Genomic DNA, 72,089 nt, shown 5'->3' with positions numbered 1-72,089 from the left:
CTCCTGAAACGTATCATCCGCTTATTTCTCTACACAATGTTTTTTTTATGTTGTCCTGTGTTATTCCATTGTTAATGTATTGTTAATTCCATTGTTAATTTTTACAAATTAAAGTGATGGTATTGTGCTATGTATTATATACCGTATGTGTTAATGTTCTTAATTTTGGGTCTTTTGTTTAAATGTTTGCATGGCAGCTGACTTTGGTGACCTTTTGGTCTTTCGCTGCCATCCTTGTTGTGCGAATTATTTGTGTTTATTGTGTTTTTGCTTTCTGTGTCTTTCTTTTTTGCCAACAAAAACAAAAAATAAACTGAAACTGAACTGTGAAAGATACAGAAAACGAAACAGACAAAGATGACAATACAGAACAAAATACAAAATAACGCCATTTACCTCGCATTTGTTAGAAAGAAATACTTTTTATAATATATTTATTATATTTTAATAATTCACTTTATTAAATTTTTTTTACAAAGTTTTTATTCGTTGCTCGTCTTCATTATTATATGTTAAATATTATAATTTATTGATAACTTTTTAATAATTTTTATTTTGTAACTTACAATTTTTTAAAAGTTTTAAATCATAAATACATACAACTTATAAATAAATATTCAAATTTTCAATACTTTATAAAACGCGAAAAAAAAATTCACATACTTAAATTGTGTTTTTCAATATTCTTTTTCAATTTTTCCAATTAAGAATATTGAAAAACACAATTTAGGTATGTGAATTTTTTTCACGTTTTATAAAGTATTGAAAATTTCAATATTTCTTCATAAGTTGTATATATTTATTATCTTTAGAACAACACACTGGATAGCGTCCGCTCCATAGCTCAGTAGTTACGCGCCTGGCTCACGATCACGCAGCGCTGGTTTGACTCTCGGGGCAGTGCCGGTCTTTGGGATGAGCAAACAGTGCGATCGCACATGGCCCGCAAATTAGGGGGCTGAAATTTACTCAGAACATGCAGTAATTTTTGTCATTTCCAATGGAAAAAATTCAATTTGATTCACAAGCAAGTACTGGTATCTTTACAGTAATATTCATAACCAAATTTTTGTTGAACATGCTCAAAGAATGCACCAAAGTCAAAGTAATTTTTCAAAAATTTCTTGGGGAAGTCCTCCAGACCCTCCGCCGCTATATATCGCCTTCCGCAAACACGCTTTCAGGCTTCGCCCGCCGGCCGTCAAACCCCCCCGATCCCCTTCCAAAATACTTATACGCTACTGAATTGGATCATTGTCATTGGGGCCCGCAAAGCATATTCCGCAAAGGGCACGAATTACCCTAAGACCAGCACTGCTCGAGGTGTGCGCTTGAGGAACGCATTTCAGGACTGCTCTCCATTCAGTGGCACATAGTAAATGGAATAATAAGCTGCGCCCTTTTGGGGTAAATCTTTAATTTCAATTGGGGGGATATCTAAATATCTTTATATGCCTAAAAAATGAAGGCATGCAAAAAAATATTTTTTGGTCAATGTTTAAACCCTGCTGTCGGCCCCGGAACATTTGCAGGCTACCAGATTTATGAAATCCTCATAAAATCTTAATCTTTTGTGCTAAGTTGGGCATGTGCGTATTCTTGTTTTTGTTCTCAGTCTTTCTTTTGGTTTCAAGCTCTTTTATTTGGTCCATGATGGTCTTCTTGCACTTTGTGGCTGCTACAGATGCAGAGGAATATATGTTGATGATGTCTTCATGGAGTTGATTGTGCAGTTGACTAGATGTTGTGGAATTCGTAAATTGAAATGTATGGAGATAGAGAAAATGTTTGAGTACATTCAAACAAAGCGGAAGTTCGGATGTTTTCATTGACTCATTTTTTCCTATTTCTAAAAGAATATCTTTTATTGAAGATCGTTTCGCCATTCTTACGCTCAGCTAATAGAATAAGTCAGGTAAGTATGTTACGTAGTATCCTGGAAGGTATAATCGGAATCCAGTTAATGGGTGGAGAAACAGCATACATACTTACATCAGTGCCGGTCTTAGGGTATTTCGGGCCCTGTGCGGAATATGCTTTGCGGGCCCCAATGACAATAATCCAATTCAGTAGCGTAGCTAGGTACTTTGAAAGGGGAAGGGTGGTAGCGGCGGCGTGATCGCCGAAGGCAACAACCAGCGGCGGGGGGTCTGGGGGACTACCCCAAAAAATTTTGAAAAATTACTTTGAATTTGGGGCATTCTGAGAGCATGTTCAACAAAAATTTAGGTATGAATATTACTGTAAAATGGTGCTGTCCGGTGGCATAGCAAAAGGATAAGATCATGCTTTCTTTGGCATTTTTCGGAAATAAAGCTATGTTTCTATGTTGAGTCTGGATGCAACCTATTTCGTCCCCTGAAAAATTTGTACCCTGAAATCGTGTAACAAAATTAAATTTCGACCTATTTCGTCTCCTGAAAAGATCGAGAAATTTTGAAATGTTTGCGGCAACTCCGAATAGCGACTTCGGCTATGTCGTTTTTTTTTTCTCGATCTTTTCAGGGTACGAAATGTTCAGGTGACAAAATAGGTTGAATTCGTTGAGTCTCTATGTTTTCTTGTTGCTAATTCCTTTGTTGAATTCACTTGTTGAATTTTTCCATTGAAAATGACAAAATTACTGCATTTTCTGAGTAAACTGCGGGCTCCCTAATTTGCGGGCCCTGTGCGATCGCACGGTTTGCACATCCCAAAGACCGGCACTGCTTACATGCCTGTCATGTAATTTGTTACATAAATAAGAATTATAATACTATTTTTTCATCTGGACTTCCTTAGCCATTGTTTTTGTTAAAATGTTTAACTATGTCTAAATTTGTGTATAAACGTAATAAATGGATTAATGATCCAAAAACAATAGAAATGAATACCAACATGCTCTACCTAGCACAAAAGATTAAGATTTTATGAAGATTTCAAAATTCTGGTAACCTGCAAAGTGCAAATGTTCCGGAGCCGACAGCAGGGTCTAAACATTGACTAAAAAAAGTTGTTTTGCATACCTTCATTTTTCAAGCATAGCCTACACAGATATTTAGAGATCTTCCCAATTGAAATTAATAATTTACACCAAAAGGGCGCAGCTCAATGGAATACTTCCCCGGCAAAAACACTTCAACAATCGGAAAAACTTCACTCTGCCAATCACGGTAACAAGCCCTGCGTCAAGAGCCTTTAACAAATATGCGAAACTACCAGGAATAACCTATCAAGGCTTTGTCAGTCCGAGGATAAAGATTCAAAACCAACCAACAAAGGAGGATTGTTCGAAACAATTGAAGGATATTATATGGAAACCACTTATTTTAAGTTGTCCTCTTACGTTGCATCACCACACAAGTAGACACAAGTGTACAAGCAGTGTAATTTATTAGATTTGTTTTATAATGGATATACGAATTAAGTGATTGTGTATTCACAATTACACTAACTTTGATTCAAAAGAATAAACCACGATCTAGGCTAAAAAATAACTTGCTATGTATTCAAAAAAAGTTGATGCATTTAAATGTCTAAAACACAAGCCAGTTAGTGCTAAACACAATAAATCAGATTACTCTATTTTTGAAATTTAGCTAATCTACGAAGTCCAGATAATTATGAGACATGACGTTCTTGAATAGTAATGTGTACGTAAGAAACACGCTATGATTACATAAGATATTGGAAAGCAGATTGGAATCACCATTGAAAAGAGCTCAAATGAAAGGCTCACGTTATACGTTGTCTCCAACGAATCCTATGATTTCTTATCAGTTCTTAAATGTAAAATTCAACTCCCGAACCAGACATACAATTATTATTTACAAGGGTAGAACGTAGACTACAATCCTTTTTCACTGTAAAAAGGGCATTCAAGCCCAATATTTCAAGCCCATAAATATGATCTCGTAGGGTTGCAGATATTTGGTCAACTAATTTCGACATGCTCATTGCTCAATTTATTGGTTCCCTTTTTCAAATTCCTTCAATGCTACATCCTGCATTGCTGGAATGAGACCTTTACGGAAAGCAATAGCAAGCAATTTCTCAGCATCAGCAATCTTGGGATATTGACGCAATGCCCACTTCAGATAGACCAGGAACTCTGACCAGTCGATGTATCCATCTGCATCCATATCCAATGCTTTCAATCCTTTCCTAGCATCATCACATTGATAACAACCAAAGTATGGAGACATGAATCCGTTGTAGAATGATTCATACTTGAGAAGATCATCTCCTTGTTCTCCTTTCCCTTCAGCTACATCCCATTCATCCCACATTGCACGAACTTCGTCAATAAGGTTCTGGTGATTAGCATTGTTCATATTAGTTTTTTCGATGACATCACGCATAGCTGGTGTCAATTGGCCTCCTGCTCGGTCAAAGAGCAATGCAACGCCAACTGGGCTCATATATTCCTCCTTGCGATTAGTGGACATATCTTGCAGCAACAACTCTTTCATTTTCTTTGCCATGTCGTCATTAAACTGTGAATCTTCACCAAACAAGTTCACAAGTCTGCTTTTGATCATACCCAACGACGAAAGATCAGTGATTCGGTTAGGAGATTCTTCGCCAAAAAATTCCCCTAAGTTAAATTCTCTGACTGAATCACCTGCACCAGGAAGCCAAATGTCAAGAGCTCTGTCACCATAGATCAGCTCTCGATAAAATGGTTTTTTACCAGTTGTAACTTTAGTTACTCTTTTAGCAGCTTTTCTCAAGTAAGTGCAGTTGTACTTGTCCAACACTTTTTTGTTTCCCATTCTAATGAGATTCATCAATGTAACCGTGGAACTGGCATGACCCATGGATGCCCCTTCTTCACAAAGTCCAGCCCAAACACCATCAGCTCCATTCATGAGGCATTCTAATTGATTGATTGTTGCAAATCCCCATTTTTTGTGCAAATGGACAAGAAGTTTTCCATCTTGCCAGTTACAACTATTCATCACATTTCGCACGGCAGCACACCACGCACCAACTTCTTCTGGAAGAAACTTTCCAGGTTCTTCAAAGCATATTCCCCATCCACGATTGGGAAGACTTCCCAGGAATTTTACTGCAGTAAGAACACGTGTGGCTCCTTCACGCGTCTTCATGGCAAATGCAAAGTCCCTAATACTGAACAAAACTTTTGAATTTGAGGATAAATTGTCGTAACACCAGTTAAGTCTTTTTTGGAGCAAGCTACACATGTCATCCATTGTAAACTTTTTCCAATCAATGTTGGGATCGGCCAAGTCCATTTCAAATACAACATTTGGAATGCCAAATTTTTTGCACTTTACAAGTGAAATTGGAAGTTTATATGTGTCGAGTACACCATCTTTAATTCTTTCTGTGATCTCAGAAAACGACACCATGTTGGATCGATCTTCATTGTTATCTTTAAGCCATTGACAGAAGGTGTCACCCACTCTGGTAAAATGATTAAATGATGCAACAATGATATACTGGAAACCACATTTCTTAGCTTCTTGATAGATTTTGATCTTGTTTTCAAGAGTGTGCCCACGGAGCTGGCCTACAGTAGTTTCACGAATTGAGTTATCAAGGACCGTGAAATCGAGATCTCTCAAAATTTTTCGTTTTGTTTCATATTGCTCCTTTATCTTGGCATCAATGACGTCCAATTCGTTCTTGAAATCAAATTTTGACATGTTACTTTTTGTAATAGACTACAACTTTACACAGTCACTAATAGCAGAAGTTTCTTATCAATCCCTGTTTAACATAATAACTTGTTGTCAGTTTTATGTATTACAATATTAAGTTATCAATATCATAATACAAACAAGAACATTCCGAAGAGAAGGTTCATAGTTCAAAGCTGCAGTCTTCCATTTGACTCTCCTCTGGAGCTTGTCGTCACAATAAAGTAGCTCTAAATGTGGTTAAGCCTTATATAAAGCTCTGGCAGAGAGTTCGCTTTGTTGTAGGAATTAAAATGGTTTCCTACCACAGAAATTTAAACGTGACTTTCACAAAAACTGAAAAGAACAAGCTCTTCTGTTTTCTAGCAAAGATTTAGAACACAATACGAACAACAAGAAACAATCTTTTGAAAGAAAATTGTAAACAAAACTTTTATTGTTCATCGTTTTGTGTCATGCCGAGTCGGAGTCGACTTTTTTTGAACAACTCCGACTTCAATGCCGGACCTTTGAAAATTCTTTCGACTCCGACAAGACTCCACAGCATCCCTATATGAAACAAGCCAGGAATAATTACTTGTAGCCTGGAGAGAGCGAATACTTTTATTTATCAAAAAATGAATTGAAAAAAAAAAACATAGATATTTAGATAGTACATTTAAAGAGCAAAACTGATCAACAATAATAAAGCGAAGTGAGGAAGATTGAAATTTAATAAACTGTTAAAGGAAAATCATAACTTTGTTTATCTGAAAAATTGCAGGTCCATTGTGTTGGACGACCAGCATTGCTAACAAACATTAATCAAACAATATATTTATATTTATCATCTCAGTAGCATTACACAAATATTGCCCATAAGCTACTGTACTTATTTGTAACCCATCCTTCATCAAAAATGCAGCTAGGCGTAAGTAGTCAAACCCTTAAATCAGTAGTTCTCAAACTGTGCGTCGCGACGCCCTGGTGCGTCGTTTCAATTTTCCAAGGGCGTCGCAGAATAGTCCCGTTTTGTGGCTGAACTCAGTTTATCTTATAAAAATGAGGTAACCTTTTGAGGACGCCCACTGAAGTCAAGAGCCTTCGAAAAACTTTGTGGAGAAATGAATGCAGAACATCGGAGTTTGCTCTTTTTTTGTTTATCTAGGCGGCTTTCGCTTGGAAAATCCTTTGAACGCTTTTACGAATTGGTGGACGAACTTCAGGCTTTTTTACAGAAAGAAAATAATCCAATTGCAGATTGTTTAGCTCAAAACGATTTTTTATTGAAATTGGCTTACTTGTGTGATATCTTCGCCAAACTGAACATTTCTATGCAAGGGCAAGATAAAAATATGCTTGACGTTTCAGATAAAATTGCAGCATTCGTTAAAAAGCTGCTATTGTGGAAGGAAGATATAGCAAATCTGTCTGGAAGGTCTCATTACTTTACTTTTATTTTCTTGTCCAATTTGCTTGCAAGAAAAGTATGACGCTGCCTTCAAATTTGCAAAGCATATTTGGGCAACGTTTGCTCAAGCTCGAGTCGAAATTTACAAAATACTTCCAGGAAAATTTATCAAAAATACAAATGGATTCGTGATCCTTTCGTCCAACCTACTCCATCGTCTTTTACTGCACAATAAAAAGAAGCCTACATTGACCTTTCCTCTGACAATTCCCTCAAAAGGATGTTTAAGTTCAGGAAATCCGACAAATTTTTGGATTTCAATAAATCGCTACCATCCAGCTTTGGTGAAGAAATCACTACAAATTATTATCCCATTCGCCACGTCGTATTTATGTGAAGCAGGATTTTCTGCCTTGACGATGATAAAAAGCAAATATCGATCACGAAGAAACACTGAAAGAGAAATGCGGATGGTAATTTCAAACAATCTCTCAAGATTCAACGAACTTTGTAAAAACAAACCACCCACACGTCACACTAAATAATATGAATTGGTTTTTGTTGTTGTATCAATAAACAAAACTTTAATAATAAGATTCCTTATTAACGTTTATTTTCTGGTGCGTCGCAAGTCCAGAAAACTTTTCCAGAGGCGTAGCAACAAAAAAAGTTTTAGAACCACTGCCTTAAATCATTGTAATAAGCACTTTTTGAAAGTGGTACTGATCTTATTCCTGCTTGGTACTTAGCAACGGAATGACCTCTGGTTATATTGTACTTGGTTGAGTCTCAGATACGGCTGCACAGACACTGTTTGCTTTGTAAAGCGCTGAAAAGTAACGCATATCTGCGATGGATACAGCGGTGCATATAACAACATTGTTGTTATTACTCTTTGCACGCAGCTGGCTTCGTATAAATTATCGGCAGTTCGTGTTGACATTTGGTGACGAGTATCCGTTTGCAGGATGACTTGTTGCTTTCTAAGGGCAAGACTTGGGCTGTCGTGACTACGTTTGTGTGCTGCAGTTATACGCAAGCTGCAATAGACTTTATTCAATTTACATTTTTAAAAATAAAACCAAGAAATAGTTTTGTGAGTAGCCTGCCAACAATGCATTAGTTTTGACTCACGCCAAGCATTAAAAGCTGCATAAAGCACGCAAAAAATGCCTCACGAAAAACGTGCATGTTTATTTCATTTTACCATCCATAGGCTACCGGAATTACGATGCATGAGTTTTGGCTCACGCCAAGCATCAAAAGCTGCATATAGCACGCAAAAACTGTCTCATGAAAAAGGTGCATGTTTGTTTCATTTGACCTGGGCCGGATTAAGGTTTTGATGGACCTGGGGCTATATAGTAATCTGAGGCCTATATTATATTTCATTCCCCTTATTGTACCAATCACAATTAAAATGAAATAACAAAAATTATACCCGACCTACAGTATTTACTTATTGAACACATTCAAATGACATATTTTCTGGATTTAAACAAAACAAAGCTGGTACCGGTAATAACATCATGGGTGTTTATTTTTTTCCAAAATTTTGTTTTCAATGCAGAGTAGAGCTAAGGAATGCAACCTTTTCTGGCCCATTGATGAACGCAGTTGATTCTTTACTCTTTTGAGCACTGAAAATGAGCGCTCACCTGAACAATTAGAAATCATCAGACAAAGATACATTCTTAGTAGGCTAGGGGAGACCGGGGATAGCTCGGACCAGGCCTGGATTAACCATTGTGCTAGGGTGTGCTAAAGCACAGGGGCCCCGCAGACAGAGGGCCCCACTTTTCCTCAAAATAAAATAAACAAAATAACAATAATTTACAAAAGAGTTGCTAAGAATTTCTCGTTTTTAATTTATCTTCATGCATCAAAGGAACAGATTTTACAGAGTGTCATGAATTTAGCAAAAGAATTTCCTATTGATGTTGATCTCTGTCTTGTTGATGAACTTTTGAATTTGTACCTGTATCTTAAAAAGGCTTATGGAAATAAAGCAAGGTTTAGTCATGAAAACATGTACCAGATAATAAAGAATGACAAAGTTGAAGCTGCTTTCCCTAATGTAGAAACAATTCTTATTGTAGATTGTTTCTTTGTATGATGGTCACTAACTGTTCTGGAGAAAGATCATTCTCTAAGCTGAAAAGAATCAAAAACGTACTTCGGTCTACAATGACACGAGAGCGGTTGGCTAGTCTGAGCCTTCTCAGCAGGCCTTGCCAACCCGCGGCTCGCGAGCCGCATGCGGCTCTTTGCCCGGTATTATGCGGCTCTTTCGTTCATATTGTAATTGTGCTTTTTAGGAATTAGCAGCAAGAAAACGTAGAGACTTAGCTTTATTATCGAAAAATGCCCAAGAAAACATGATCTTATCCTTTTGCTATGCCACCAGACAGCACCATTTTACAGGATTATTTATACCCACATTTTTGTTGAAAATGCTCTCAGAATGCACCAAATTCAAAGTAATTTTTCAAAAATTTCATGGGGGAGGCTCCCCAGACCCCCCGTCGCTGGGTGTCGCCTTTGGCAAAGACGCCGTCGGGCTTTGCCCGCCGACCGTCAACCCCCCTCCCCCTTTCTAAATTCCTGGCTACGCTACTGCCAATGTGTACGATGTGGCTCTTTGCGGTTAACACAGTAAGAAATGAGGCTCCTAGTCTCTGACTGGTTGGCCACCCCTGCTTCTCAGCATAGAGTGTGATAAACTGCGACTTCTCAATTTTGATGCTATCCTTACAGACTTTGCAGCAAAGAAAGCCAGAAAAAAGTCGTTCGACTGAATTTCATGTTAGTTTTCTAAATCCTATTGGTAGTTAGTAGTGAATGAAAGAACAGTTTAGAATAGAAATTCAGAATAACCTTTCATTGCAATTTGCAGTGTAGTGTGCAGTACTAACAGTGGTCTCTTGCTACAATGTTTTCCCTTGCACGGTTTCGTTGATTTAATGCGTGTGATTTTGCATCCATTATAACGTAAACATTGTTGACTTAATTTGCACATGCTTATTTGGGGAAGGTGGGGCAGGCAGGGACAAAAATATTTAAATAGCCATATTTTAGGTAATTCTTAATGGATCCCGATTGTTTTGTATACACAGGCGTGCAACAACTCATAGATGTTCCAAATCAAACTTTATCAAAAAATTCTGAGAAATGGCTGAGTTATAGCAATTTTTTATTACAGTATTTGAAAATTGTCCCTCTTTGCCCCCCATCCGGGGCAAAGAGGGACAGTTTTTTTTTCCTGAGGTTTAAATTTTTGAATATTGAGGGCTCAAAACCAAGAAATTTGTTAGAATAGATCAAAATCAAATCCTACAAATATAAGTTGTTTAATGATTATAATAAGCTAAACCCATGGTCTAGGCTTAGGCTACAAGCATTGGAATCTCCATACAGCAGCAACCAAGCCATTTAATAATCACTTCACTGCTTCAGTACGTTTATTTATTCATAGGCCTAAGTATTGCCACAGGCAAGATTGACTTTGGGTCTATATTAAAACATTAATGGAAATATACATACACCTCAACTGTCCCTGCTTGCCCCATTCTGCATGTTCCTCTTTGCCCCAGGCTAGTCCATTAAGAAAAATTAACTTAGCTTGCTTTGTCTCACACCCATGACCTAACAAAACATATCATCAGAAACTTCAAATATTACAGTAATAACTGGCCATTGTCATTTGAAACATTTCGCCCCGTAACACTTCATAAAACTCAAGTTTTGTTTCAACTTTTTAAAATTTAGGTGCAAAACCGACTATCAACAACCGCTGTCATCTCAAATCATTTTTTGTAAATCAAATTACATCTGACGCCAGTCATTCAAACAAAGTTTCCGATAAAAACTTTTTATTTTAATTTTATTTTTGTATTTTAGGAGAAATTTGAATGTTCCTCTTTACCCCGCGTCCCTCTTTGCCCCACCTTCCCCTAATCATTGACCACGTGCTATTTCAAAGTTAGCCTGTCTAACTTAGACTACCTAAGTAAGGCTCGGTTTTCTCTGCAAGCGAAACCAGCTTACTTCCATTACGCTCCACGTAAGCTGGGAAGGGCCCCCATAAAATTCATTAGCATAGGGGCTCCATTTGACCTTAATCCGGGCCTGGCTCGGACAATTTTTTGAAAACAGCCCACATTTTTTTTAAATTACACAGCAAGTTCGTAAATGTTATTTTGTTGTAAACCTTAACGCTTTTCCAAAAAAGGTTAGGAGTATCGTTTGTTTCAGCAAACCGGAAATGCTTGTAAAAAGCATAATTTCTACCGTCCTCAAATGTCCGAAGTCACCCCGGTACCGGGGTAATTTCGGACATGCCTGGGGTCATGTCGGACAGCAATTTTATGCAGACGTTTTGAGTTGATTTGACAGTTAATACAGAATAAGGCAAACCGGGGCGTGTTGTCACAGCAATTTTTTTTGTACTTGCATTGACTGCTTCGAGTCTATATTTGTAGCACGTGCTTCGTTAAGAGTCATCTTCATTTTGAGGTTAGCAAAGTCAAGAAAAAACAGCAGGTTTAGCTTAAATTAAATTATTATCAAAAATTTTCATCGATGTAAATTTCACTAACTTTTCAAAATTGTGTGACGCTTTCGTAAGAGCAGTCTGACCGCAAGTATGAAATCAGTTTTATAGCTTATTATGTTATGAGTTTAGCTGACACTTTTGAAGTTAATAGCGTGCCTTTTCTAGCCACCATTAAAACTTTTGTCTGACTGCATACGTCGGGGCTAGTTGTCACAGCTGTGACAACACGCCCCGACGTACAAGGTTTAATACAAGAATATTAATAAATTTCATTGAAACATTCCAAACAATTTCAAAAACTGGAGACTTCACCCCCATCAACACAAGCCTTGTTTAATTTACGGATTTTTCTATTAACTTTAGTGAAAACGTAACGCCAAAGTGTTAAAAAGTACATTTTAGGATTTCAAACCATAAATATTATTAACACAATTTTAAGAGGGCCCTTTTTACTAGAATTTGGGCGGAGGCCCCACATGGACTTGATGCGGCACTGGTAAGCAGGTTTTAAGTTACTGCAAACGTGCAAAAGAACAGTTGTCACAATTTTTTTTTTTACAAAAATTTGATTTTCTTGAAATCCTTTTGCGGTTAAAAAGTTTAACTAGTAACAAAAGGAAGTGCAAGTGGACAGTGTACGAATGATATAACCAAATCACTTGCATTGTATATAGCAAAAGCACAAATCGAAAAACCCCAAACCTGTGACAACACGCCCCGGTTTGCCTTATTTGTTTTTCTTTTATATGTCCAAACCATTATCTTTAAAATCCAATAAATTATTCAAAAGACCTGAAAATAAGATTTTGTTCAAGTTTGATTTTTTCCACGGGGATACTTCGGCCATTGTGTCCGAAGTATCTCCGACCACGTGACTGCAGGTAAATAAAGAAAATTTGGCTACCTGATTAACTGCTGGTCAAATTCATCACTTGCTTATCTGAGTATTGCTTTCTAACTACAACCTCAATCAATAAAAAGTTTGTTTTGGTTAACTGCAACGGAATTATGACCTTACACGTACAATTTTAAGTCGGCAGCAATGGCGAGTGGTTAGCGCGTTGGGCTCACAGTCGAAAGCCTACACGTTCGACTCCAGCCACCCGCACTTGCTGTTGTTTCTCTGGGCAAGAAACTTTACGATAATTGCTTCTACCCAGTGATCGATTTCGAGTAATGGGTAGTACCAAATTTAAGTCATAAGTAAAGTAGACAACCGGAAACAGACATTGCCGTCGGCTGCAGCGTGGGTCAGGTGTACGTCGGAAGGCGTACACCGATGCATAGCGCTCAAGTCCGCTTTCCCGCAATGCAGGATAAAGATAAACAAACAAACAAACAAACAAAATTTGGCTACCTGATTAACTGCTGGTCAAATTCATCACTTGCTTATCTGAGTATTGCTTTCTAACTACAACCTCAATCAATAAAAAGTTTGTTTTGGTTAACTGCAACGGAATTATGACCTTACACGTACAATTTTAAAATCTTGATATCACTGATAAAATTACTTTTTCGGCCTCAACTTTCTAAGAAAACCAGACATACTTGCAAACTTTATCCTGATTTGTAATGGAGCCACAAAGCTTTGGTAAACGTGATTTAACAATACTCTACTGTGACGTCAAATGCCTTATCCGAGGTATCCCCGCGTCCGAACTATCCCCGGTCTTCCCTACAACAGATAGCCTACGTTAGGAAATGCATACATAAACTCATTTTCATTGATAAATCTAAACATTTCAGTTTCTTTCCTGCATTCGCTGTTAAAATGGTGTTGTTTTAGCGGTTATAGGCAAATTGTTCGTAAGCAATTGTTCGTAAAGCAGTTGTTCGTAACAATTGTTCGTAAACTGTTTTTCGTAAAATGAAATCCGTAAAACAATTCTTCGTAAAGCATTTCTTCGTATACATCAAATTTTAACTGCATGCATGAAAAAAATGCTTCTAGTGTAGTCATCTAAGCTCAAAAAAAGGGCCAAACCGGAAAAAATTCGTAACTTATCAAATTTGGTACCAAAAGAAGCGCAATTTTATGTAGATTAACATATCCAAAATCCTCTTTAATCGGCTTTGAGCAAAAAAATTGATAGCAAATTTAGTAAAGGTAGGTATTTCTATCTAATTTTGTCAAAACTTACTTTTTCGATTTTCAAATAAAGTGAATACTGAGAAGTTTGGATATTTACCAGGAATATTACGTAATTTTTCTAGCAATAATTGCAGCGTTTATCTGATGAATGCGAAAAGAAAAGCAGAAACAGATACGTTGTTTATTACTTCACTGACGTTTCGCGCATCATGGCAATGCGCATCTTCAGAGCGAATGATGTACAAAAACAAAATTTCGGATTTATATAACCTACTGTAGTGACGACAGAAAAAAATAAAATTAATAAACAACAATTTGTATGTGTAATGCAATGAAAAGTCTTCTTATATAATTGTAACGACCAGAAATCTCTTTTCTATGTAAAACTGGGTTACTTTAGCATTGTCGGCTTGTCATATGTGATCTGGGTGATAAAAGCATGCAATTTCGACGTAATTCACAGGCTCTTTGTTGTGCGTAGACTGACTTGAACTTCAAACCAGATGAAGCCATGATCACCTAGTTCACAATCACAGTTGTACCGTTTCAGTACGAGGAGCAGTTGATATCTGAAGGCGAACTGCTTTAGAGTGTCAGACACGTGCATTCCTGTTGGTATGGTCGGTAGGCTACTACGGCTAACTTCCTGAAGATAGTTTGCCGTTTTGGAGGGTTCCACACTTTGATAAGTTACTTAGGAAGCATCGGTAATACAATGAAAGGATCCGATATTGTAGAATGCTTGCAAGTGGTTTATGGTGAAAATGCGGTTCAACACATGATTCAGGGGCGTATCCTCAATGGAAGCAAGGGAAGCATTGCTTCCCCTGTCAAAATTGAAAAAAGAGAAGCTGATATTTTTCAGTAAAACGATTTCGTAATTTCTTTACCTAAATGCGATTTAGAACGGTTTTTAACTCATGCCCCCCGTATGATTTTGAACTCGATTTTAATTTTAAAAAAGTTGGAAGCTAACGGAAGCGAAGATTCGTATTGCATTCGTTGCTCTCGTTTTTGCAATAAGAAGAAACAAGTTTGAAAGAAAGGAAAAAAGCAGCGCAAAGTTTTCGCAATTTGATTGATTGATTGAATCTTTATCCTCGGACTGGCAAAGCTTCTTGCAGAGCTTAATCCTGGCAGTTTCGCATACTTGTAGAGGCTTTGAATCACTGACGCAGGCCCAGTCACCGAGATTGACGGAGTGAAGTTTCCGATTGTTGAAGTCTTGTTGCCGGGGAATTATTCCATCCATTAGATGCCGCTGAATGGAGACTGGAGAGCAGTCCTTAACGTGCGTTGCTCAAGCGCACACCCCTAGAGTCGAACCAGCGCCGCTTGATCTTGAAGCTTCTTCGTTCCAGAAGTGACGCGCTAACCAATTGAGCTATCGGGGCGGACAATTTACGTTTCTTTTAACTAATCGCTGGAAGCGATTTAAAAATTGCTTCCAGTCGCGGGGTTGCCAGATTAGCCAAATTCCGCGAATTAGTTTTTTTTTAAATAACTTTTCAAAATGCACAATAATCAATATTTCTCTAATATTGTAACCTTACCAGATGAAACCATATTCAACATTGTTCAATACATGTTCTATACTTGTTTAATACTCGTAATGTGGCGGATCAAAACTCATCCGCTACTTTTATAGGCTAACTTGCTATTTTTTGGGCTACTTTCAGAATTATTTTTGCTACAATTTATTAAAATCCACTACAAGTTATAAAACATATATGTAAATTTTATTATTTTTGATAGAAACAGGTAAATATATCCATTTGGTCTTTTTTGTCTAATATTTTCCTTGTTTTGGCCTTTTCTTTGTTTTATTTTGGCTTTAAGACTTTTTCATAGTCTGGCAACTCTGCTCTGTTGGATGTTGTGCCAGTGAGCTATGTAATAAGAAAATCTAGGACACTGTTATGGTTATAATATCGGCCTTGTAAGCAAAAGTTTGAGCCAAATGTTGGCTTTACACTGTTATCCTGGCTGGATAGACTTTGGAATAAGACAGGATATGTGATGTCTAAGCTAGACTTGACTTTGTAGCTGAGTTTTTGGTGTTCTCTAAATCGCATTTTTGCCCTTTGCCCGTTCGTGTGTAAGAGCTACTTTTAATAAGTTAATAGCTGTTTATCTGCTAATAAATTTCATACAAAAATTACCCTAAAAGTGTTTCCAGAAAGCAGTATAATTCATTATTTGAGTGTAATTTTGCAAAAAATTTTCTGGGGAGCATGCCCCCGGACCCCCCTAGAAAACACGTGCCTTCGGCACGCTCTATTCCCCACGAATTTTATTGCTTCCTTTGCTCAACCAACCAGGATACGCCACTGACATGATTTCAGGCAAGGCGATAGCGAGAGCAGTAAGAGGCCATTTTCTCTTATAAAGTGCTCTTCGATTAACAATCATTGGCAGACTCCTACAAGAAGAGATCATATCGAAAGACGATTTGAAAAAACTGAAGGCCATCTACCACAATCTTATCAATGATGAGATCCCACCTGATGAAATCAACAACTGTGAAGTATTGGAGAAGTTAAACAGTGCTATGGAACAGATAATGAGTAGACTTGGTGCTCTTTACCGTACAGCCAAGCTTTGGGTACAATATATCCGCTGTATCAACACCGTTAAATTATTCATTGCTGCGGAAAGGACTGGTAACTGGAAAAATCATCTAGCTGCTACTGTACAAATGTTAAATTTATTTGCTGCAACAGGTCATATCAACTACGCAAAGAGTGCCAGACTTTATCTGCAAATGATGAATGACCTCCCATCAACATTCCCAGATTTGCATGAACAGTTCACGCTCAACGGATATCATGTTGTCCGACGAAGCGCTCGATTTTGGAACGGAATTTGGACTGATCTGTCGATTGAACAGGTGTTGATGCGCTCACTTAAGACACGTGGTGGCTTAACCCATGGAAGAGGGATGACAGAAAATGTAATGCTGACCTGGGTACACACAATGCATGTTTGCGCTTCAATACATGACGCTATGACAACATTAACTGGGAACACACATAAAACAAGCAATCAACATGCAAAATTGGGAACAAGCCGTATGAAGCGAGACAATGATGATTTGGTGAAGATTCGATCTTGGATTGAAAGCCATAACCCCTTCTATGAAAGTGAGCCTGTAGCCTACTAAGAAATATTGCAACAGGAGTTACAGCAACAGAAGGAGATGGAATCAATTGTGATGATGCAGAAAGTGTTGGTGAAGCAATCCAGCATCAACTAGACGGTGTTTCGTATTCAGAAGCAAAAATTAAGAAGAGAGATCAGATCAAGACGCTGGAAGCACTAGAGATTGGCGCAAGAATCGACAAGGAGAAAGTGCATGTTGACCCATTGCTCCTATTTTCCAGGTTGCTTGTGTTGATTGAGAGAGAAGAGAATATACAAAGCTATTTCCAGTATGAGCTGACAGCCGTTCCTACCTCTCTGTTTCAAAATTCGATGTTGCGAAAATCAAGCAAAGCAAAACTGGGACAGGCTTTAAAGAAAGATGTCACATCCTCCACCTACATATGGGATCAATCATTTCATATGCTGGATGGAGGTGCTCTGTTGCATAAAGTAAAGTGGCTCAAAAATCGTCCATATCGGTCAATTTTGGATCAATACACAAAGTATGTAAACAAGAAATATGGACGATCGTGTATAGTTTTTGATGGATATGATAATGGTCCCCACGTAAAAAATTATGAACACAAACAAAGAACAGGGAAAATGAGTGCCTTTGTAAGTTTGGATAACTTAGAAATGATCCCAACATTCAACCAAAACGTATTTTTACAGAACGAGCAGAATAAATCACAGTTCATATCTTTCCTATCAGACGAGCTGCGAAGAGAAGGTCATGATGTTCGAAACAGTTTGGGAGATGCGGACACTCAAATCGTTTCAGCAGCATTGGAGAATGCAGAAGATAACAACAAAGATGTGGTTGTAGTAGCGGCTGACACTGATATTCTAGTGTTGTTGATGCTTCACTGGAAAAATGGTATGCATCTCTACATGCTTTCTAATGCTAGCAACAAAGGTGACAAAGAAATCTGGAAAATTGAAGATTTGGTCAAATCAACTGGATATGTCATTTACAAGTCATATTTTGTTCATCCATGCTTGGTCGGGTTGCGATACTATACGTATGCATTGTTTGGACAAGGTAACCTACAATTTGTTTTTGGCAACTAGGAACTTTCATGATAAACTTGGTTTTACTTGCTTGAATGATGTAAATGTTACTTTACGAAATATTGTATTTAGATAAGCCTTATCGTATTCTTTTTAATATAATTGTACACGATGAACATATTCGGAATTGCCTTCGTTCTTACTAATTTTTCGGTTAAGCTATGCACAGGCTACTTATATCTAGAATCTTTTATGTCAGGAAAAACTAGTACCCTACAGAAGTTTGGGACAAGGGAGGTGTTCCAAGAAACTGCTAAAGTATTCGAAGACAAAACAGCCACTGCAGAGGAAGTAGAACAAAAAGGACTTAAATTGTTAATGTTTAGGGAACTTAAAAAGTTACATTAGGATTATAACGATAATTTCAAGTTCCTACCACCAAATCATCAATAAAAGTTTAAAAAGTGTGTTCAGTTTTAATATACAATTTTTATCTTTTTAGCTATGGTGGGAAAGAAAACTGGGCGATGAAAGATTTGCGCTACCATCAGTTTATGAAGGCAGCAGCAACATCTAAAACGACAATCAAGCCACAGTCTCTCGCTCCAACTAAAAATGCTGCAAAGTATCATTTTCTTCGAATCCATCTGCAGGTGATTGAATGGAAAACACTGATGAGCGTTGAACCAAATCCGCTCGATTGGGGCTGGAAATTATCCAATGGGAGTTATGATCCTATTCTGACAGATTTAAGTGCGGCTCCTTATAACATTCTTCGCTTTGCACGATGTAACTGTAACGTCACTAAGAAAAGTCCTTGCAGTACCAACGTTTGCAGCTGCAGGCGGCACGGGCTACCATGTGTTTCTGCGTGTGGTAATTGCAATGGAGAGGATTGTGAAAATTATGACAAGGACGAAGTTTCATCAGACGAAGACAGCGTTGGAAGTGACGAGGAAGCGGATAGAAACATATTTGATGTTGAAAAATAAATATCAGATTCAAATTCGGTCAAAATTATTCAAAATCTAGCTTTTTTGAAGTGTTGGTTGCAAAAAAAAAGCGATTTACAAGTCAGAAAAAGAAATCATGAAAAAAAAACTTTTGAAACAATTTTAATTAATTTCGAACGCCTTCTACTGATATGTTATGTTTGGTTTGACATGTAGATTATTGCTCATAAGTATTTGCAAAGATTGATATTGAATTTTACTATTTACCTTATAACAGTGATATTCGTGATCGTCCATAAAACATTCCTTTTAACCAGTGCATTATGACGCCATTGCTACTGCAAGTATTACAATTTTTCATTGATTTTCTAAATGTTCTGAAAGGTTTACTCAAGTAAGTGAACACAAAACAATATGCACAAACCAACGATTGCATGCACTGGAAATTCTCGATTGTCAACATTTACATTTTCTGCACTAGATGGCGCAACATGTGTTTTAAGTAGCCCATCACTCCCCATTAAACTTATTGTATTCAACAAAGTAATAAACGACAAGAAAAAGTGGCTTTACTGGGAGTATTCTTGCATTCCATTCATCCCCTAGTATTGAAGAGTAATTACGATATTCCAATTATTCTTGTGACGTCATCATGACGTCACATCCAGAATTTTTTACCAAAACGTTCTCACAAAGCTACAGATTGCGATATTTGAAAAAACAAATCAGAAATCAGTATGGAAGTATTAGAAAAGATGATTATAGTTCATTTCCGTTAGGAGGCGCTAGACGCAAATTTTAAATGCCCCCCATTCAGTTTGCTCAAAGCCGATTGAAGAGGATTTTGGATATGATGATCTACATAAAATTTCGCTTTTTTTGGTACCAAATTTGTTAAGTTACGAATTTTTTCCGGGTCAAGCCCTAATATGACTACACTATTCAGGAAGAATTGTTTTACGAAGAATTAACTTTACGAACAATTGTTTTACGAACAATTGCTTACGAACAATTCCTTTACGAACAATTGCTTACGAACAATTTTTCGGACACCGTTTTAGCAGTGAAGAAAAATGAATCATCTCTCCAGGCAGTGATTCTTCTAGAACTAGATCATCTGGATAATTGTGAAGCAATGTTTTTGCACTCTCTTCAATGTTTTAGTTAGACATGGTGTTTAATTCCGCCAGAAACGAAAATCTTATTTGAAGACGATCGTATGCTGCAATTCGGGATTTCATACACAAAATAATTTGGGCTATGTTTGGCAAATATGAGTTAACTTTGAATCTGCTCGATGGATCAAGTGATGTGTTTTCAGATCCACCTCCGCTATCCAAGCATACTTTTTCTTCTCTCCTTTCTTGAAATTTCTTCAATATAATGATGACAGCCACTTAAAACTTTACCCTTTTTTTCGAATTCTTAAAATTGGGATTTTGATGTTTGAACAAAGTCATGTAGATCATGAAGAAAATTTGTTGCCTTATTCAAAGTAGTTTTGCCATCCTGCAGTGCCCGATTAGTTTTATGAAACCGTTTTATTATGCACAACCATAACTCAATTAAATTAACGGTGAAGTCTCGCACCTCCCTTGGAAATTAGCTGACACCCTCTGGGGAGGCATGCTCCCTGGTTAAGAACCACTGGTTTACACAGTTAGCATTCGTTGTATGATTCTCGTCCTTAATTCTTTAGATCATGACAATAAGCATGTCAGTTGCTCTTAGTAAGTTGTTATCGGTGGGCCTATTTTTTGGTGGGCCTGGGGTTGCAGCCCCATCAGCCCCCGCCTTAATCCGGCCCTGCATTTGACCATCGATACCAGAATTACAATTTTGTATTTTGTTGATGAAATAAAACAAGATTGACAGAATAATGTTTCTGCTTGTCAAAGTGTTGTTGTATGCGAATCATGCCATTCACTAGGTGCTACGGAGAGCAGTCATTGAAGTGCGCTGCTCAAACGTAAAACGTCTAGAAACGTTGAATCAATGTAAAGAATACAACTTTGGCTTACTGAGTGCCGTGCGAATGTTTTCTTGGCATGTCCACTTGAAAAATATATTTTGTTTTTGTATTAACAAAATTTGCGTGCTGGGTAGGAGATTGAATCATAAAACAAAATCGGCTGCTTTGTCTTTGTCGAAACGCAGCGCACAAGAGCGACTAGTAGTGGATTAGTTTTTACCATGTGACATAGAGGGTAACTGCCAGAAAAGATGTCTGGAATTTTGGACAACTTTTACATTGTTTTATTCTCTTTTTGTGTATGTGAGCAGTAGCGTTGATGGGGGAGGAGTCCAGGGGATACTTTTAGACACGGGCCCGATATGACTGTAGCAACCCGAGTCTTTCAAGAGGGCCCGGAATCTTGAAAAAACTGCTTTGCATTCTTTGAATATACTGCGCTTTTCGCAGAAGTGTCGTGATAAAGGACCTGAGGATGTCATTGATACATTGATACTTTTATCGGAACACACACTGCATGCGTCACTACATTCATCAAGTTGAAATTAGATTGATGTGAAAGTTTGAGTTTGTAGCGGCACTGTTGATAGTGATCCGCTCATACACAGCTGCTGTTAGTGCAGCAACATCCCGAACACGATAGTGGTGGTGATGACCTGAGGACAATGTCTATGCTCCTGCGTAGTTTATCACATTAATAAAAACCAACTTGACACCATCAGAACAAAGAGGAGAAGACCGGTCTGACGCCCAAAAATTAAACCAACAACAGAGTGCAGAACCGATTGAAATCAAACTTGAAATTAAAGTTCATAACAAGGCTCTCCGGCGCATGTTAATACATATTGACACAAACTGAAAACGTATTGAAACGCATTGATTGCATACTGGCACATACTGATCATCTTGAAAACTATTGAAACTACTTTCCTACATTTCGACGGCATATTCAAACTTCTTGGAACTTCTTTAAATATGTACCGAACTTGCAATTCATATTGAAACCAACACACTCTAAACTTATTGAAATTTACATTTGTCTGCCCCGTTAGCTCAGTGGTTACGCGCCCGGCTCAAGACCAAGCGGCGCTGTTTCGACTCTCAGGGTGTGCGCTTGAGCAACGCATTTCAGGACTGCACTCCATTCAGCGACATCTAATGGATGGAATAATTCCCCGGCTACAACACTTCAACAATCGGAAAACTTCACTCTGCCAATCTCGGTAACCGGCCCTGCGTCAAGAGCCTCTACCAGTATGCGAAACTACCAGGAATAACCTATCAAGGCTTTGTCAGTCCGAGGATAAAGATTCAAAACCAACCAAACGATGAACGTTCTCGCTTAAGAACTAGTTTTAGATTACAAACGTGACGACGACTTATTGGTTACAAGCGGCACGCAACAAACTAACAACGTAGGTGGACGCAAAACTATGTATATGTAACGCAATTGCAAGAGAGTGGCCACACACTCTGTGGAATTCCCTTTCTGAGGGTTCATGAGAGACGTAGGAATGAACTACAAGCCTGCAAGGTTACACAGATTCCAGAATCAATTGTGAGTCGCGTCACAGAACAGAGAAATGACGTATGCAGAGCTTGCAGGAGCTACAAGTTAAAATTTTTGGTTTAAAGTTGAAGTTAAGTTTGAAAAATATTTTTTTTACTAGTACAGAAGGATTTTAATGACAATGATGCTCTGCAATTGTAGAGCGAAATGCATTTGCCATAAATTAGGCTCTGCTGATTCTCCATGCAGTTTTAATAATAAAATACTGAAGTGATACTTGATGGAGAATCGCTGGCCTGCTGCTTTTTAGTCAGGAGATCCAATATCCTTAATGGAGCTCAAATTATTGTATTATCATCTGAATCTTTTCCTATATTAGATTTCTTGTCTTTTTGTGTTTTGGTTTTATTATGGACAACCTTGTCTGATACAATAAATAATAAATTTCATTTCAATTCATAACTATGTCAACATTGGAATAGCTCAATTTAATTGTTAATTAGTTGAGTAAGCAACGTGTTCACTTGGAAACATTGCATTATTTTCAATAGTGTTTAATGGGTGAGTAAAAATATTTCCCTCTCAAGTCCACTGTTGAAAAGTAAAAACAACACGTGGCCCATGCTGCAGTTGGTTTGCTGTAAAGCAATGTTTCTCAACCTTTTTTGGCCCAACGCCCCCTTTATGAACTGGCAAAATTTTAGCGTCCCCCAACAAAAACGATTAATTACGAAAAGCGAATATAAAACAATAAATACACTACTATTAATACTACAAAAAGTCCTCAATGCCAAGCAAAAAGTCAACCAGAGCAATATAACTACATCAAATATAGGTTAGTTACCAGTCTCTAAAACCCTTACAGCCAGGGCCGGATTTATCAGTAGGCAGAGTAGGCAGTTGCCTAGGGCGGCAAATTATTGGGGGCGGCAAAATATACGAACATATTACATTGATAATACTGTACGTGAATATAATAATTCACAACAGATATATTCAGATATATAGTAATTAATAAATATGTTATCACATCACACACATTTATAAACAGTGCGGCAAGTCATGTATGGCAAGTCATCGCCCCTATAGTTATTAGAGCACTCAAATGTTCTTGTGGCAATTAGAATGGTACTTTGCACAATGGTCACCAATTGCAGTGCAGAGCGATCATTCTCTATTTTGAAGCTGATCAAGAATGCACGGCAGTCTACGTTGAAGCATGGTCACATGACTGATCTCACATTTTTGAGCGTTAACTCATCTTTACTTATTTCTAAAGACTTTGAAGAAATTATTGATTTGTTTGCGAAAGAAAAAGCCCGCCGGAAGCGATTTTAAACAATTAGTTCATTATACAATGGCATTCATTGATGTATTCAAATAAACAGTGCAAATAACTTTTTTGTAAGGAATTGAAAATATAAATCGTAGTGCACCATCGAAAAATTTTCTTGGGAGGGGCAGCACTTTTCTTATCTGCCTAGGGCAGCACTTAGGCTAAATCCGGCTCTGCTTACAGCCTGTTTTACCCTAAAAGGGGATCATCAGAAAGTCCTTATTCAAATAGAATTCTATTTTTATTAGAATAAGGACCTGTTAATGATCCCCCTTTTAGGGTGAAACAGGCTATAAGGGTTTTAGAGGCTAGTAACTATATTTGATGAAAAGCAAATATATATTTGCGAGCAGGAAAACAGTAGACTATAGGCCTACTGGTAGTCAGTGTGATCATTGGGCTTGGTGAGAAAGTGCCAGTTTCTTCACATCCGGTGTAAAGCCGGTGAGAAACATTTGAAGATCACCTCTTATGGATATGTCAAGTGGGTTTCGCTGTTTGGTATGTAGCAGAACAACACAGCTGAATACCTTTTCCATCAGGTAGCTATGAGGTAGGAAATGCTACCACGAAGATACGAAATCGTTTCGCTGGGTTAAACCAGAATGCCCTCTAACAATTAAAACGCCCCCTTAAGCCGAGATAACCATACTGCCCCTGCAAAATCAAAACGCCTCCCCCCCTTCCCCCCGGGGAGCGGTACCGCCCCCCGTTGAGAACCACTGCTGTAAAGGAATGAAGCGGGTGAAGCAAGCAAGAAAATTGTGCAATGATTAAAATATTACATCTTTGTTCTCACTTGGCAGAAACAAGTAACCAAATGCTCTCTTGGATTCGCTACTGCTGATAACAGTTGGCTTTGGTCTGACTGTGGTCTTTTTGGCCTTTCGATACCATCCTGGTTGTGCAACTCGGATATCTCTCCTTAACGTTTTTGATGATAGCATTTCGCCAACAAAATGAAATTATCTGAACTGAAAAAATAACCTTTTTCACTCTTTATCTAAAATGACCCGCAATATTTTAGAAAAATGTTGATCGTGTTTGTTATCAACTTACGCGATTGCTATGGAAGAAATAAGGCATTGTATTGCTGCCGCAAAGTGGCGCTAATGGCGTGATAAGGATGCGAAACAAACTTAGTCAACATAAAAATAAAAATAAACATACAGTGTGCATCTAATAAGAGAGTGCGAAAGACTGTAGCCCTAAGAAAGCCAAAAAGATTGTCGAGTCTGCACTCTCTCATTCAAACAGATATACGAAAGCAAGTATTGCGTAAGAAAAAAAAAGATAAAAAAAATCAATTTAATATGGGTAGAGGTAGGTTTCACATTCTGTGGAAATTGAGTTATCACTTGTATAATGTGTTGTAGCCTATCATGGTCAACAACTGTCCCCGCGCAAAAATTGATTTGAAAAACGACTTAATTTTGCTATAACACACTCTTGTGTTTGCATAAAAATAAAAGATTAAACAAAGTTGAAAGACCTTCGAATTGTTTAATCTTATAAGACATGTCGTATTTTGGAGTTAGTAGTTCTACAACCCAGGTCTTCAATTGCAAATTGTCTCGAGTGACAAAATGTAGTTTCCAGCCACAACAACTGTTCTTTTTTCACATTTGTTTCTCTACTGCTCTTACAATACGTTGACCTAAATTCAATGTAAAACAAGACTGATATGTTTGCTGGGTTTTGTTACCAACTTATAATTTAATTAGCAAACCTGTTCGTTTTATAGTACGAAATTCCTTACACATAATACTTGAATGATGGTTAATAAACTCCCGTTTGAACTATCTCTATTGAATTGACACATTGTCGGTTTTGTTTCGCCTGAGAGTTGAAGATGTATACATTGTGAGAATGCGAAAATTGGGCGAAGATTTCAGTTTAAAAGTAAATTTTAAGGCAATTTTATTGTAATTCGGCATCAATTGGTTGTTAAAGGTATGGTGGAAGGAAAGAGGTGCAGGGGAAAATGGAGACAAATTTGGGGAGACGATGTAAAACAGTAGACTGACTTGTCAAGCATCGGAGAAGTAAAAAGAATAGCCAAGGAATTTGAAGTTTGGAGGAAACTGACAACCAACCGGAGACGGCACATGATGATGATGATGAGAACACGAAATTCTTACTGGCATTCAATCGCTATTACAACTCAAAAAACCGCCATCGGATGGCGACCAAATTAACAGTTACTGTATTTCATAAAAATTAAGAAATAAAAAAAAGAACAGACCAATGAATTAACATATAACTTTGACAACGCATCATGTTTTCCCATGACCTGCCCTGTAAGATCAAGGTAAACTGTCAACTTTTTTAAATTAACGATGTAAGTAACCTTATTGCTGTAATTACTAATTACTAGTAAATTACTAAATTACTAAAATTAAGAAATTCTTAGTATAATTTGATAGTTTAAACTCCACGACACTTGAATTGTTACTAATCTTTCTAATATTTTTTAATTGAAATTAGCATAGTGTGAATGTGTTACACAAGCACACACCTTGCCGATACAAGTTAAGCATCATTAACCTTGTATAAACTTAAAACTTGTATCTATTATAAAACGCGAATTCATTGTAGAGTTGTGACATACGATTTCAAACAAGTCAATTGGGTGCTTGTGAAAGCTTCAACATGTTTAGTTGTTTACCCACATCACACAAACAAAGTAGCGGTAAGAATATCTTCCACTTTATCAATTTTTTTTAAGTCATTTAGACTGCAAGCACGCCCTTTGTTATCATGCTGCATGAGTGGATAACAAGATAGCGGTAAATTGGTGCATGTAACAAAATATGCCATCAAAATTCCTGTGGAGTGTTAGTGTATGTCTTGCACCATGTTAAACGTAATTTTAAACATAAATATGGCGTGTACACAAGTCAAAGCTAAATAAACAGTAGGCTAGGCTCAATTTGTTGAATATGTTTAACTGAAGATGATCTAATAATAGCTGCTAGCAGATCGAAATCGATTTTTATTTGATTATGATTGAACTGGCTCGTGTGAAAATAGATTTGTTTATATTACGCAAGGGTGTAATTTATTTCTCAATTTAAGTTGCGCTGACATTTTCATCAGATACAGCAATTACAAGAAACAGAGTATTCTGCCGCAGACGCACAACTGTAAAATAGAAATGATTCAGTTTTTGTGTTTTTTTCTCAAATTATTCAACCACTTACGGAAGATTTAGATGTTTTTTTTCTATATGATGACGTTTTCCTATGTGATGACGTTTTCCTATGTGATGACGTTTTCCTATATAATGACGTTCTTTTCTTGCAAAATTTTGTAATCGGCAAACATTAAATATCAGCAAACCACAGGGGCCGAGCCTTTCCTAATAATTGTTAAAATCAGGATGATGTTGAATTCAATTGAACAAAAATTGCCCGATCACTTATGCACTTTAATAAACTTCTAATTTATATTTTAAGAAAAACAAGTCAAACCCAAGTTGTGTCTTGATTCAAACTTTTAATTTCATCAAATTGTAGTCAATAAATCTCGTCGTATAAAATAGACTGCTCTTTAATAGGATAATTACGTTTTCGTAATGGGCTTTATCGGTTGTGATTTTCATGATAAAACTCTTTTTAATGTCCATAATTTTACTATATTTAGTTATGATATTTTAAAACTTCTCAACACCTTCCCCTATTTTGTCACTGAAACAGCGTCAAACAAGTGTATTTTTAATAGTAAGGACCGTCAATTTTCAATATGACCTAACAAAAATTATCTATAAATTTTTCCAATTTTTGTCGAATTAAATATCTCAATACATTATAACAAGACTGCCAGAACGTGACCTACTTCATACGTGACCTACTATCATAATTTTATTTTCACATTTCAAAAATTCTTCAAAGTTGTTGATATTTTTAAAAAGCTTTGGACATAACTCAACTATTTATTTTATCTAACAGTCACTTTTCTTGGATGGAAAATTGACAAAAAAAGTTTTTTTCATAGTCATATAAATTCTTTCCAACGAATTTTATCTTCAGTTTAGTCCTCAATCATAGGTCGTGTGAAGCTTGGAAAACAAAATTCAGGCAGCATGCTTTTAACCTACATACGATTTAATTGTAGAAAACAAAATTTTGTAATCACATGTTGATATTTTCTAGTTGCAGCTTAATATTATAGAAAAACAGACAAAAAACAAAGACATTTTAATCTTTTTTTTTTAAATAGGCGAAGGGAAAGAATAAAATATGACGTCAACCTTTGAAAGGTTATCTTACACTGAACCCCATAAGGTGGATGATGCAGCATAAATCAAACATGTGTGCGAAATCGCGTGCGCACTTTAAAAGAAACACCATGCTGACATTTTGTTTATGTCTATGATATTTGATGACATATTTTCGATATGGTTTCTGCTTCTATAAATACTTTCTTGACAAAACTCATTAAAGTGATCAACTACCCATTAGACTTTGTTAAGTCCATCTAGGTGGAGTCAGAATCAGTAGGTATCTCAACGTAGTGGTCAGCCGTAAGCAATCATGTAAACAAAGGTTAGTTTATGAAGTCATAAAAGACATGATGATCAGAAGGTAAAGGTGAGTTCAATACTTGAATCCAAGCATCGAGGGATAAGAAGCTTCTCATTGTACTAAGTCTTCGGCACTAACGAGAGTAGGGTGGCCAGTTTCTTTCTCTCGGCCGCCTTTTCTTCAGCAAACAGTTCTGGTTCTACGGGTATAATGGTGAGGAGAGATTTGGTTAAAGAAAGTCAGTTAACGGGAAAAACTGGCCATGTAATGTCGATAAATACCTACGCCAACCGAATTTATTACACCCTGCGCAGAGGTGAACGGTGTTTATCAACAACCTGTAGACTAGAGCTAGTTGACTAGAACGGTAGACTAATAAAGGAGGCTAATATCTTAATGATTGTTCATATCAAAAGGAAATAAGAAATTGAAGATAAATGATATCAAAAGGAAAAGCTAAAAACATAGTCTCGTAATCTAATTTATGCCACCTGCTATATTGGAGGCTTTAACATAACCAAAATAAAGTAGACATTAACTCTTACCAAGAAAAAAAAAATTCTCGAAACAAATTGATCGCACGATCTGTGTATTAGCCTGACAAGTCATCACTTAATCTTGTGAAATCATTCTTTAATTTATTTATTAGCCTGGTAAATCATGATTTATTCTTGAGACTTGAATTATCTCTAGCAAAATGACGGCATTGTAATAAATACAGCACAAATGGATCGTTTACTAGGAACAAGTACTTATTTTAAATCACTTGTAAACTTTGATACAAAATATAAAAAAATATTTCATTTAACCATTTTATGTGAAAAAAATTAGAAAATATGACAAGTAAACGCAATAGCAAATGCAACTAACACTGCTGTAGTGTTGTTACTTGGACATTAATATTTGTATGGTGGCAAGACAGCTAAAACAAAGAAACGTCTTTGAATAAGTGGCAATCTCTTTCCTCAGTCGGGTTAAAAAATAGAAAGTGAACCTAATTAATATTACAACCCAATTTTAGCTCAGCTTTTATTTCTAGAGATTTACTGATTACTTAACTATACACTTAGGAGAAGGTTAAGAAACCGACAGAATGAAAGCGTATTTGTTATTATTAGTTATTGTATGCCTGCTTGGATGTATAGAAGGACAGGTTTTAAGACGAAGATGCGCGGATGTATCCTTGGTTCAAGATCTAGATATCAAAAGAGTAAGTTCTTTACTAAAAACACTAAGTTATAGGCCTACAAGACTAACAACTTATTGTTTATTAAAACTGTTGGCTTCTATAAAGCAGGCAATAATTTGTTTTGGCGTTTGTTCTCGCTAAATTCACACATAGGCTATACCTAACGTTTACCCATCCTTTATCACATGGTTACTCAAGTCTCAACTAATGTTAACAAAGGTCTAGTTTGACAAGTGTTTTTAGCTGTCCGATGAACGCTATTTCATGTGCAACCTTGAGAGTTGAAATATCAGTACCAGTACCGAACGATTTTCTTTTAGGTGAAATGTAACTCGACTTAAATTTTTGACAAAGTGTTGAGGTCTGCGGGGTTTCACCTTCCAGCTATTAGGATAATCACAGAAAAATTGCTTCCTCCCAATAGAAATCTGTTTAAAGAGATTCCTCCAGAAGCCAATGCCCGAGATCCATCATTAACACCCAGAAGGTCCGGGTCCGGACCGCAGTCCGCTAGTTAAGTAGCCCTGCTTATCCATCCTTTATCGTGTTGTAGGCCTATAATTTTTATTGGCACAATTTTACAACCAACATATGTGAAAAAAGATTATTATTGTTATTTATTTTCTTGTTTTACTGCTTGTACATTAGACTTATTTAACTTGCTTGTAGCCTAAGTGTCCACCTACACTCTGCTACCCAGCATTCGGTGTGAGGAGATTGTAATTTTTGATTCTAAGCTACTAGGCTTGCTGCTGTGATAAAAGTAAAGTACGGAATAGCTTGATTTTTTTTCACGGAACTTGTCGATTTTTGTGTGTAGTTTCGTAACTTTGGAGGTTATTCTTACTCATTGTTTGAATGAGAAATAAGTTTCTCATACTGGTAAGTTCTACACAATTTCAGCCTGTATTCTTGACAGTTTCAATCAATTCGAACAATAGCCTATACTGTAAATAAGGGAACAACACTTATGATTGTAACCTATAGTATTGGTAAGTTCTTTTCTTATCGTCGCCTTTCGCTAGACTCAATAGGCTAATGTATTACATCATAGGCATCAGCGCATCAGCCGTGTTTTACAATATTTAACTCACAGTCGTGCAAACGTCAAGCACCTTACTCAACCAGTCATTTCCTCGCATAGACCATTTACTGTAAGCTAGGTCTATAAGCTGAGTATGCCTAAGTAAATACGCGTAACAGTGCATCACTGTTGTGTTTTGTTTAGTTGGAAGGAGAATGGTTTGAGATCAGTCGAACTCCCAACCCCTGGGAGGGAGGAGCTTGCACACAAATCAATCAAACAGCAATCCAGAATGGATCGAGATTATTAATGCAGTGGGAAGAAATTCTGTAAGTATTTTCAAAAGCACTCTTTGAATGTTTTAATAAAAAGAGTAGGCTACATTTTGTATTTGCCTACATAGCTTTTCAGCAAGAGCGTCGAAAGGAAGTTTGGTTATAAAGCAAAATGTGGAAGCTGGCCTCTTATACAGCTTTGCGTCATAACCAAAGCCATTGCATTAAAATATGACCACTGGATCAATTTCAAGAGCTTCTGAGGCTACCCTACAACATAAAATTACTGCTTTTATGTCCCAGACTGAGCACAATCGTTGATTTTTAATTTTGTTTATAGCTCAAAAGTTGACTCTTAAACTAAGATCTATGCAAAGAACACATGAAGGAATTATGATGGGTTCATCACGGCAAGACTAAAAAACTGCTGAATGGATTCGAAATCAAACAAAATTACGAGATACTGTGATAACCATCAAAAAACTAAAATAGTCATAGGCAGGTCATATAGCAAGACATCAGAACAACAGATGGCCTAACATATTAACAGTTTGGACATCCTGGGAAAACAAACGCAAACGAAGAAAGCCAAAAATGAGATGGAGAGACGAAATTGACAAAGAATGTAGAATAACAAACTAGTACATAAAAACACACGATCGACTGGATTGGCAAGAAAAGGGGAAGGCCTTTGCTCAGCAGTGGGCTACCACAGGATGAAGATAATGATAATGATGATGATGATGATGATGATGACTTTAGTAACATTCCCACGATACTAATCGCTTTTGCGGCATCCACACGTATGCCTGGTATTTAAGATTTAGTTTGTTGGATCCTCGGCTCCATATCTACCATTAAAGATATCCTTAAGTGTTTTATTAAGGCAAGCAAATCTTCGTAAACCGACGCCCTTCCAAGTCAGGAGCTAACAGTGGCATGGCCTAATGGGTTAGGGCAGTGGTTCTCAAACTTTTAGTGATTTCGTACCACTTAGCAACTTTCACTGGCGCTGCGTACCACCCAGTAGCATAGCCAGGAATTTTGAAAAGAGAGGTTTGACTTTTCCGAAGGCAACACACAGCGGCGGGGGGTCTGGGGGACCTCCCCCAGAAAATTTTGAAAAATTACTTTGAATTTGGTGCCTTCTGAGAGCATTTTCAACAAAAGTGTGGCATAGCAAAGTACCACTTGGAAAGCTCCCGCGTACCACTAGTGGTACGCGTACCACAGTTTGAGAACCACTGGGTTAGGGCAAAGGAATAGTCATTTAGATGGCGTGGGTTCGATTCCCACTCTGCCAATACTCTTTTTTCTTCTGCAACTGAATCGAGAGCAAAAAAGATCTTAATCACTGCAGTCAGTTGAGTACATAAGGAAAACTGTCCCACCTTTTCTAACCAAATCGCCGCGGCGCAATGGTGGCTGCTAGTTCGCGGGGAAACTGTGCTGCGTTAAGGTGTATATTGCCAAAATGTCCAATTTGGCGCTAGTTTGTGCTCAACTCTGCTCACCGTCTTGCTGGGTGATAAATTACTTGTGTTAAAACAACAATGGTTTTTAAGTTGAAATTCATAGATCAACAAATGTTTTTCTTCCTTCCTTTCATCAACAACGCTTTTTATTTTTCAGACGCTTCTTCCAAAGCCCTTCTTACAAATTTGCAATAAGTACTGGCAACCCTAATCCCAACGACGTGAAATCAAAACTTTCATTGAATTTTTTACACCCGCGTAAGTGCAGCCTATAAAAATTAAAAATTCATCACAACAGTATTGTACCAATAATTTGAGAACATGATTTGAAAACTCGTGAAATGAGGTTATCAAACCTAACTTAGGTTATGCCATATAACCATAGAACACTATATAGTCCGAGATAAACTAGTATCTTCTAATAGCTTAATTGGTTAGCGCGTGACTTTGTAAACGAAGAAACTTCAAGATCAATTGGCGCTGGTTGAACTTTCGGGGTGTGCGCTTGAGCAACGCAATCTAAGGACTGCTCTCTATTCAGCGGCACCTACTGGATGGAATAATTCCCCGGCAACAACATTTCAACAATCGCAAAACTTCACTTTGTCAACCTCAGTAACCGGTCCTGCGTTAAAAACCTCTACAAGTATGCGAAACAACCAGGAATAACCTTTTGTCAGATTTGTCAGTCCGCGAATAAAGATTCAAAACCCACCAACATCAGACTCAAGAAATTAAAACAAGGCTCCCTAAATTCTGAAGCGCCGTACAAATTTATATGGGAAATCCATGGACATGTTGTGGAGAAAAACCGATTAACGGAGAAAGTTCATTATCATGTTTTTTTTTTATTTCCGACCATAAAAACAAAAAATTAATATCACTTTCCATAATATAGCAAGAGTCTGGAAAAAGGTAGAAGTGATAAAACGCTAACGAGAGAGCGTGCTAGAAATAGAAATGATTTACTAAATATAAGGATGTGGCACGATAGCAACACCTTGAGGTGCAAATGGCAACCCAACTGTGAAAAAGGGACATATAGCCTACATAAATGAACACGACGCATCTGACGCAAGAAAGTTGATTTTTAGTGACAAAATTTTATTAGGTTATAACAGACTATTCATATTAGTCACTATTGCAACTTTTCAATACATATATATATTTTAGGTTTGCCGTATCCGACTCCATTTCACGTCATAGATACAGACTACGACAACTACATCATAACGTATACTTGTCATCGGTTTTACTTCCCTGATGGTTTCTTAGCAAGTACGTTTCTTTTGTAAATTCTCTTGAAACTGATTACCCTTTCGATATAGACAAAAAAATGCGTAAAGTTAGTTGCCAGAAAAAAGTAATTTTACTACAATAATATACAATAACTTTCAAGTGCCCGACTACATGGAAAGTAAGTGAGAAAATTATTTTGGTAAAGTTTTTAAAATTTGTTATATGTATAATTAACGATATGTCAACCACCGATGTAGGCTACTTGGTAGTTCATACACACTTTGACGAATGAATTAACTTTAGTTATATGGTCTAGTTGTCCAGTCAATATAGCTGCTTAAAAAGAGAATTAGCATCGTTTATGCATAGGCCTACAGTTAATCGCCGCCAAGACGCACTCGTGTTGGAAGTTAAACCTATGATCTTGTGTTTTACCCAGCCGATGAGAGTGTGTCGATATGCAATTCAATTTGTTTGAGCCAAAATGAATTTTCGAAACACTGTCTGCTTTGGAAAGTGCTGAGTGCAAAGTATGCCTGCTATGAATACAGCATTATGCTGTATTGTTATTTTAATCAATTCAAAACAAAACTAAGACCATATTTCTTATAGATCAAGTCATTTTCACCGAATATGCATGGATCATGAGTCGAAAAAGAACTCTTGACTCAGGGATCTTAGGAGCAAAAACGGTACGAGGCTACAAAACAAATGTTTATGATCATTTATTGTACTCTTTTTTGTTGTTTCTACTATGTCAATGCGTCTGGGTTAATTTGTAGCAGAGATTTCGAATTGAGAAATTGTGAAGTGGTTGCTTGTCCCAGACACTTCATGTAAAAATACAAATGTATATTGAGGGCAAAACGAACTCTTCTGGTTGTAGTTTGTAAAAAGTGGAAGAAGGTTATCGGGTGACCTGCAGCCACTTTGCTCACTTAACAATTAAGGGCAATTGTTTCAATGCTACGGGCATTGATACCAACTGGCTACCACACCACACAATACACCCAATGCTACAGGCATTGGGAAATTTTAATGTATCAAATATGAACTGTCTTGTTAAAAACAACTTCGTGCAAGCAATACCAGCTCACTGGCCAAGGGGTTTCGCATTCGACTCTATTGCTGGAAGATCTGAAATCGATTCCAGGTTGAGTCAAACCGAAGACTTTAAAAACGGTACCGATTGTTCTTTCTCGCATAATGCAGTGAGGATAAGTCAGGTAATAATGTGGTGACATTTTAAACCAGATACAAAATTGAAAATGAGCCCTTGTCTCGAAAAAACCTTAGTAGTTGTAGAGCGATAATAAATAAAACCATAACAATACTGTTATAATGCAGGCAATGCTAGATAGCCAAGATGTCAATGTGGCGTGGATGCAGAGTGTTGATCAAAATAATTGCGACAATCTATATGGCCTCGTGAGAAGAGATGAAGCTCAAGAGATCCATGATCGAATATTGAAAGAAGTTGATTCGTGAACAATTGTTCTAAAAGTTGATCACCTTAAATATTCAACCCAACAAATTAAATAAATGATAAGATACCCATTAGATTGAGTACAAATTTTATGTAAAGTAAGTATCGTTTTGGAGGTAGTTTTTGAAAAAACGTTTGGAGGCATATTTCCTTATTTTCCGAAGTATCTGGGTCGCACCCCATAAATATAGCAACCTTTCTTTCACTTGTAGTTGTGTGATGTTGCTCATTTATTGTTGCAAATAAAGTTTTTTTGTTATTGAACACAGTTTGAGAAAAACATTTTTTTAAGGAACATGTAGGCCTACAACACCATTATTTTCATCTGATAGTTTATTGACTGTATTCATATGACATGTTTTTGCATGCTGTGCTTTAATGTTTCCGAATAAAATTAAAACCAAAAAGAATTGCATGATTATTTTAATTTATGGGTGACAAAAACACTTTTTGTACAAAGGAAGTACAGACGACAGATGGAATATTCAAGCAAAGCAGTTAAAGCAAATTAGTTTTTGCAAGGGTTTCAATTTTTAATATAGAAGTTACGTAACTCTGTAACCAATCGCCAACCAATCGTGTTTTGATCAATAAGCCCATGTCAATCTGGAAGATTCAACAAACGATAATTATGCAAACATCAATTAACTTGGTTATTTCAATAGTTGCCTATCACGGTTTTTAAATTCAAAGTCTCGTTCTGGCAAAGTAAACAAAATTTAAATAAAATTAACTTTAGTTATTTATAGAAATATGTTAGAAGTCATCAAACCATCTCCAGGGCCGTTGAGAGGATAGATTAGGCGCGTCACCAATGCAATCCTTGGCCCCTAAATCAAAACACTTCTCAAAACAACACACTATAAGACGCAAAAAAACGTCCAAAGACTAAGTTGGGTTTCCCGGGCCCCTTGAAAAGGTTACAGGCCCCTAAAATCACCCTCAACCCTGGTTCAAAGTAACCCTGGACCTCCCCTGTCAACGCTACTAATCATCCCAATTTTATTTATTTTATCTTCGAACAATCATTTCACCCTGAACACACGGATCCTTGTATAATTAATTATATTATCTGTGACACCAATAACTCAAAACAAAGGTTAGCAGACACCATTATTAGACTATTTTCTTACCGGTGTGATTATTCACGCATCAAGGAAAGTTGCTGAATATAAAAATAAATTAACATGTCTATGATGTGAGTTGACATTTCATTTCATTGAAAATTGAAATGCTGGCGTTTTAAACCTCCTTTCAATTGGGAGTGATTTATCACGCTTGCTACAACGAGATGCCTTGTAATAATTTTGCAACTTCAAAATTCATTTGCACGAACAGTTTTCTGTGAAAATGACTTTATTCGTCCACGACTTCACTCTGCGAATTGTCGTATCATAGACCACGTGATACTTGCTGAACTCTACTACAGGGCATAATTACACCACGACAAAGTCTCATGCAGTTATAATGATAACTAAGCAGCCGTCGAACAAGAAGACTACAGAAGTCGTGTCTTAAAACGAAAGTTTCGTCGAATCTTTCACAATTCCAAAGTGCAAAATAAGACATTAACAGAGCAAAGGAATAAAAGCGACTGAAGCTGCTGTGCATTTAAAGTGCAAAATTCTTCCGGCAAATTCAGGGTCAGTCACATCAGACAAAGGGGTAGGTTTGATTGACGTTACCTTTTTGGTTACCAGTTTTCAAGCGATGATTTTAACCTCTTGCCCTTCTCAGAACGAGCTGATGCCAGTAAACCTTATTGGCACTGCAATACGGCATTAAAAAAGTTGGAACTTTCAAAATTGAACAACACCAAGGTTTGAAAACACGTTAGTTGAATTGTGGCTGTTTGTTGACTTTAAAGCAGTTCAGTTTGAACCAACTATGATTGCACACAAATATGCAACCGATCTAACCTCTCCTTTGTCTGATTGTTGCGAGCATGGCAACATATTCGTGCAGTTTGCAGTTATAATTTGATTAACAAAAACTACATGTGACGTCATTAGAAGATGATACAATTTGAACAAATGCGGAAGTAATCAACTACTAATAACATAAGCAAAATGTCTATTGACACAATCCATCATTTGCAGTCTCCAAGTTTCTATACCAGTGTTGAAATTTTGAATTCTTTTTGAATAAAAATCTACAAATTCCACTGCGAAACAGGCTGTTTAGTGTTTATCATTACTTTAATATAGTCATTTTACTTGTTCAGTAATCTTTTTAGACGCAATAGACTATTAACGCAAAAGTAACTCGTAAACAGGATCAATTAAGCGTAGGCGTTAGAACTATTTGCTAATTAATTTGCATGCGAGAACTTGTTTAAACAACAAATATGTTTCCGTGGTTTTGATAACTATGCTCTTTTTAAACAGCTACAAACAGGCCCTTCAATTTAGATGATAATGATACCAATATCCAGTGACGTAGCTAACACAACGTTTCGGGAGGAATTAAGTATTATTTCGCATATGACCGGCCACGAGTCACCGAAGGTGAAGTACCCATAGGGGTTATGGGGCTCTCTCACAGAAAATTTTGAAACAAATACCTTAAAATTGCGCATTCTGACAGTACTTTCAGCCTAAATCAATAGTACAACTTTGTTAAATGATGCTGAAACAGAGTGAAAAATGTTGATTTAGAAATTTCGAAAAAGGCAATTTTCCCCGCCCCTCTCCCCTGACTATACCCTTGCCAATAACGATGTTAAATCTAAAATAAAAAGTACTTGCATCAGGACGAACCAACAACTTTGAGAATTGTGAAATTGCAACAACGAACCATAAATCTGCCCAGACAGCAAAATCCGTCATTTTACATTTAAACTGATTCTACGTCTAGAGATGTTGAACCAATGTAAAAATGACGGATTCTGCTGTCTGGGAGGTCACTTAGACTTTTTAAGGTTTTTGCTCGACGTCTTGCCAACATGTTCAAGCCATGGTTAAAATTACTTTCTAAAAATAGTTTGCGTTCTGTTTTTATATCGCTAATGTTGTCATTGATATCTATAACCTGGCCTTTGCAGATGTAAAGATTAGAGAAAAGTATAGGGAAGAGGAAAAACTTACAGGCTCACTGAGTCTATTTGAGTTTGTGCTTTAAGAGCTTTGCGGTGAAGTAATGACAAACTGATAACGGAATATCTGTTTCAGTAAAAAAAAACAGGATTTAAAAAAATGACTTTTGATTTCAAGCGACAACAATTTCTATTTGTATGTGTAACAACAAACGCTATGGGGTTGTCTCTAGCGATAGTTTGCAATATTTTCTTTCTTAAACCTTTAATGCAATTATTACATTCAAAGTGAATAAAATTTCTATCTAAATTCAACATTTTAGCTGCCCAGTAAAAATTGGAGATGTTTAACAATTTTCTGACTATTAACAAAATAATATTCCAAAATTTTTTGCAGCGAAACTAAACTTCTCCCAAACGATGCAGTTTCGAACATTTTAAGAAAAGTTCACTTAAACGTAAACTATGGGTTCTCAGCTGGGGTACCGAGCCGGGGTATGTTACTAAACAGGAAAGGTGATTTGTTTAATACCAGCCCAAAAACCTGATGCAAAAAAAATCTAGTAAGATAAATTCATCTGCAAAAAGTTTGCAAAAAGTAAATGGAATTGAACCGAAGGAAACGGATTGAACCGTGATCAAGAAAATAAATCAATAGTTTTTTTTCGTAAAGTCTTTAAACCTTTAAATCATTTGGCTAGGCTAACACTCATAACAGTATTTCAATAAAATTTTATAATTCATATTGCGGAAACGGTTTTCGTCCAATAAGACTCATCAGCACAACTAAATCGAAACGAAACACTTGCAATAAATTGATAGCAGTAGGCCTACAACTGGCTTGAAAAAAACAAAAAATTATATTTTAAATAGATGAAAAGCCATTAAATGTTCAAATCCTTAATCTTTTGTAAACAATAATCACTTCCGATCCCTTAGCTCTCCGCAAAAAAATTCTGGCTGTAAAAATCTGATAAAATAGTACCCTATACACAAGAGTAAAGCTGGAGGAGGGAGATTTGGACATTTCTCTTTTCTCCAGAGTCCACAAAGTAAAGTTTATTCCAGTTTGTGGGTGGTTTCCATTCTTTTCATACTTCCTTGAAATGATTAGCTTATGTGGAAAGTTGTGACATTTTCCCAAAATTGCTTTTTAATCTGCTTTTGTTTACAGGCGTGTAACTACTGTAAAGTTAATGCAAATACAGTTGCTACTCTTCTAAACATCTTAACAGCTTGTTTTTTCTTGTTGGGATTCTCAAAAGGTTTTATTCAAATAGCATGTGAGGCTCCGTCGGTTTCGTCCTTCCAGAAACACAAATCAAATTCATTGTGCAGATGTTAGAGCAGATGATTTGTGCTGTTTTTTGTTTTGTTTACATTGAACTGTTTACAGTTGCGTGGCAAAAGGATTTCGTTATGAAGGAAGTCTGTCAAGTGTTAAAAACAAACACTGTCTCCATGGTGGTCAAACCAGCATGTCCATCCGATACATTCAATAACAAGGTTGAAACAATCTTTCACAATTCTAAAAAAAGAACAGTTATACTGCATTTATATGACTCCGTCAGGGGCAGGTCCAAGCCAGATAATTGAAAAAGAAAAAGACTATTTCAAGCTTTACCATGCTTTTCGATTTGTCCACCTCTATGCTCTGTTGAAGGAGGTGAACTCAAACGGCAGGTCAAATTCAAATACTAGACTTAATTGATTAAATCTGCTCTAATCATCTTCCTTAGCATTTTAACCAAAAGCGTTTGTTGCTGTTAGAGTAAATATTTTCTTGATCAATGTTGACACATTATGAAACGTTTTGAAAGAAAATTCATATTTTTTGTTTTCATGTAAATTAAGATAAACTTAGTCATTAAGTTTTTTAATTTGTTTTATTGTTGACATTTATAAATGATAGGCTATAATCCGGTAAGATATTTTACAACATTAAATTTGCTGAGCTTCCCTCTCAATAATTGGATTGTTAGTCAAAACATAGGCAAGTTTTGGATACACTTTGAGGATATACAGACAAGTGGAAAATCCGTAAAGAAATATGTTAATGACACTTTACGAAAGATCAACAATAACGTTTACATAAAGGTCGGCATGATTACAACTTAATGAGTTTCTTCAAGCTAAACTTTGCATGCCTTCTTCAGAATTTTCTCTGGGACTAAGTTAATGTACTTATTGGCGCCAGGTACGTTTAAATTGATAGGCTACAATCATTCAGCCTAGGGCCGTTAAGAGGATATTTTGGGCCCGACACCAATGAAATCCTCGAACCCCAAAATCAGAAAATCGAATCAAATCAGAAACTTCTAAGAAAAGGGCACTATAACCAATGAATAGGGATTTATAACCAATAAATAGGGCACTATAACCAATGAATAGGGATTTATAACCAATAAATAGGGCATTATAACCAATGAATAGGGATTTATAACCAATAAATAGGGCACTATAACCAATGAATAGGGATTTATAACTAATAAATAAGGCACTATATTCAATAAATAGGGCACTATAACCAATGAATAGGGCACTATAACCAACGAATATGCGGGGTTTCTTTACCTGCCTGGGAACTTTGGAAAAATTAAGAACATCTGGAATCATCTCAGGTGCGGACACAAAGTACCATCTGGATTCTCCTATTAATGTTACGGCATCCTGCGGACATCCACCGCATCAAACTCAATGTAAGACACTTAGAATTAGAATGCAACATGGTGTACCGCTGACATCAGATTTTACGGCTTTATAGCCTACCCTGGCCCACTTGGGTTAGGCAAAAAAAATCAAGAGGGTAGCGAGAAGCGCAACTTACGCCATCTTGGTTGTGAGAATACATTGCTTGTGCAAAAGTGTCACCAGATCTTCTGTAAATTTATGGACTATTAATAGGTACAGCTCCAAAACAAACCAGTGCTTTCCGATCAAATCTGTTTCAAAACATCATCATCATTAAGTTCCTTCCTCTCGTCGAGGGTTGGAGGCAATGAGACGCCAAGTTTCTCTGTTGTGAGATTTTTCTATTGCAGTTTTGTAGTTAAGTCCTGACCAGTCTTCAATATCATTAGTCCAAATTCTTGGCGGTCTGCCCCTATTTCGTTTGCCATTCATTTTTCCTTCTATAGTAGTTGTCGTTGAATAGAATTATTGCGAATCTTGTGGCCAAAATATTTTAATTTTCTTGATTTAATTGTTTGTAGAACTTCCATGTTGGTTTGTATTCTGGATAGTACATCTTTGTTTGTGATTTTATCCTTCCATGAAATTTTAAGCATTCTTCTATAAATCCACATTTCAAATGCCTCAAGTCGTTTAACCATCTGTGATGACAGTGTCCATGTTTCTGCATTGTAGAGTAACGTATTCCATATATAGCATTTCGCAATTCGTTTTCGAGTGTTGATGTTAATTTTACGTGTTGTTAATGTCTTTTTCATTTTTACAAAGTTGTTTCTTGCTATTCCTATTCGTCTCAATATTTCCGTATCGCATCTGCCATTTTCAGTTATTGTGTGTCCCAGATAGGAAAAGCTTTTGACTTGCTCGACCAGCATTCCGTCAATCATCAACAGTATCAGTATCATAGCCGATGCGGCCTTTGATGAACTAGATGCTCAGTTCGTAAATTTTTCCAGTGTTCCCTTTGTCGCGCAGTGTCCCAAAGTGTTCTTGGTTGGCTGATTGATGTATTGAAATTGGATATACGTAAATGTTGTTCGCTGTCTGCCACGAGCACGTTTCCCGAGAAGGCGGCCGCTTAGACAGAGATTTTCGAAATCTTCTTTTCTGATAATGTGACCGAGAAATTTGAGTTGCCTTTGAGTTATGTTGTTCAATAGTTCCTTGTCTTGATGTACCTGGTTTAAAACTTCTGCATTTGTGATGTGATCAGTATATGAAATCCTGAGCATTCTCCTGTAAAACCACATTTCAGCTGCTTCAATGTTACGCCTAGTTTATACTAATAAAATAACTAAATTAAAATAGCTTCCTACGTTCTAACGATAAAGATTGAAAATTCTTTGAAGTGCAGGTTACTGTTAGTTGGCGTATGCCGGTTAGCACTATTGTTGAGTATTCCGTCAAGTTGACTATTCCGTCAATAGTAGCCTAATATTTAAACTTGGTACATTTTCTTTTCTTGTAATAATCATCGTTTTCGTCTTGTTTGTGTTGATTTTCATGTTATATTCCTTTCCAATATTGTACACATTTGTCAAAACATGCACAAACCAATTTAATCCAAAATAGGCTAATCTTTTGTCAACGCATCAAGAGGAAAAGATAATAGGCCTAGTCTTATTTAACAACGTAATAATAAACATAATAACCATACACCTGCAACAACTGAACGTGTTAATTGTTGCATAAGTTGCAACGAAATAACTCATATCCATTCTTTTGAATCCCCATCACAGATCGCCGACTGTGTTAAAACAAAATGGTAATCCAGTTCACAGCATCTCTTCTCCAGTCATCTGGCCTTCCTTAATTACGTTTGGAAACCTCTGCTCTACGTGACTACGTGATTGAAATGGCTTTGTGTAAATATTGCAAAAGATAATTTTTTATATATTATGAGTTTTTTCTCGCATAACGCAGTGAGAATAAGTCGGGTAATAATGTGATGACATCGTAAATCTGATAAAAAATGGACCCTGTCGTTAAAAGAGCTTAGCTGTTGTAGAGCGACAATAGAAGAAATCATAACTTTATTATTACCCAGGGTGTAGGGCTGTAGGCCTAATAAATTGGGTGGGCGTAGTTATTGAAAGGTGGTCGAGAGAAAGGAACTGGCCACCATACTCTTGTTCGTGCCAAAGGCTTAGCATAAGGAGAACCTTCTCATCCCCCAATGCTTGGATCAAATATGGGACTCACTTTTACTTTTCACCCAATTATCTAATTAGTCCTTTATTACATCGATTTAACATTTGCAGATGTTGCATTAATGCAAACGAAGACTGATGATCTCCCAGACAGCAATATCCGTCATGGTTACATTGATTCAACGTCTGCAGACGTGGTTTGGCTAACGATTGATCAATATTCTGCATGAGTTGGAAAAGTAGGTAGATGATGGTGTGGGAGGTTTGCTTTATCGAAACACGATTCCACGGAACAGCCATAAGCTACGGTTATCAAGTCGTTAGGCTATAATGTATGCTCAAAAATTTGCACGATGAACATTTGCGATCTTTAGCTTACTTACGCTACCATGAGGTTGACTTTTGCAGTAGGCAGCATAATGTGACTTGAACTGACTTCGGTAGCAGAGGTAAACAAAAGATGATCGGTGTCATGACTTTGTTATTTAACAGGAAATACGCCACTATATCAAAACATCACCTACAGAGTAGAGAAATTGTGAAAATATCACAGCAAAAGCGTGATTATAGTCTTTCACTCTGTGCTTGCCAATATCTGCTTGAGAATCTTGCAAGCCTATAGATACATGTGTAAGGGAAAGTAGTGTAACTTGGACTAGTTCCCTAACTCAAAAAATAAAAATCGTTTTGTCGGTATTTAAAAAGCTTATTAGCCTATTTCTACATCTTTATTACCTTACCGAGTTGCCGGATTTTTTGGCTCTGTGCTTTTGTTTATGTAGATCAATCATCCCAACCATTTTGCTCTACTGTACATTTCGTTTAGGAATATCTAAAGTCTGCCATTCCTGATTTTGTTTCTCTCGATTTCAAAAAGATTTTTTTTCAAACGCTGAATCACCGTCAAAACACGCGTAGCTTAATTTGTTATGAGTGGTGCAGCTAGCTGTTTCCAATGTAGGCCTATACTGCGTTGATGGTTTTGAATCTTTATCCTCGGACTGAGAAAGCCTATGATTCCTGGCAGTTTCGCACACTTGTAACGGCTTTGAACCACTGACATACGCCCAGTTAGTGGTTACTGAGATCGGCAGTGAAGCTTCCGCTTTATTGTTGTTGTTTTCGAATATTCCATCCACTAGGTGACGCTTAATGGAAAAGTCGTCTTCCAAGATGCGTTGCTCAAGCGCACATCTCTTCGCGCGCAAAGTCGGGCACAGAACCAGTCGAGCTATCAGTTGCTTGAAAGAAAGTCAGTTCAACACCAACTGAGAGCACGCGGCTGCGTGATTTGACAACATGCTAAACCAAACGCTTAAAAATAAACAAAAACTGTCACTTTCATGCCTTTTCGTTCACTTAAGCCAAATCTTTAACTATAACGCAAACCATGAATTTCATTTAAACAAAATTTGTCCACGTGAAACTACGGCAACTTTAAAATCAACATTAGGGTTGTTTAAAAAACACTTTTTTGTCGAATTTCAGTGGGAACCCCTGGAATTGTTAGGTTGCATCTAAAAACCCCACAAACCAAATCTGAGCACGTTTGGTTCAGTATTAACCGTGCAACGTCAATTTGAAAATTTAGATTTTGATTAAAATTTTCGAAAATTTTTTCACCCCCCCCCCCTGAAAAAAAATTTTTTTTTCAACTTTTTTTGCATTGCCTGCAATGGAATAGCTGTAAATAAACCTGTTCACAGTTTAAAAGCGAGTAATCATGGTATAAATGTCACATTTTAACAATAGTTGTGAGGTTGTTTTATGCAAAAATGGCTTTTTTGCATGTTTTCATGAACTTCGGACAAGTTCTGAATGTTGATACAATATTGTGTGAATATTAACTGCACTATTTTTTGATCTTTGACATCACAGACCATTGTCAGTTGTCTCTCTCTTGTATAACATTATGTCGAACTTCAAGTCTTGTATGTAACTGATAAGCTGTAGTCAACTAATCTTTTTGATTTTCTCATTTAGATATTATTCTAGAACATCATTTAATGCATTACTTGAGATCTTAAAGCAATCAGCAGCTGCTATGACTTGTGGCAGTTTAGTTATTTGCCTTGGCACTTCTAAGGAAACAGATTGTGATTTCGCTGGGATGTTGGGTGTACCTTCCCAATCTTCTCTGCTCACACAGCTTGAACTGGCATCACTGTTGCTTAGGAAATCAAGGTCAGTCTCCACAGAATTTAATACTTCCATCTCCTTCACCGATTTGTTTTTCATTCCCAGTTCAACTTCTTCTGCTCTTCTTTTCCGTAGAAGGCGTTTTTCCAATGCTTTAGCTTTGCATCCAAATGTAGACTTTTGCTGGCCTTGTTGATCTTTCACGAAAGCATAGTCTTCTTCATTAAGTTTTTCTTTAATATTTGCTTTTGCTCAGGGATATCTAAAGAAGGGGATACGAAGGCTTTTATTATGTCTGACAATAGAAGGGCTTTTGTTTATCGTAAATAATCTGTGTTTTTCGTGAAATAACAATTGGTACCGATAGCAGTTCAATAAATTTTGTTATGACAACTTGCATTGCGCTATTAGCATCAGGCTTGGATACTCACTGCATGCTCATGGTTGCTTGTTAATTCAGCTACCCATATACTTGCTTTACATCTAGCCTACTGCAAAGGCTTTGTTAAAAATAAAAGCTTACTGGCAGCTTTTCAACTGTCTTTGTAGACAAGTATTCTTTAAATATGCTCTACGTTACATTTGCTAACTGTCTTCTGTAGCTCATTGTACCAGCTGCACTACAAAACTTTCTGCGATTTTAAAAAGAACCACATGTTTAACGTGTTACAAACTACCGCCCTGGTAGTGTCACGAGAATAAGGCAATGGCTGCAAGCCTTCATATCCCCTTCTCTAGATATCCATGCTTTTGCTATATCAAAAAGGGTATCTAAATCAGCGCCAAACTGTTCTTTTCTCGTATTACCTTGTTTGGGATGTTTACGAGCCTGTGCTCGTTCCACAGTTTGATAGTTTTCTTGGTCTGAAAACAGGAATATTCAGGTGTGGATCCTCCAGAGATCTTTTTCCACAGGAATTCAATCTCACTGCATGTAGTGGCCACAGCATCCTGTCTTAGCTTTTTCTGAATTTTCAAATAGAAAAAACAGCTCTCTTTGTTGGCAATTGTAACTGAGAGAATGGTTGATCTTTGGGATTTCTGATTAAAAATACAGTACTTCCACATCTTTTGAACGTGTAGAATGCATGGCAGCAGGTAAACAAATTTGCAGAATTACAGTACACTTGTACAGTAATTATGCAATCAGGAACAAACTCTAACTATCACTTTTCACAAATTTTTGTTCTAGAATAATATCTAAAGGAGAAAATCAAAAAGATTAGTTGACTACAGCTTATCAGTTACATACAAGAATTGAAGTTCGACATAATGTTATACAAGAGACAACTCACAATGATCTGTGATGTCAAAGATCAAAAAATAGTGCAGTTAATATTCACACAATTGTATCAACATTCAGAACTTATCCGAAGATCATAAAAACATGCAAAAAAGCCATTTTTCGCATAAACCATTTATACCATGATTACTCGCTTTTAAACTGTGAACAGGTTTATTTACAGCTATTCTATTGCAGGCAATGCAAAAAAAGTTGAAAAAAAAAATTTTTTTCAGGGGGGGGGGGGTAAAAAAATTTTGAAAATTTTAATCAAAATCTAAATTTTCAAATTGACGTTGCACGGTTAATACTGAACCAAACGTGCTCAGATTTGGTTTGTGGGTTTTTTTGATGCAACCTAACAATTCCAGGGGGTCCCACTGAAATTCGACAAAAAAATGTTTTTTTGAACAACCCTAATCAACATTTACGTAACACTGGTTAAGCATAAACGCATTCCTTATTCTGTTGACTCAGGGATAGCCCAATTCTGGCACGCAAAAAAGTGTTACCGTAGTTCTTTTGTTCTCCTACGTAAACTCTTGAACTGTATGAAAGCAGGAGCCATCTCACCATACGAGGTTGCACAGTACCATATATTGCACGCGGATGCTGTTTGTTCGGAAATACATTGTTAAGTTTACAAGAAAATCTTAGTATTAGCTACAACATTAATGAAAACAACCGAACAAGATGCGGTATTGATTCATAACAGTTTACTTTTATTGCATCACTCCGATATTGCTCCTAGGATAACTTCTAGTTTGGATAAAACAGAAAACAAAAATTGGCAATTTTCATAGTTCGAGAAATTTCACAAATTTTTATTGAAAAAGCAAAAAGTAGAAATCGAAAAATTTACGGATTCCCACAATGGTTGACCATGTCATAACCAAACACCAATGTGATTGACCATGTCGGCAGCCATTAAGATAAGTTACACATCGATTAGTTACGATTCTCTAGATCTGCGAGTGTGGCGTAATCTACACTACAAACCACAAGCCATAGTTTGATCAATCAGGTAAACTAATGCGTTCCAACAGCAACCTCAAGTGAACCGAATTTGAAACAGAACGATTGCTTGATACTTGCACGACATCTAAGGTGGACTTCAATCAATGAAAACAATTACGGGCAGTCAATGGAAAAAATCAAACTTTGTAAATTGTACTAAATACTGACCCGTCTAAAGCTGTAATAACCTTTTATGAGCACAATATTTGCAATTTAGAAAAGTGCAAATAACACAATTTCTCAATGGAATAACACAACAGATAACACACATATAACCTGAAGAGCATAACAGAAACAAACGCCAACTTAAACATCAGCATGCTGATACAACAACATACATGCTGGTATAAATAGAACAGAACATTTATTGCAGGTGACAGTTATAGAGAAAATTTTCCAGTTGAAATTTATAGTTAGGGTAATAATCTTGGACGAATATAGGGATGAAAGTATAGCAATCTATAGGTCGCCGTGTATAAAGGCATTGAATGCACTGACTGTAATTGTGGGTACCTTTAGGAGAAAAACCCAGATGTTTCTTTAAACAAAACGGGTAAGTAACTAAGTAATAACTATACAAATTATACAAGTACATGACTTAATTGCAATACTTCATTAAATAAAATTATGTCAACAAAAACACATTTGCAGTCATATCCGAGGCTGTAGCAGTAATACACTAACACTGCCGTTTAAATATAATCTTTAAATACTAGTGTAAACGATTATTTTGAAGTCTGAACAACGTAATTGCAGATACCGTACATGAGCACCAATGGCAATGGATTACAATGCCACATGATCACCAAATAGGCTAGTCGCTAAATTTTTCAACCTTAGGCCAGAAAGACGAGTGACCAAGAATTAAAAAGAGAAATTCCTGGCAGCTAAACTGCCGTGAGATTCAAAGCTTTTCTGTTTAATCAAGTCGCCTTCCAATTAGTGGATTTAAGCGATGTCCACACTTGTCAGCGATGGACAGCGCATGTGTGCCTTGAAGACATGCAAATTCGGCACCGCAAACCCGTTGGCTTTGACAGTGAAGAGCAAGTCAGACTATAGTACAAAAGAATTCGTCTAATTCGTCAGTTCGTCTTATTCGTCACAATTTTGTTGGTTCCGGTTGCATAATTCATAAGGTTGACCTGTTTGCATAATTCGTCAGTTCGTGGAATTCGTCAATCGTCACGTTCTTCTAATCCTCTTGAAATGACAAATTAAGCAAATTCTACTGTATTGAACTTCTTAGAAATTGTATTTGTACTTCAACCACACCGAACTACAGAACATAATAGTAAAAAAAAACTTTCGGAAAAAATGGTGATTTAGGAAATAATGGGAATGTAGCTTTCAATTTTCGCCCTATGACGCTGAGCGATACACTCTGCAATCCAAACAATATTTCGGCACTCCTGTTCTTTCAGCTTCACGTAGGAATAGAAGACGCCATACTGGAACTGACGCATGAAGCTGTTCACGTTGAGCAATACCTAGCAAAGAAAATATCAGTCTTTAAAAACGAAAAAAGCAACTGGAGTGAACTGGTTGCGATGTGCATACCTAGCGCAGTGGCAGTGCAGTGGACCTGAGAATACGGGGGCCTGTGTTCGATTCCCAGCCGGTCATCACTCGTTGTCGTCGTTGAACAACACAGGTTGCATCGCAAGGATTGCTCGCCATATCATCAAAACGGAATTGCGACGCAAATATTCAAACCAGAAAGTTTTGTCACATCGCCTTAACGTAGGAGTTGATGACACGATGTAAAAATAACAATTTCGCTGGCTGGGATTCTTCTTTCATAGGTCATACATGGCCACCTAAAGATACGGCCTGATTTGTCACATTTTGCAGACATTTCCTGGTTTTTCTAACTTTGGACAAACGTTTAAATAAATTCTTCTAAACATTAAATTTTTACGCTTTCTTTATTCTTTTCCCCAGGTGACACAATAGGTTTTAGCATCCTCACATGTTGAAAAACAAAGAAAATTTGATTTCGAAGATTTTAGTCAGACTGTTAATTTTCAATAACAGTCTGATTTTGCGTTTTTCAACTGACTTTTTCTCATTTGCTACTGCTTCCCCACGGCAACAAAAAGTTTTATGTCATTAGGAAACCGCAAAAAGTAAAAACATCTCAAAAAATGTCAGTCAAGCACTAGCAGTAGCTGTAATCAAAATCTGCAAAATGTGACAAATCAGGCCGCATCTCCAGGTGGCCATGGGTCATAAAAAGCGAAGAGTTTCAACCGTTTGAAAACAGATTGAGGGTAAAATTCAATACTTTATTTGCACACTGTCAATGGGTGGTTGGTAGATACAGTAGACAATTCTACTTTTTTGTAAACATTGCTATCGCGTTTGCTTTTTGCGTGTATGTGAACTTGGTTTTTGTATGTACCGATGCGGCTACTGACTTTTCGTGTGTCGACAGTGAGATGCGAACGTCTTACAGTAAGTTTATGATTTCCTTTTTTTGTAGAATTAATTGGTTCTGAATCGCTTTCTTGCAATTATTATTACTCTTTTTAGGAATGGCGCTTGTGAAAAAGACTTGGCAGCATTGTTTTGTTTATACGTAGCTAACAATTTCCATTGAAAAACAGGTTCCAAGAGCCAATGTATTATCGAGCAGTTTCATTTCACCTACAAGCAACCTTGAAGTTCCTAAGGATAATATTCCTATATGAAATGCTGCATTAGCCTAATTTCTCAGTGTCCGTTTATCATAACACCACAGTGACAAACAAACTTACCTCATGTTCAAAGAATTTGTCTTCCAACGTTTTGTCACCCGGGTTGTTACCAGTGCCTTCGAACAAAGTCCTGTATTCCTGGTTTAAATAGAAGGCTGTTAAAGTTACATGAACTCGAAACTTATAATAGCTATAACACTGCTTGCTCTTGTGTGGCGCTGTAGCCAATACAGCCAAGCATCTGATGCACCTGCACATAATTTCATTCAAAATGGAAGCACTGACACAACGGATGAGACGAATTAGATCGATAAACAACTTTATCATAAACAAATGCAGCGTAATTGATTTGCGAGGTTTTCATCGATCGCTTACCGCGTAGTTATCGGCAATCCGCTTTACAGTTTCATAGTCGTCGGCTCTAGCAAGTTCAATCAAGCCATCAGGAAACAGCTTTCCTCGTCGAGGATAAAGTTTGGCTCTGTCTTCTTTGGACAGTTCGGTCCCAAAGGAATTGATGGTGATGATAATGGACCGACGGTCAGCCTCAAACTGCAAGCAGTGTTTGACAAGTTTTAACCTAGACAACAAAATCAGTCGTTTTTTTATCGATTCAACGTTAAATCGATGTAAAAATGACGGATTTTTCTGTCTGGGAAGATACGAAATGTACTCTTCAGTCTTCGCCTATCAAACTAAGTAATCTTCACAATAAAAGTAGTGCCTTAATTACCAAACTGTCAATATTTCATCGATACTGACTGTGACATCACAATGCTGCAAAAATAAGGGTCCACGTCTTTTAGGCGCAGACAGTTAGGCGCCAGTCAAATAGGCGCGCACACTGTGGCGTCTGGATATTTAGGTGCGGAGCACTGTGGCGCCCGTTCATTTAGGTGCTATTTCTAGTAAAGTCTGCAGATTGTATCAGCTTGGCAGGTAGGGCAATGCTTTTCACACAAAATGTTATATTGAACAGAAAAATATGTTGTTTTGTTAATGCGCGTGTGGAGATGAGGTGCGAGACAACGCTCTACTACTCTTGATATTAGCACATCTCCACAGGACATTTGCTATGCATCCTGAACACAGGTTGCAGCCAGATGGAACCTTACTTAATCTGTTATCTTTCGCAATTACTTCTACTCGGGATGGATTGGTCGTGTGGCGAGTACGAATGAGACAACACTCTACTACATGAATACATTTCTATAGGGCATATCAACCCTGGCTACAAGTTGCAAGCAATGGTGCGACTTTGCTCGTTATTAAACCTAGTCGGGTTTTGACGGAAAACTAAGTTACTCTTCACTCAAGCCTACCACCCGCTTCAATATAGGCTACTGTTTATTTTTTACTGATGTTTAGTGTAGTTATTATTTGACTCACTAAAAGTGAACTCAATCATGTTCGGAAACTTGAATAATAATTTATTGATAAAGCTTTCGCCGACGCATACCTGGACTAACAACAAATAAATGCCGAACACGCGCATTAAAATACAATATATTTTCTGTTCAAAAAAGTGTTACCATAGTTCTTTTGTTCTCCTACGTAAACTCTTGAACTGTATGAAAGCAGGAGCCATCTCACCATACGAGGTTGCACAGTACCATATATTGCACGCGGATGCTGTTTGTTCGGAAATACATTGTTAAGTTTACAAGAAAATCTTAGTATTAGCTACAACATTAATGAAAACAACCGAACAAGATGCGGTATTGATTCATAACAGTTTACATTTATTGCATCACTCTGCATCATATCACTCACATCACACTGCATCACATCACATTGCTCCTAGGATAACTTTTAGTTTGGATAAAACAGAAAACAAAAATTGGCAATTTTCATAGTTCGAGAAATTTCACAAATTTTTATTGAAAAAGCAAAAAGTAGAAATCGAAAAATTTACGGATTCCCACAATGGTTGACCATGTCATAACCAAACACCAATGTGATTGACCATGTCGGCAGCCATTGAGATAAGTTACACATCGATTAGTTACGATTCTCTAGATCTGCGAGTGTGGCGTAATCTACACTACAAACCACAGGCCATAGTTTGATCAATCAGGTAAACTAATGCGTTCCAACAGCAGCCTCAAGTGAACCGAATTTGAAACAGAACGATTGCTTGATACTTGCACGACATCTAAGGTGGACTTCAATCAATGAAAACAATTACGGGCAGTCAATGGAAAAAATCAAACTTTGTAAATTGTACTAAATACTGACCCGTCTAAAGCTGTAATAACCTTTTATGAGCACAATATTTGCAATTTAGAAAAGTGCAAATAACACAATTTCTCAATGGAATAACACAACAGATAACACACATATAACCTGAAGAGCATAACAGAAACAAACGCCAACTTAAACATCAGCATGCTGATACAACAACATACATGCTGGTATAAATAGAACAGAACAATTATTGCAGGTGACAGAAGCAAGTTCTCGAAGTTACAGTTATAGAGAAAATTTTCTAGTTGAAATTTATAGTTAAGGTAATAATCTTGGACAAATGTAGGGATGCAAGTATAGCAATCTATAGGTCGCCGTGTATAAAGGCATTGAATGCACTGACTGTAATTGTGGGTACCTTTAGGAGAAAAACCCAGATGGTTCTTTAAACAAAACGGGTAAGTAACTAAGTAATAACTATACAAATTATACAAGCACATGACTTAATTGCAATACTTCATTAAATAGAATTATGTTAACAAAAACACATTTGCAGTCATATCCGAGGCTGTAGCAGTAATACACTAACACTGCCGTTTAAATATAATCTTTAAATACTAGTGTAAACGATTATTTTGAAGTCTGAACAACGTAATTGCAGATACCGTACATGAGCACCAATGGCAATGGATTACAATGCCACATGATCACCAAATAGGCTAGTCGCTCAATTTTTCAACCTTAGGCCAGAAAGACGAGTGACCAGGAATTAAAAAGAGAAATTCCTGGCAGCTAAACTGCCGTGAGATTCAAAGCTATTCTGTTTAATCAAGTCGCCTTCCAATTAGTGGATTTAAGCGATGTCCACACTTGTCAGCGATGGACAGCGCATGTGTGCCTTGAAGACATGCAAATTCGGCACCGCAAACCCGTTGGCTTTGACAGTGAAGAGCAAGTCAGACTATAGTACAAAAGAATTCGTCTAATTCGTCAGTTCGTCTTATTCGTCACAATTTTGTTGGTTCCGGTTGCATAATTCATAAGGTTGACCTGTTTGCATAATTCGTCAGTTCGTGGAATTCGTCAATCGTCACGTTCTTCTAATCCTCTTGAAATGACAAATTAAGCAAATTCTACTGTATTGAACTTCTTAGAAATTGTATTTGTACTTCAACCACACCGAACTACAGAACATAATAGTAAAAAAAAACTTTCGGAAAAAATGGTGATTTAGGAAATAATGGGAATGTAGCTTTCAATTTTCGCCCTATGACGCTGAGCGATACACTCTGCAATCCAAACAATATTTCGGCACTCCTGTTCTTTCAGCTTCACGTAGGAATAGAAGACGCCATACTGGAACTGACGCATGAAGCTGTTCACGTTGAGCAATACCTAGCAAAGAAAATATCAGTCTTTAAAAACGAAAAAAGCAACTGGAGTGAACTGGTTGCGACGTGCATACCTAGCGCAGTGGCAGTGCAGTGGACCTGAGAATACGGGGGCCTGTGTTCGATTCCCAGCCGGTCATCACTCGTTGTCGTCGTTGAACAACACAGGTTGCATCGCAAGGATTGCTCGCCATATCCTCAAAACGGAATTGCGACGCAAATATCCAAACCAGAAAGTTTCGTCACATCGCCTCAACGTAGGAGTTGATGACACGATGTAAAAATAACAATTTCGCTGGCTGGGATTCTTCTTTTATAGGTCATGAAAAGCGAAGAGTTTCAACCGTTTGAAAACAGATTGAGGGTAAAATTCAATACTTTATTTGCACACTGTCAATGGGTGGTTGGTAGATACAGTAGACAATTCTAATTTTTTGTAAAACATTGCTATCGCGTTTGCTTTTTGCGTGTATGTGAACTTGGTTTTTGTATGTACCGATGCGGCTACTGACTTTTCGTGTGTCGACAGTGAGATGCGAACGTCTTACAGTAAGTTTATGATTTCCTTTTTTTGTGGAATTAATTGGTTCTGAATCGCTTTCTTGCAATTATTATTACTCTTTTTAGGAATGGCGCTTGTGAAAAAGACTTGGCAGCATTGTTTTGTTTATACGTAGCTAACAATTTCCATTGACAAGCAGGTTCCAAGAGCCAATGTATTATCGAGCAGTTTCATTTCACCTACAAGCAACCTTGAAGTTCCTAAGGATAACATTCCTATATGAAATGCTGCATTAGCCTAATTTCTCAGTGTCCGTTTATCATAACACCACAGTGACAAACAAACTTACCTCATGTTCAAAGAATTTGTCTTCCAACGTTTTGTCACCCGGGTTGTTACCAGTGCCTTCGAACAAAGTCCTGTATTCCTGGTTTAAATAGAAGGCTGTTAAAGTTACATCATGAACTCGAACTTATAATAGCTATAACACTGCTTGCTCTTGTGTGGCGCTGTAGCCAATACAGCCAAGCATCTGATGCACCTGCACATAATTTCATTCAAAATGGAAGCACTGACACAACGGATGAGACGAATTAGATCGATAAACAACTTTATCATAAACAAATGCAGCGTAATTGATTTGCGAGGTTTTCATCGATCGCTTACCGCGTAGTTATCGGCAATCCGCTTTACAGTTTCATAGTCGTCGGCTCTAGCAAGTTCAATCAAGCCATCAGGAAACAGCTTTCCTCGTCGAGGATAAAGTTTGGCTCTGTCTTCTTTGGACAGTTCGGTCCCAAAGGAATTGATGGTGATGATAATGGACCGACGGTCAGCCTCAAACTGCAAGCAGTGTTTGACAAGTTTTAACCTAGACAACAAAATCAGTCGTTTTTTTATCGATTCAACGTTGAATCGATGTAAAAATGACGGATTTTTCTGTCTGGGAAGTTACGAAATGTACTCTTCAGTCTTCGCCTATCAAACTAATCTTCACAATAAAAGTAGTGCCTTAATTACCAAACTGTCAATATTTCATCGATACTGACTGTGACATCACAATGCTGCAAAAATAACAACGCCACGGTAGATACTTAGATTGAGCTTAGGCGAGCTAGCTAAAAACCGTGACTCATGGAAACAGATATCTCATGTTGACGGGCAATCTGCTGTAAGCGGAGGGCAATTGAATATAATTGAATTTGAATATAATTATTTGGACTTAGATAGTACAAAACTGCTTAAAGGACTTCATACCAAGACATGTAAACAATTCATCACAACGCTTGTTACACATTTCTCGTACAATATTGGTTAATAAACCTCCCTCATTGATATTGGCAACTTCGGCCAAATTCAGTTTAAAAATCGGCTGCTATCGATATATACTGGCACAAGACCTCTAGTCTACTTAAAATAGTTATTGTAGCATAACTGTACAGTGTACAAGCAATTTCAATAGTTCAGTGAGGAGGTTATACTCAATCTACATTTTAAAATTATAGCGGATATGCTAGCACACGAAAGGTGGTATGATTTCTTGTGGTTTCAAACAATGGCAGTTACCAATTTGGTGCACGGAAATTATTACGTTAATGAATCTAAATAAAACCCGTGTCATTAGTAATAGTAACATCCTAACTAAAGATAGAAAGTGCGATGCATTGACATATACTCGTACAAACATACGTCACACAGGAGAGAGAAAATGCAGCCAGGTCCTTGAAAACATGGAATGCCAAGTTGCCAACATTTAAACACCACCTCAAACAATTCACAAGATTACAAACGCTCAGAAATCACATCGCTTACCCATTTCATTATTCTACAATGATGCCATTCGAGTTTGAGAATAGATTAAATGCTTTTGAGTTTTGGTGACATGCTATGACACACACATTGATCGGCCATCGCCATTACGTTCCTTCCTCTCATCGAGAGTTGGAGGCAATGAAGCGCCAAGTTTCTCTGTTGTGAGATTTTTCTATTGCAGTTTTGTAATCAAGTCCTAACCAGTCTTTAATATCATTGGTCCAAATTCTTGGTGGTCTGTCCCTATTTCGTTTTCCGTTCATTTTTACTTCTAGTAGTTGTCTTTGAATAAGACATACTACCATGAAACAAACGAAGCCTCTCGAAATTTTATGAGAAACTAACCTAAGAGCTGAGCGATCGTTACAACATTCATAGTATACTCTAGATAGCCTGCTCAATTATATAAATATTAGCTCAGCAGCTGTTTTAAGCAAATCAGTAAATTTACTTAGCAACATCACTGTTGAACAACATGTAAAAACTCACAGCTAATATTTCACACATTGCATCCGCTGTTGCCCCGCCCATTTCTTTGCACCAATCATAGAAGGACTCAATATAAGCTTTATAGAGAGTGTTGCGAATTATCTCAATATTCATTTCATTGAGATCTTCTTCAGAAATGCATTCCTTGAAAAACGGAGCTGCAAAAAGAAAAAATTCATTCAAATAAGAACTTCGAAAGTTATGGGATTTTTGCCGATTAAGGAGGTCACATGACGTTTCGGAGCATTTAGCCACATGGGTGCATGTGGTAGATGACCAAAATCACTTTGAAAGTCATTTTTAGGCCTACAAGCTACTTTTTGGACATCTAGCTTTTTATATAAAAGAAAGAAAAAAATTTACTCCACCAAGGCAAGTTCCAAATCTTATACAAAATTATTTGCAGTAAATGATAATAATAATAAGTAATAACCATAATTTATTTCCAACCAGTTGATTCCAAACTAGCGTCACAAGTAAGCAATACCAGTGACTGAACACTGTGAACAGTATATATCAAAGATTTTTACAAAACAATTACACTATACCTATTACCTAGTGGTGAGTCAACCAGTATGGCATTGTAGAGGTCAGCCGTTGTATTGGCAATGGTCACAGTTTCCATCTGATCAAATATGCCAAGAGGGTGACATTTAGGCAGCAATTCAGAAAGTTGTCGTTGGTGAAGTGTTCCAGTAATAAGTAGAATGATATTGTCAATCATGTAACTGTATCTGAGTAATTATAAAATATTTATGTACGTACTGTATCATGTGCCATCATAATATACCAGATCAGGTTGATGAAATAAAATTAATTTGCCTTTAAAGTTACTACAAAATCTATCAAACTAACAAGAAAATGTCACTAAATTGTCCAGGCTTGGCAGTGCCAACCAAACCAAACAGCGTTCCAATTAGTTACGTCTGGTGAAAAGTTTGTCTTTGAATCAGTAATTCTAATCAGCAGATTACTGTTGGTGCATACAAAACAGTAGTATTGTATACAAAATTAGTTGTTTATTCAGCAGATCTGCTTAATCGGTGACTAATTCACTGTGGGTGCATCCAACCACAAATTAATAGATATTTTTTTAAATTGAAAATAATTACTTTATGTAATCCATAAAACTAGCTAATTCTTTGTAAGAATGATTTCGCATATATTCAAACTCAATGACAAGTTTTTCACGAAGCCTGTCGTCGATGACAGACACTGCCAGAGGAGAAGGTTCATTGGCTAGAAAGTTTCCATATTCTGTTCCTTGCAGGTGAAGCTTCAAGTCTGATAAAACACATTAAGTATTTTTTATGAGTCTATAGAAGTATAAAAAGCAATTGCAAATACAGAAGTGTTTTTATTAAAACAGTAATTCTCATTTTTCAATTAAAACTCTCATAACTGGACATGGTTTTTAATCATTTATTCTTGCAGCTATCACCAATTTCATCAATGACTTTCAAAACATTAGACAGTTGTTGGATTCAATTTATTTTATTTTTTTGCCAACTTTTAGTCACTTATCTATTGGTTTAGCTTATTAAACTGACCAGAAGTTACAAGCATTCCCTGGTGATTTTATTGAAAGGCACTTGTGTTTTCAAGTTTTCATTGCTTGCTGCAACCATCAGACGGCCCTGACATTGCCAGAGCAGATTCAGAGATACTGTGTACTACTGAGCACTTGTATTGAAACTCAAGCATGAAGTTGGTAACCTTGCATAAGAAGTCCAGCATTTCTACTGTAATGTATGCTACATTATGAAAGAAAGTTAACTATCAGTACATAATAATATGATTGTCAGCCTGACACTTAGTTAGTGATGTAGCCTAAGTCGTTTTTTTACTCTTGCTATTTTTTAAAGCATGTTTGTTTTCTTTTTAAAAACAAAAAACAATATTTTATGTGCAAACAATATGTCTGAAATTGTAAATGCTGGAACAAAATTTGGGCTTTTGCTTCTCAATATCAATTCTGAAATAATCAAGACAAGTCAACCTGTAACAGTCAACTTGACGGCAAATTCACCAATTAGATTTTAAAGAATAATATAACAAAACCAATTAAAGAAATAAATGCATATATAAAAGAAATGAAGAAAAATAACAAAGGAGGTTGACTGTTAACATGGTTACCAATGGGAGAGCATTTCCCACGATTCATCATCAGAACAGTTCTCATTGGTAGCACTTGAAGCTGGGTGGTTCATTGGTGCCACATGCTGAGCATGTGGCCACACTTCTGACTTACGGTACAGAACCAAGTCAACATTACAGTAAACTAATTTATAATAAGTTACTCAGCAGCTATAATTTTCCCTTTTCTTTTGCAGTTCTTTGTTATGATTAGGCCCAATGAAAATAGTTGTCAATTGAAAAAATGTATAAAGCAATTGGAAATACAGTAAAAAAAACAAAAAAAAAGTTTTTTGACATCCCTGCATCTAGTGGACCAAGGTATATGCTTTTATGCAGAAATTTAAAAATATACTAATTGGAAACCTTTGATTAAAAATGCATAAGGCTCTCCTTAGGGTCTAGGGATATGGTTAAAAGAAATAAACAAAATTGGAAACTAATAAAACTTTTGGGCCACTTCATAAGTGTGTTTGCTTTGAAATATAATTAAATTCAGTCTTATTTTTAAACGTTCAAGAGTTTCAGCTTAACTTTCAGCTACAAACCATACTACCAGATCGAGCTTCAGATGAAATCAAGGACTGATAATAATAACAACGTTTATATAGCGCCACATCCACAGTGCATAATGCCCTATTTAGGAAAACTGTTTACGGAAACTCCAATCAGCGACTTCGGCTTTGTTCTATTTTTTTTCTCAGTCTTTTCAGGGGATGAAATCGGGGGACAAAGTAGGTTGCATCCCTATTCTCGCAGCAGACAAACCAGGGTTGTCGGTATTTTACCCGACCCAAAAAAACCCGGGTGGTTTTTTTTAAAAAACCCACTTGCCTTCAAATCTAAAGCAAATGTTGCAATAATGTGATTTCTACCACGGTAGCATCAACTTGGTATAGAAATCAGCAGCCCTCGAAATTAGCTTCCGTCTACGACGGCAAAAACATTGCCGTCGCCAAATCAACAAACCTTGGATTGCGGCGGCAATTGCCGTATGCTTTAATCCATGGACTTCTAAATACAGTAGTAGAATCTGGACTGGAAACCGACTTTACGAAGTGTACAACAATTGGCCAAAAAGTTACCAGTTCTTATTTTAGTGCTTTTTCAGTTGCTGCCCCACCCCTTCTCGTACAGTACCAGCACTGTACGAGTTAGGGTTATTCGCTAAGGGAGGTTTTTGGATACCTTAGTAACTAACCCTAAACTTGGCTGTTGTACCAACTGTTTGGCCAACTGTTGTACACTGCATACAGTCGGTTTCCAGTCCAGATTCTACTATTTAGAAGTCCATGCTTTAATCAAACGAAATTTTATGCGCTTCTTCTTCATCGTGTGTCACACGGCGGTAGCCCAGAGCATCAGGCAAGCTATTTTATGCGCTGACAATGCTCTTGTGAACTGTAAAAAGTTTGCAACCTTACAAATACTGGCTTAATTGTAACGTAAAAGTTATTCTTTCATCGAATGCTCATTGTTTACCGGTGTCGTTGCGAATATAAAAAGTGGTACAAAATTGGATAAATGGTTCTTCGGCAGTAAAGAAAAGTAATGCTTCCGATGATATGGCATCGCGCGTTCATGAACGGGCAGTTTTGCGTCTTCAAGTATTCCAGTGACGAGGCGACAACCTCATCCTCCGATGATTCCGATTCTGACTAGTTCTTTATCCAACAGACTTTGTGTTGCTCGCAGTATCCTAATTGTGCCGAAATTATGTTAGTGTATACGTAAATCGAGGCAATCTTCTCGCAGGGAGCTATTGATTTGTTACCGGTACCTGATTGAGCAATTAACGTTATTTCATGATAATTCAACGTCGCTAGATGTCGAATTAATGTAAAACAAATGTAAATTTCTTATTGGGCTTTGCTGTTACGCGATATAACCCGTCGGGAAAATTAAATCGATTTGTGCTGACTCGAACGCTGAATCAACCCAAAATTAACTTACTTTCCCCCCTCCAATGACTTATTTTACGTGAATTACCGTAACAGCGTGCGTATCGCGTTGATCGCTTTATCGATACTTTTGGTATTATTACATCACAACAAATCAAACAGTGCGGTCGTGATAGACTATTCGATTATTTTTTTCTCTTCTCGTTTTGCATGTTTTGGTACAATTTTTTCGTAATAAACGTTCACAGCAATTGCCGAGGCAATTTCAACTTTTGCAGTTTGGCCTCGTTAACGTTTAGCGAAGTAAAAATATGCTAATTTCGAAGACTGTGTGAGTGTTCACAACAAGTATAATAGTCCGAGGTGAGGTCTTGGTGCGATGTTTCTGCTTATTAAACTCCTGCTGCGAGTAAATCAAAGAGGAAGAAATTTTGAACAATTTTTGTCCTAATTAATTTTGTGTGCTCATTTCGCGACGGCATTTTTATTGCCGTAGCAGAATGGCCATTATGACGTTTGCGGAGGCATTTACCACGGCAATTGCCGTGTGCCGCCGCTAACTTCGAGGACTGAATCAGTGGATGGTGCAACATCCAACTTGATCTTGAAATTAATGGATGATGCAACATTCAAGCATCTAGTGCATTATTTTATTGAGTTATGCAAGCATATACTGTGAGTGAAAGGCACTTCATTTGTAAAAAGTAGTTTTGAGGTGAAATAAGCATGAATCTACTTTTTTTGCATCTTTTTTAAAAAAACACACAATAGGCTACCGTACCGGTAAACTGTAATCACAATATTACAGTGGCGTTGGCGGCAGTGGCATTGGCGAAGTGTTTTGTTTGTGGGAAATGCAGTAAAGGAAGGAATGAAGTGGAAAGCCATGATGATGAGTTCTGCCATGGCATCGAAACAGTGACAGACTTCTGTTATCTGGGTGATAGGATAAATGGAAGTGGTGGATGTAAAGCAGCGGTGACAACAAGGGCACGATTGGGCTGGGCAAAGTTCAGGGAATGTGGGGAAATGTTGTATGTTGTATGGCAGAAAATTTTCACTATGGATGAAAAAAAAAGTATATCGGAGCTGTGTGCGGCCTGCAATGCTATATGGTAGCGAGACATGGATATTGAGAGAGAGTGAACAGGCAATCCTGAGAACAACGGAAAGGTCAATGGTGAGAGCAATGTGTGGGGTGAAAACGAGAAGGGAAAAAAGGACTGAAGAATTGTTGGATATGCTAGAGATGAGAGAGACCATAGACCAACTGGCAAGGGCAAATGGAGTAAGATGGTATGGACATGTGATGAGGGAGGAAGGAAGTTTTCTTAGAAAGGTACTAGATCTAAAGGTGGATGGGAAGAGGAAACGCGGTCGTCCAAGAAGAACGTGGAAACAACAAGTGAAGGATGAATTTAAAAAAGTCGGACTGAAGGAGGAAGATGCAAGGGACAGAGTGAAATGGAGAAAAGGGATTAAAACAATTGCTGCGCGGAAACAATCGGCCACCCCCACTAGTGGGGAACAAACCGACGATGGATTATGATGATGATGATGAATATGTAATCACATTATGTGGTACAACAGACAAGAAGCAGCGAAGTGACTTATAGTCTTTAAGTCAACTGCACCCATTATTTTGGCATCTTATTAAGTGTCTTTTGCTGAGACACATTCTGCTCTGGAAGTCTGGGTGGAGTGGTGTCGAGCCTAGGAGTGTTCAATTTCGATTATTTGAATATTCGAAATTCAATTTGTTTTCGATTTTCGAATTTCGATTTCGAATATCACAATTATTCACCAAACAGCAAAATGTGATTTTATTGAAAGAAACGACATGAAAATTTGCTAGAAAACGTGAAAAAAAGCGATGAAAATTTGCGAAAAAAAGAACACAAAATAACATCTACAGCTCCAGGCTCATGTTGGTGTTTATGAACACAAGCTGATCGACATGGTCACCCGTCAGTCGGGATCTCAGGTTCATGACGGTCAGACCAGCTTTTGAAAACGATCGCTCCACCGAGGTCGCTGGGATCCCAAACACTTCAAGTTCATCTTCACAGCAAGCTTTTCACTGCAGAGTGCAGAGGTTTCGACTCAAAAGCGACATCGAGTACGTTTGCAAGCGCATAAAGCTAAACGCACGCTCCGTCTACGTAGCAAATTATGTTGTTTTTGGATGCATTCAACATCTGATGACATTGAATCGACACAAAATGGTAGATGTTTGCTATGTCCCAGGCAGCAAAATCAGTCATTTTTACATTGATTCAACGTCTGCAGACATTAAATCAATGTAAAAATGACAGATTTTGTTGTCTGGTGTTGGATTGTAGCATCGCAACTTGTTCATAGTGATTATTTATTGCAAAGCTGTTGCTGTTTGCATTCAAAAAGTGTTTTCCTGCTGACGATCGCTAGTTCATCTATTGTTTTATGTATCAATATTCAGTACAGCATAAAAAGTTGCCCCCACACAGAAATATGCGTGGGGGCCTGGCACCAACGCAGGCCCGTAGCCAGCCAGGAGTCTGGGGGACCTCGCCCCCTGAAAAAAATTTTGCCCCCTCTTGGCAAAATCTCAATATTCTTGAGCAACAGCTACAATTATAGGCTAATGATTTTGCCCATTTAAATTTTTTTGCCCTTTTCCCCCTAAAAAAAAGTTGCCCCCCCCTTGCTCTGCGGTCTGGCTACGGCCCTGCCCCCACGGCTTAGGCGCCTATGGATTCGATAAAAATGGATAAAACTGCGACAAAGCTCAGCCTACACTTTCTGCTATTGCACAACCTAGCTATCTTCATTCTTGAGAGAAACTTGTGAAATTTGGCATTAAAAATGCCAACCTGGCATCCCTGGTGCAGGACTGCCCGTTGGACCCGCGAGAGCGTGTGGTAGTCATGTGATCGACAATGCGGATGCAACCTAGTTCGTACCCTGAACAGTTCGGACCCTCAGTTCGTACCCTGAAAAGATCGAGAGAAAAAATTAAAAAAAGCGGAAGTCGCTGATCGCAGTTTCCGCTAACCCTAACTCTAACCATAGACTAATCTATGCTCTAACCCTAGCCCACGCTGATCGCAGTTTCCGCAAACATTTATCCGTAGTTTCCGCTAATCGCAGTTTGCGCTAACCTTTACCCTAACCCTAACTCTAACCATAGAGTAATCTATGCTCTAACTGTAACCCTCGCTGATCGAAGTTTCCGCCAAATATTTTTCCGCAGTTTCCGCTAACCTTTACCCTAACTATAGAGCAATCTATGCTCTAACCCTAACCCTCGCTGATCGCAGTTTCCGCAAACATTTTTTCGCAGTTTTTGCTAACTGCAGTTTCGGCTTACCCTAACCCTAATTCTAACCATCGAGTAATCTGCTCTCTAACTCTCGCTGATTGCAGTTTCTGCAAATATTTTTTCCGCAGTTTCCGCTAACCGCGTTTTCCGTTAACCCTAACCCTCGAGTTTGTTTGTGGAGTGGGAACTCCGATCAGCGACTTCGACTTTGTGCTATTAAACTGCGATCAGCGACTTCGGCTTTGTTTAATTTTTTCTCTCGATCTTTTTAGGGTACGAACTGAGGGTCCGAAGTGTTCAGGGTACGAACTAGGTTGCACCCCGACAATGCGCATGCGTCGAAGTCTTTTTTCGCTTGCAAAATGCAACAACAGATTTCGCGCCACTTGCGTTACTTTCAACCGCGTTCAGCCGAAAGGACTGCTATAATTTCAAATATGTCCGATACGAAAAACGAATTTCGAATATCACCTTAATCGAAATCGAAATTGAACACCCTTAGTCGAGCCTACATCTTTTCGAATGTTGCACAAACGTTCTCACCACTTGGCCATGCAGGCACTCAGGCAGCATGAAACTATGTCTCTCAAAACATTCTACTGTGACCAAAACCACTTACCATCAAGTGAATCACATTGAGTCAGGTGGCGATAATCTTCATTTTTCAAAATTCCATTTTTAAATCCACGAACAAGACCTTCTAAAAATCCATCGTCCACATTAAATAACAACTCTGAGAGACTAAATGACGAACTCATTTTTGATAAATCTGCAAAATAGAATCAGGCTTTTGAAAACATTACGTTCAGTTTATTTGTTTTGTTGTTCACACAAGGATGGCCAAGAGACCAAGGTGCTCTTTCACAAGACCCCTGCTGGTCAACCAACCAGACAAAATGAAGACGTTATGATACGTCACACACGCTGGAATGGACTATTATGAAGGAAGAAGAGCGGGGTAGAAATGCACTGAAACACACCAGAAGGAAATTGTCTCCCATTTATTGCTTTGTTGTTCAATTTCAACAGATTTGCTATCGTTGGAAAGCACAAGCATAAATCTAACTAACTAAGTTAATACCAAGTCTCACAATACTACTAGCCTTATCTGGTGGCCACCTAAACTTGACCAAATTCAAACCACTATCAAATGTTTATTTGCAATGATAAAAACATTAAACGACAGCCAATTAAAAGAACATTTTACTGTGTATTGAAGTACTAACTTTCATTTTTATATCTTATTTAATATGCGAGCGAATCGTTGTTCGAAGACAGCCCCCCAACGAAGCTTTTGCCCAATGCATTTCAATGGCGAATCGATTGTCTTTCAATATTCGCCCTGTGTGATCACGATAACTAATTGTCTCCCATTTATTCATTTCTTGCTCAATTTCAACAGATTTGGTTTGGTTTGGTTTGGTTTGGTTTTGAATCTTTATCCTCGGACTGACAAAGCCTTGATAGGTTATTCCTGGTACTTGTTCGCATACTTGTAGAGGCACTTGACACAGGGCCGGTTACCGAGATTGGCAGAGTGAAGTTTTCCGATTGTTGAAGTCTTGTTGCCGAGAAATTATTCCATTCACTAGGTGCCGCTGAATGGAGAGCAGTCCTGAAATGCGTTGCTCAAACGCACACCCCGAGAGTCGAACCAGCGCCGTGTGATCTTGAGCCCGGCGCGTAACCACTGAGCTATCGTTGAAAAGCACAAGCAAAGATCTAACCAACTAAGTTAAAACCAAGTCCCAAACTACTAGCTCCATTTGGTGCTAATTCGTTTATTGTAGTCATGTTGGTTGCCTTTTTCTAATGTAATTTTGTTTTCCGTCCGTCTGTTTGTTTTCCACACTATTGCTTTTAACCGCTGCGTATTTCTTGATGCTTACGATTAGTTAGCTAGTTACCTTCAAGAAGTTGAAATTTATTGCATTTTATTAATATTTTCAGATTCCTGATGAGGGCTTAGGTTAAGCCGAAAACGTTTGAATGTTAAACTATTTTGTAAATATGTAAAAAAATATATACTGTTGTAATGCTCAACCCTGTGGTATTGTTGTGTCTTGCCTGCCTTTGGTATAAAAAAGCAAACTCTCTCCCGAAACTATATTATCATTTTAAATGATAAACAATCTAAATCAAATCTAATTAAAAGAACATGTTACTGTTTATTGAAGTGCTAACTTTCATTGTTATACCTTATTTAATATATGCGCAATCGTTGTTCGAAGACAGCCCCCCAACGAAGCTTTTGCCCAATGCATTTCAATGGCGAATCGATTGTCTTTCAGTTCACGCCCTGCGTGATCACGACAATTAATTGTCTCCCATTTAGGCCTATTCATTTCTTGCTCAATTTCAACAGATTTGCTATCGTTGAAAAGCACAAGCATAGATCTAACCAACTAAGTTAATACCAAGTCCCCAAATACTACTAGCTCCATCTAGTGGCCACCTAAACTTGACCAAATTCAAACCACTATCAAAAGTTTAATTGCAATGATAAACAATCTAAACCAAATCCAATTAAAAGAACATTTTACTGTGTAGGCTATTGAAGTACCGGTACTAACTTTCATTTTTATATCTTATTTAATATGCGTTTTCTTCGTCTGCCGCACCACGAAATTTCCACCCTTGGAAAGAAATTTTAGTTCTGAACACGATTCAAAAACAAAATTCCGAAAAATGTTTCGGGAAAATATTTTTATAGATGCTTAATTGAAGGCGTGTCAAAACGTCAAAATCTTTATTTTTAAATAGCCTACGTAAGATAATTACCCCATTTGATTGATTAATTGATTGAATCTTTATTCTCGGACTGGGAAAGCTTCTTGCAGAGCTTAATCCTGGCAGTTTCGCATACTTGTAGTTGTAGAGGCTTTGAATCACTGACGCAGGCCCGGTCACCGAGATTGACAGAGTGAAGTTTCCGATTGTTGAAGTTTTGTTGCCAGGGAATTATTCCATCCATTAGATGCCGCTGAATGAAGAGCAGTCCTTAACGTGCGTTGCTCAAGCGCACACTCCGAGAGTCGAACCAGCGCCGCTTTGATATTGAAGCTTCTTCGTTCCAGAAGTGACGCGCTAACCAATTGAGCTTGAACCATTCAGCTCGCGTTTCCTTCGTCTGCCGCATCACGAGATAGCCACCCCTGGAAAGGAAATTTAATTCTGAACACGATTCAAAAATAAAATTACGAAAAATGTTTCGGGAAAATATTTTTATAAATGCTTAATTGAAGGCGTGTCAAAACGTTTAAATCTTTATTTTTAAATAGCCCACGTAAGATAATTACCCCATTTTCAAACCATTCTGGTCGCGTTTCCTTTGTCTGCCGCACCACGGGATTGCCACCCCTGGAAAGGAAATTTAATTTTGAACACGATTCAAAAATGAAATTTCGAAAATTATTTCTGGAAAGTAGGCTACTTTTGTAGACGTTTTTGTGATGCTTACTTTTCTTGCCAAATTACATATAGCAGTCTTAATATACGATTTTATGTTTTACTTTTCGCAGTTGCACTTGCTTTATCTCTGACAAGCCGACATTTTTATTGAAATTTTGTGTTCACTGTTCATTTGCCTATGGAAAAAATATAAGATTTGCTTTGATGTGGTAATGAGAAGTGATTTTATCAGCTTCCGAGTGTTGCTACTTTCATCGCATTGTTTATAGCCCAAATTTTTACGGATCACTTTTTGAGGCAGATCACGCATAATTATTCTGCCAGAATGACGGTGGTAAATATTTGTATATCTTTTCGCAATTTGCACCCGGCCTGCAGCTTCAAAGTGAAACTTCAAAGTCAAAATGCTTCAAAGTGAAACCATGGCGAAACACAATGCTCACTAAACAGTGAGCAATATTTAGAATGTTCCAAACGATGCACTTAATCACGACACACAAACGCACTGTGACATGCAGAAGATGCACAACGCTAAAAAGATGTGTATAGGCTATATGTAGCTTATCAAACTACCGATTGCAAGAATGCGTTTAAATTATTAGTTAGTGTTCCAAATTCCCAACCATGACTTAACGCCAATTCATAACCTGAGTCAACGCCGGTAGAGAAGATTCGTTGAAAACTCGCTCTTCTTATATGGACTTTGTTGGACTGTTCACAAGTTTTCTGCAAATCTTCTCTACTGGCATGCTTCCGCCCAGATCTTTTTACTCTGCACAAGCAACCTTCTTGTTCAAACTTTTCATGCCATGTCCAAATCTGCTTTCCATCTTTTCATCTTTCCATTTGGACCTTTTCTTCCAAATCTTTGAGCAAATGCATACTGCACAGTCTTATTCGACTGTGTTCTCACATACTCCAGTAGGCTACACAAAATGCTTCTTCTACGCTATTGTAGCCTATGGCATTTCTACATCTAAAAAGAAAAACGCCTAAAAATTAAAAAATAAAATTTGATGTTGTATCTGTAGCCTACATACTGTTAAAATTTGAGATCGTATAAACAATAATTGGCAAAGTTACAAGACTGTGCAATAAAAACAGAGTAAAATGAAACTGTTCACCAGGCATTTGATAATTAAAGTAACTTGCGTTCTTCTGGTGACTATAGGCTCCTAGGTTACCTCCTGATGTTAAAGATAATACCTAGCTTATATTACCGACGTTTCGTCAGTCAGCCTGTGCATTGTGCAATGATGTCAAATTTTTTGAAAAACCCTGTATTTCAGATAAGCAAAAGTAGGCCTCAATTTTTTTCAATACGTTATTTTAATTTTTGAAAGAATTTTGGTGCAAAAAAAAATACTAATATTTTATGTATAAGTGATTGAGTCATTGAGCGTGCAGTTTTGTTTGAACAAATACATCAAAATTAATGACAGGCCAGTGTCACCTCACACCTTTTTAATGTACGGTATATTGACTATGACTATTCTATTTGAATAAGACCTTCTGATGATCCGTTAGGTGAAACAATTTGTAAAGGCTTCAGATAGTAATAACTATATTTGATTTAATTTGCTCTGCTTTGCTTTTTTGCTTAGCATTGAGCACTTTTTGTAGTATTAATAGTTTTCATTGTTTTATTGATTATGACTATACTCAGTGCTCACTGATGCATGTTTGCATGCATGAGCAATTTTAAACAAGCAGGATTGCAGGAGTCCAAAGCTAGTCCAAAGGTTGGTACCAGGCAGTTCTCATTTTTAAGAATTTGGTTTCAATTCAATTTATTTTTCATTGCTGGTGCGAACATGTAGAGAACGCTAAAGTAAACACACGAATTTGGCACCAACAAAAAGAAAAAATGACAAAACCGAGATGTTTAAAACATGCATCGATAAAACACTCCCGGTGCAGTATCTTATTTATTTATTTATTTGGATTTTGTTTCAGACACAAGTAGAATTGGTCCATAGGATACAAACACACAATGAAAACGAAATACAACACCACACAGAAATCGAGTAGGCCTAGCAGCTATCGGTACTACACAAATATTAAGCACAAGTTTCAGGCTGGAGAGCACGTTCACGATGCTGGAAGAAAGCAGATTGATGATAACACTCGGAATTCATCAAATGCTGAATCCACGTATTCGATGTGCTAAAGCAGCGATCAGTAAATTTATATATACTTTTACGAAGGAGAGCATGAAACGTCGTAATTTTGTTAGTTACCATCACAGAGCTTATACTTATACGTCTCGGAAGATGAAATGTAATTCTATAGCTGTTGTTATACGCTACACGTAGACGATTGATACTGTAAGAAAAATACTTACACCACAGCTGAGATCCATACATTGGCATACAGTAGGATCGAAATAATACGTTTTTGACAGTGCATAATGCACATCCAGCAAACCTTGAAAAGAAAGTGAAAAAGTAAACAAAAAGGCTATTTTTACACACTTGTTGCCATGGTTACAATCAGGTGTTGCCAGAGTTGGGAATTGGGATAAAAGTTAGAAAGGGTTAGAATTAGGAATAACGTTGTTACAAACACATCGTCGTTTCGGGCCGGTTGTAATGCTTTCTCTCTAATTTTAACGTTACATAGATACCGTATTGCGTAAATATTCATCTTGGCAACATCATGTTTAGGTCTCCTACATTTGTCACCAGAGTGGAGGTGTTTGAAACTCTCGATACGAATCATGTGGGATCATAGGATCCAGCGACTTTCTTTCTCGCTATGATGTCTGTGTTTTGTTGTTCAACATAACTTCTATGTATTTAGTAAGATATGGGCCACTGCTTTCTAACCGCACAATTGTCCAGTAGAACGTGCTTTCCATCCATCGTCCAATTTATTTGACCAGTTTAGTAGCTTGATGTGAGCATAGCATGTATTCGTACTTGAGAGCAGCTTCATTTATGGCATGAATATTGAATATAAACAGTAATAGTTTCATTCTATCTTTCAGATTTAAGCTCGTTGTAGGTGTTTGCCACAACTATTCAAAATCTCTCTCTTTCTTTGTCTAAATGCCAATCTCAATTTGACACGTAGTTTATTTCGAATTTGTCTATTGGAAGCGTATTGTCTTTTTGAGTGGAAACGTTGGAAGTTAATAGAAATTATTTGAGAGCATTTTGTTTGGCACCTGCAGACGAGAAGATTAGCGACCCAATTGCATAAGAAAGCTGCACCGTCTTATCTTAGCTATTCGGGTTTGGCCAGAGAGCTCAATAAGGGAAATCGCTTGCTACCGTACGTAGAACATACTAGGGTTCTACAAACGTTATGGTTTTGATCTTTGCCCAGGACTAAAAATAATTTTCAAAATACAAGTTTTTGTTTTTAACAGCTTTAAACTTTTCTCAAATTAGGGCAAAATTTCATATCTGGCAACGGTATTGAGGCTATTATTACACGTATATAATATAGTGTAAATATAGCTACAGCCAAAAATAAAACGTTTCTTTAGTTGGTTGTAAAAATAGGCCTACTATCAACACTTGCAAGTATATCAAGGGCAATTTCAATTTTACAACACACAAAAGTGACAAGTTTCGTGAACTTTGTACTTGAGAGTCTTCCATTCAAGAACTTAATCTTGGTAGTTTTGCATACTTGTAGAGGCTTTTGACACAGGGCTGATTACCAAGATTGACAGAGTGAAGTTTTCTGATACAGACGAAATTGGTCAATCGAATCACCTATTTGCCAGACGTTTTGCTATGATTATACGATTGATTCGTTTAACCAATTTCTTAAAAAAAAAGGTTTATTGTGAATGGGCGTAATTGTTGGGAAGATGTCTATGCTGACTAGGCTGCAACGCACATTACAACTGATGCTTCCTACAACTGTTAACAATTCTGGTTAAACTTTAAAGAGTTTATATACTAGTTCTGTGTAACATAACACTATGCTGAATGTTCCAGCCAGCAAAACTTGTCCTTTTTACATTGATTTATTATCTGCAGACGTTGAAACAATGTAAAAAAGACCAGCTTTGCTGAGTAGGTATGATCAAAGCATTTTTCTGCAAACTGCGGCAATCGGACTTCTTTTAATCTCACCGATCTCTGTGACGTCACAACGCGAACTTTGACGTTGACGTTTTTTAATTCAAGCATGCTAGTTTTTGCTCGTACCAGCTGTGTGGTTTTGAGTATGGAACATGGCCTATGAAAATAGTGGTATGGTAGAAAAACACGGCTCACACACATTGTTTTAAAATCGCAAAGTTTTTTTTTCAAGTCTTTTGCGCTGTCTGGTAAAATAATTAATTTGCAATGTTCTTCAACTGAACGAAACTGCACAAATGAAATTATGCACTGCATTTCACAACAGTAGGCTACTTTTTTTCAGCAATTTAAAAAAAATTCTCCAAACTTTTTTTCTGGTAAGAACTTGGACATGCTTTCCAACACTTCCCTCTTAAGCCGACATAATTTGTTTATGTCCATTCCTTGGAAGGCCAGTCGCCGACGGATGAAATCAAAAGCATTTAAACTTCTTTAGTGTGATTATTCCTTTTGTGTGCTCTTCTGTTTTAATGAAGCCCAGCTGTGCGAAAATTGGTTCTTTGTAGTGCGATGTCTAGCACATAAGATTATGGCATGGGATTACAGACACTTGTCTTTGTTTTGAGCGCATGCGTCTGTCTCACCTTTGCTTCATTTCGCCTTTGAACATTGCAGACAATAATGCGAAGCAAAAAAGAGACATTCTCTTTTCGCTAACGGGTGTAATTATACGATTAAATGAATGAAGTATGCAAACTAGAATCAAATCCTGATGCTTTTATCCGACTTATTCTTTTAAGCGGTATGCGCTTAACCGATGTTTTTACTTAATATCAGATTGGATTTGTTTTGGGATTTCAGGTTTTGATTCAAATAAACGATTGATACGTTTAAGCAGTATACTATTAACGTCTGTCGATTTCGTCTGTAGTTGAAAGGTTTTTGCCAATGAATTATTCCATCAATTACCGTAGGTGCCGCTGAATGGAGAGCAGTTTTTGAATGCGTTGCTCAAGCGGCTAGTGCAAACCACGAGAGACAAACTAGCTGTGCTTGATCTTGAAGCTTCTTCGTTTACGAAGTTA

At 37.3% G+C, this 72,089-nt stretch overlaps 3 protein-coding genes across 3 annotated transcripts; 1 reads left to right on the top strand and 2 right to left on the bottom strand.

The window, feature by feature from the left end:
- Positions 1-29,216: 29,216 nt before the first annotated feature.
- Positions 29,217-35,191, top strand: LOC145772839 (apolipoprotein D-like). Its single transcript, XM_082584722.1, has 6 exons — positions 29,217-29,344; positions 30,552-30,676; positions 32,255-32,355; positions 33,271-33,375; positions 33,949-34,028; positions 34,684-35,191. The coding sequence occupies exons 1-6, from the start codon at positions 29,228-29,230 to the stop codon at positions 34,822-34,824; spliced, it is 669 nt and encodes a 222-aa protein (XP_082440848.1). The 5' UTR covers positions 29,217-29,227; the 3' UTR covers positions 34,825-35,191.
- Positions 35,192-46,706: 11,515 nt separating this feature from the next.
- LOC145771844 (V-type proton ATPase subunit d-like) lies at positions 46,707-51,486 on the bottom strand. Its single transcript, XM_082583577.1, has 4 exons — positions 51,448-51,486; positions 50,210-50,386; positions 49,895-49,972; positions 46,707-48,625 (listed from the first exon to the last, which is right to left on the bottom strand). The coding sequence occupies exons 1-4, from the start codon at positions 51,484-51,486 to the stop codon at positions 48,461-48,463; spliced, it is 459 nt and encodes a 152-aa protein (XP_082439703.1). The 3' UTR covers positions 46,707-48,460.
- On the bottom strand, positions 51,299-64,316 carry LOC145771669 (V-type proton ATPase subunit d-like). The gene is made up of 7 exons (XM_082583401.1): positions 64,173-64,316; positions 57,328-57,499; positions 56,771-56,949; positions 56,216-56,373; positions 54,581-54,757; positions 54,264-54,341; positions 51,299-53,416 (listed from the first exon to the last, which is right to left on the bottom strand). Exons 1-7 carry the CDS (start codon positions 64,309-64,311, stop codon positions 53,252-53,254), a joined length of 1,068 nt encoding a protein of 355 aa, XP_082439527.1. The 5' UTR covers positions 64,312-64,316; the 3' UTR covers positions 51,299-53,251.
- Between the last annotated feature and the right edge of the window lie 7,773 nt (positions 64,317-72,089).

The sequence above is a fragment of the Aplidium turbinatum genome, chromosome 6 (genome assembly GCF_918807975.1).
Source record: "Aplidium turbinatum chromosome 6, kaAplTurb1.1, whole genome shotgun sequence".
Classification (NCBI taxonomy): Eukaryota; Metazoa; Chordata; class Ascidiacea; order Aplousobranchia; family Polyclinidae; genus Aplidium; species Aplidium turbinatum.
The sequence above is the reverse complement of the archived record's forward strand: the minus strand, read 5'-3'. Positions and strand labels throughout refer to the sequence as shown.

What these genes read in the sequence shown, in the direction of transcription:
- LOC145772839 (XM_082584722.1), top strand. Translation starts at nt 29,228, where the DNA reads ATGAAAGCGTATTTGTTATTATTAGTTATTGTATGCCTGCTTGGATGT. An exon ending in AAGATCTAGATATCAAAAGA is followed by an intron (nt 29,345 to 30,551) that starts GTAAGTTCTTTA and finishes TGTTTTGTTTAG; the next exon opens with TTGGAAGGAGAATGGTTTGA. An exon ending in CCCTGATGGTTTCTTAGCAA is followed by an intron (nt 33,376 to 33,948) that starts GTACGTTTCTTT and finishes TATTTCTTATAG; the next exon opens with ATCAAGTCATTTTCACCGAA.
- LOC145771844 (XM_082583577.1), bottom strand. Translation starts at nt 51,486, where the DNA reads ATGTATTTCCGAACAAACAGCATCCGCGTGCAATATATG. An exon ending in GCATCCGCGTGCAATATATG is followed by an intron (nt 50,387 to 51,447) that starts GTACTGTGCAAC and finishes CACTGCTTGCAG; the next exon opens with TTTGAGGCTGACCGTCGGTC. An exon ending in ACAAATTCTTTGAACATGAG is followed by an intron (nt 48,626 to 49,894) that starts GTAAGTTTGTTT and finishes TTTCTTTGCTAG; the next exon opens with GTATTGCTCAACGTGAACAG.
- LOC145771669 (XM_082583401.1), bottom strand. Translation starts at nt 64,311, where the DNA reads ATGAGTTCGTCATTTAGTCTCTCAGAGTTGTTATTTAATGTGGACGAT. An exon ending in TCAATGTGATTCACTTGATG is followed by an intron (nt 57,500 to 64,172) that starts GTAAGTGGTTTT and finishes GTGTTTTATCAG; the next exon opens with ACTTGAAGCTTCACCTGCAA. An exon ending in CAATGTGTGAAATATTAGCT is followed by an intron (nt 54,758 to 56,215) that starts GTGAGTTTTTAC and finishes CACTGCTTGCAG; the next exon opens with TTTGAGGCTGACCGTCGGTC.